The sequence below is a fragment of the Parasteatoda tepidariorum genome, chromosome 3, assembly GCF_043381705.1.
Source record: "Parasteatoda tepidariorum isolate YZ-2023 chromosome 3, CAS_Ptep_4.0, whole genome shotgun sequence".
Classification (NCBI taxonomy): Eukaryota; Metazoa; Arthropoda; class Arachnida; order Araneae; family Theridiidae; genus Parasteatoda; species Parasteatoda tepidariorum.
The window spans coordinates 12,052,221-12,120,810 of record NC_092206.1 but is presented as its reverse complement, the minus strand read 5'-3'; the positions used below and the strand labels follow the sequence as shown (position 1 = coordinate 12,120,810).

The window sequence follows — 68,590 nt, the reverse complement described above, 5'->3', positions numbered from 1 at the left end:
GTTTAAATAGCTGCTCGCCAGATTTTATTGCATTATAAAGAAAAGTTATTGAAACTAAATACAACTAAATAAACAACAACAACTAAAACAAATAACAACAACTACTAATAACAATAACTAAATAAACAACAACTAAATTCCATTCGTTTAGCATTGCGTCATATGTTGTTCCTACTAAATCGAAGTAGTTGTGTTTTTTTCATATTATACCCAATTATATGTTTTTTGTCAATATTGAGCCAAGTTTTACATCTCTTACAGCCATACGCTTTATAAGACGGAAAAAAATTCTGAAATGAAATGAAATTCAAAAAACCGTTTCAGAATAGCAGACTGTAGATCCGAAGGTCCCCTCTGAATTATGAGCCTCGTACGGTGCGCGGGCGGTTACAACAAGTATAACTTTCTTTTCTATTATCCTTTTTGTCTTTTATGTTATATACAGGATGATTCTAAAAAGATGGGCAAAATTTTAGGAAGTGATAGTGCACATCCAAGCAAACAATTTTTACCAAAGAATGCATGGTCGGAAACAAAACGCAAAGGTGCTGGCGCATTTGGAAAGTTGCTTGATTCAAACGTGAAAGCTCCATTCCTGTTGCGAGTTACTGCGCTGTGAGTTATTATTTGCATGTTATGGGAAGAGGAATAGCTCGTATGCAAATTTTTCGTCGCGATTCATACATAAAAGCTGCTGATTCGAGTGCTACAATGTCTAAAAATATTTAAAAAATAATTGGCTTTTTGTGGGGACAGCTGAAGGCTTCTATGTATGAACTTGTCGCCAAGTTTTCGGCGGCTGCAGGGAAAGTTCGTGATGTGCCTGGTGTGTTTCAGAATGTTCGCCTATCTTTTCTTCACCGTTGTACTGCGTGCGTAGCAGCTGCCGGCCACTGTTTTGAACACTTATTGTAATCACATGCCATTAAATTTGCTTTTATAACTTCATCGTTCTTTGTGTGTTTTTGCCTCATATAAGAACATAAACTTTGACGTCCTCTAGCGGTTTTGCGTTTCGTTTTTGACCATGCATTCTTTGATAAAAATTGTTTGCTTGGGTGTGTACTATCACTTCCTAAAATTTTGCCCATCTTTTTAGAATCACCATGTATATGTATACACGCAGTCCCTGGCAAAAATTATTAGACGCACTGTAAGATTCAATGTAAAATCTTAGGTGATTCGCTACAACTTTAGTGTTTTTGAGCGGTTGAAACCAGTTTATACTCGTTTATGTTCGTGTATCAATTGGTTAACATTGTAATGCAATACGTTAAAGATAAATACAAATGGGAAGTTTATAAGAAATCTCCTCTATAAAAACTCATTACATTTATGTTTAAATATAAGAATATTGCATATGAACTCGTGCAAAACATGCAATTATTAAAACACAACAGTGCATCGGATAATTTGGTCTAAATATTTTAATACACTAATATAATATCTGATATAATAAGTATTCAATACTTATATAATATATCGTCTAATTTATCCAATTGTCGAATTTATGTTATATATCGTCTAATTTCACCAATTTATACACGAACGTAAACAAGTGCAAACCGGTTTGGGTCGCGTAAAAACAATAAAAGCTGTATAGTATCACCTGATAATTAAGATTTTACATAGAAGTTTATAGTGCGTCTAATAATTTGGCCAGTTTGCAATCTATACAGACCCGGATTATACCTTTCGTAGGCCCTAGGCATAGCCGTATTTGGGCCCTCCCCTCCTTCCCCCACTCCTCCCCTCTTTTCAAAATATATGATAAAAAATTATTTGCGTTCAACAATGAATCAAGATCGTTTGGTCATCTCTCGCACTTATGTCTATTGAATACGACATTTTGCGTAGTTTGGAATTCGACAGCATAATACAAGATTTCGTTGAATCCAAAAAAGTAATATAAAGTATCATAAGATTCTGCAAAATAATTTATTACCGAAAAATATTATATTTGTATTTGTATCTTCATAATTTTGTGCAAAATACACTTGTTGTTTTTAAAGCTAAATTATTTTTGTCAAAAAATTTTTTTCTCCCAAGTTTTTCCTAGGCCCCTGAATTTCGTAGGCTCTAGGTACGTGCCTAGTGTGCCTATAGGTTAATCCGGCCTTGAATATATACAAATATATCTATCTATATATATATATATATATTATTTTATTTCCCTAAAAATACATTATGTATTATTTTTATTAGATTTTAATCGGAATTATTTTGAATTTTTCACTAAAAGTTATAAAAAATGCTGTAAATAATTTTCGAAGAAAAGGGAACAGGAAAAAACCTGGCTATATATTATATACTACAAAGGAAAACAATGGAATTATATAAAATTTATATAAGCTGACTTAATGGTCGGAATTAATTTCTGTTGAAAGAACTTCGATAAAAAAAATGAAAAAAAAAAAGATTTTTTTTTTTTACAGGAAGTGAAAACACTATTATACTTAAACACAATTCGTAAAACATTATCTCCCAAGCGTATCATGTTGCTTATAGTAATAGATACATGATTTATTAAAAGAGTAAATGAAGAGTTATATTTTTTAAGAAAAAAAATACTTACAGTTAAACACTTCATTTCTTAGATGAAAAACGATACTTTTAATTTCGAAAACTTAAAATAAATATCCAAATTATCTTTCTGTTTTTATACTTTTGGAATAACGGGGAATTCCTCGCCGTGACCTCAAGGGCGGTCACTTTTACTACAGCCTCCAGAACGCGCTCAGGGCATGACACCATTTTCATTCACAGGCACTTTTGCGTAATTCTACACTCGATTGCGTTATGAACATCTTCTTTCACGAATCAACAAAAGAAATGGAAAGGGAGAAAATTAATATTTCTTTCACTTTTCAATACAACTACCTTTAATTACAGATTTAAAATAAGTGAATGTTAAAGCTCAACGCAAATATTTGATAAAATTTTTCGAATTTTTTTTAAAAATATTTTATTAACATTTCACAAAAGTGAAATTCAAAAACATGAAAGATAAAAAAACTTATTATATTTAGTGAAAATTCATCGTATTGTTCTTTGAAAAATACGTTCTTCTACCCAAATGACAATCTTAACCATTTGTATAGCCCAGGGATGGGCAAACTACGGCCCGCGGGCCAACTGTGGCCCGCCGTAAGGTTTTATCCGGCTCGCGGATAGAATTTTTACTTGCCGATTTGTGACGAATATAAGCAATATACATCCATTTTCTTGTCTAGTTTGTTTAAAGCTATTTTTGTTCCTTCTTTTTTAACAAAGTATTGTTGACCTTTTTACTTTCTCTATTTTTGTTCTACAAAACATAAATTGATGGAAATATGCAGCATCAATTGATAAAATGTTGAAAGCAAAAGCTTTTTATAGAATAATCGTACTTTGGCGCCATCTGAAGCAGTTTCTAAATATGCCATAGTTAGAGTTTTACAAATCATTACCAAAAGCTAGTTTCCCAAATTTAATATTCATGTCCAGAAAATCAATGGTATGTTTGCTTCATCTTATAAATGTGAACAAGTGTTTTCAAGTATAAACCTTAGAAAAAATCATTTCAGAACTAGACTAACATTTAGCTTTGAGCATTAAAATAAGTACATCTCACTTGGAACCTCAATATAAACTTCTTTTAAAAATGAAATCGCAATTTCATTCATCTCATTAAATATTTAAATTAAAACTTGCATATCGTTTTTCTATTTTAGAAGTTTTTACTTGGCCCAACAAACTTTTTTTCTTCGTTTTTTTGCCCTCGACCAAAAAAGTTTGCCCATCCCTGGTATAGCCCATTAATGGTGACAAATGCAAGTTTTTCAGTGTCACAAAGGCAATGCCAGATTAAGCGTACGTGGGGCCCTACGCCATTCAAATTTTTAGGGCCCTTAAATTAAATTTTTTTCTCGTATATTTTTTTATTCAAATATAAAAGGTCCCGCAGTGGCCTGATCGTTAAGACGCGGTTCCCAGCAGATCACCAAAGTCAAGCACCACTGGCTGCGGTCAATGCGCGGATGGGTGACCATTTGGATTAGTCTGCGTAGGGAACGAGGGTGTGCGGTATGGGTCCTCGTTAAACAGTTCTACCGTAAAGTGCTCGACTTCGCATGCAGGCCGTCGGGCTACAGAAGCAGAGGTGCCATCCCCTCTGCCGAGGATCAAAATTGTGATGGCATGTCTTCAGATCATCCTCAGGGATGTTTCCCCGACCGTCGCCAATAGCCCATTGTGCAGCTCTAATACGACGTAAATGAACTACAACAACAAGAAATATAAAAGTATTTATGTATCTTTTCATTTAAGAAAACATATTTAAAATTAAAATGAATAATAATAAATTAAATTTTACTTTATTTTGTTAAATTAGAACTAAGAAATAGTCATAACATTTTGAAAAAATTTTAAATTTATTAACACTTTACAAAATCAACTCTACTATAAAGGTAATAAATAGTAAAACAAGTAATAAAATAAGTTATAAATAATGAAACAAGTAATAAAATAAGTTATAAATAATAAAACAAGTAATAAAATATGTAAGAAATAAATATGATTAATATTATGTAAAAAAATTATCTTACTTTATTAATATATATTTGAAATTTATTTATTTTTTAAAAAAAATCATTGCTTCTCTTAATTTTTTAAAATTTACTTTCAAAAAATCCATTTTATGGGGGCCCCTAATCATTGGGGGCCCCAGACCATGGCCTATTGGGTAATCCAGCACTGCACAAAGGTGAATTTGGATATTCCAAACACCGCTGACCATATTCAGGCGGCTAAAATAAACACAATTGCCTTAATTTATCTATGCTAATTCCTATTGGGAGTAATGCTTCTGCATCGGATTAAGTAATTCGAATTAGTTTTCCAGAGTTTTCACATTATCTACCTTTTTTGTTTTCCTCTTTTTTAATAAGCTAAAGTTACTGGAGCTGAATAGGGAGAAGAGCTTTCTTTAATTATGTTATGCTTTAATAATTCTATTTCTTTTTGCTGCTTTGGGGAAGTTTTATATGCTTGTAAGGACGCTGGTAAATCTGAAGTTAATCTTACCCTTTAAGATTTAATTTTTTCGCCGTATTTACCTTAAGCTAAAATATCTGTGTATTCCTTCAAAATTTCCTGTAGTAGGCTTTTTTGTTTTTCATTATCTTGAATTGGTGATATTCCATCTACCTGATTATGATAGTGTGGGGGTTCCACAACCACATTCCGCCTCTAGAATATTTAAAAATTCGATTTTTTTTTCCAGTTTTGCTATTTAAATCCTTATTTGTAAGTTTGTTTTTTTTACTTTATCTTTTTTTAAGTTTAATTTGTTTACATTTTTCCCTTCTTAATTTTGTTTATGTTTGCAGTCCCTATTAGACGCACTAAAAGATTCTATGTAAAATTCTAATTATCAGGTGATACTATACAGCTTTATTGTTTTTACTCGGATGAAACCGGTTTGCATTTGTTTGCGCTCCTATACCCATTGGTTAACATTGTAATGCAATACGTTAAAAATAAATACAAATGGGAAGTCTATAAATAATATCCTGAATAAATACCCATTACATGTATGTTTAAGTATAAAAGTATTGCATATAATCTCTTGCAAATCATGTCATTATTAAAAAACTACTAGATCTAATTATTATAATATACTAATATAATGATTGATATAATAAATATTCTATATATCGTCTAATTTATCCTATCGTCCAATTTATATTATATATCGTCTAATTTAACCCATTGATACACTATCGTAAACAAGTGCAAACATTTGCGTAAAAACAATAAAGCTGTATAGTGTATCACCTCTGATAATTAAGATTTTAAGTAGAATCTTATAGTGCGTCTAATAATTTGACCAGGAACTGTATGTCTAAATCTGCTAATATTTTGTCGAACATTTTCTTAACAACAGTGTTAATAGCGATTTCAATTTAATATTATTTCCTTTCTTTATTTAATTTTCGCATTCCTTATTTTTATTAATGACTTTATTTCTTTATCAATACTACTATTGCAATCTTTAACCTGAGCGCTTAAGCCAAATGCAGGGGAACAAATAATGTTCTTGAAAAAGTTCGAACTATTTCCTCGAAAGAATAACAATTTTAAACAATTATTAACAAAAAATTTCATATCTGAACCACACAAAAAATTTTAAAATTTTTTCCACTTGTCATTTAATTCAGAATCTCTAGTTTGTTTTTGGAAATGTTTGAACCAGGATGTAAACTAATGTCAGGCTCAAACATTAATATGTCCGCTTTTTCATTCGCTTTATCTTGGTTTAAATTTTGAAAACTAGTATTTAGAGCGTTCACCTTCCAATGAGGTGACCCGGGTTCAAATCCCAGCTATGGTTGGTCTATACGAATTCCGCATCCGGCTTGCACCGATCACAATACTGATTTAAAATATCCTCTGTGGTAGACGGATCATGGGTTAGTGTCCCCCCTCCGTCAAGCTAACCGTGTGAGGTTTTCGTGGTCTTCCTCTCCATGTAAAGCAAATGCAGATTAGTTCCAAAAAAGAGACCTCCACGGAGGCAAATGTCTCCCAAAACTTGATTTAGAAGTTCCCTTGTCTTCCGAATTGGGTTCAAATTTATAAGGTTATGGAGTTAAATATTAGATGTCGTAAACTCAAAAATTGGATCAGCTGTTAAACGACGGTTATGAAAAATCATCATCATCATAGTCGGCCAGACAGCCCAACGTGGGCTAATGCCTTCCTCTGAAGATTTTTCCATAATAACTTCTGATTTATCTTTGATCTCCAATTCTTTTCATTAGTTGTATGAAAATCAGACTCCACCGAGTCAGTCCATCTCAATCGCGGCCTTCCCCGATTTCTTGTTACAGTGGGTTTAAAAAGTAGCATCTTTTTTATTGTATTGTCATCACTCATTCGAATGGTTACAAAATAAAACTGGCATTTAATTCATTTCGCCAAATTTGTCTCATAAATTTTTACGCTATTCGATGCTTCCACGTTTGGGGAAAATTCGTTAACAAGAGTCAAATCCTTTGCCGTATTTTAAATTTTTTTCCACCCCTTTAGGGAATTCAAATAAATTTCAACTGATGAATATTACACTTAGAAAAAAATATTCAAATTTATTAATTGATATTTTTTTTAACCTTATGTATACAATATTGCAACAAAAATTTAAATTTGATCCCCATGCAATAAATCAACCATATACACTGTAACTTAAGTAACAATAAAATAGATAATAAAACCTTTCAATATTTATATACTAATTGTAATATTTATTTTACCGAATCAAGAAAATAAAAATTTCCTGAGAAAAAAAAAAGAAATTCGAAAACTGTTACAAGTTTAAAACATATATTCAAATTTTTTAAATAAACAAATATGTTAAACAATGTGAATAAGCTTAGTGTATAAAAATACAGTCAAACCTCGCTATAGTGAATCTTCAAGGGACCGAAATTTTGGTTCACTATAACAGGGAGTTCACTATATACATACCGCAAACAATCCTCCCTTTCATTACACATTATTTAAATAAATGACCAATAAAATGACATACAAAAATGACTAAAAAATATTATGTAGTAACAAAATATGTGTTAAATTTTATTTTTTATTACTCTTCGTCTTGCGTACAAAAAATTTAGGGATGGCCTTTATTTAGGGATGAGAAATTAAGATTAAAGAAGCAAACAAGAAAAAATGCTTACGGCTACATTACAGTCTATAGATGGTTTTAAAAATCGGTATATGTATTATGGGTAAAAATTTCAAAATTACCAGAAAATGAAGAAAAAAATTCATAATATCCAACTTCTCTTTTTTTCGTTCACTATATGCACAAAAAATAACATATGTGTATAGCAAGGCAGAGGAGTGAACATTTTGTTCACTATATCCGGAAGTTCACTATAAACCGCGTTCACTCTAGCGGGGTTTGACTGTATTATCAATTCTAAATATCAAAGATGAGAAACAAAAATTAATAACTTTTAAGAGAAATCAATAAATATTTTTGCCATTGAAACACCTATAACTGTCATTTTCGTAATCATGAAATATTTCGAATATCAATTACTTGTGCTTTGCAATAACCTATATCAGTGTTTCTCAAAGTGTGGTATGCGAAACCCCTGGGGTACGGGGACAGTTTAGCGGGGGTACGCGTTCTTAGGCGAAATATCTTGCAACAAACGAAAGTTTAAAAAAATTTTATTTAAAAATAAAGCTAGACATGAAAATTTACGATTACGTATTTTTCTATTGGCTATGTTTTGCAGAATTAACAGTTAATAATGAGTGGTATCAACAGCCAGTTGTGATTCTTAACTTTCGTGCAATTTTTTTATAGTAAAAAATGCATTCGTTTTTTTATCATTGGTAAACAGCGTTATGAAAAATTTAGAAAGGGTACACAAAAGTCATAAGTTTGGGAAACACTGGCCTATATCAAAAAATGTGTACCCATAGTAAACAACACATATAAAACAAATAATGCCCCTGGATAATTTTCTTTTAGGATATTATTTAAAAATAAATCTTTCGCCCCATCAAATCAAATATACTATCTTATAATTGCGACTTGTTTGTAGATCGCATTCTAAACCTGAAGCAACATTCATACTTTCCCTTTTTTTTTTTTTCCTTCCATTTCTGCATTAACATGCACACGCACACTATTTGTTAGTAATGTTCTTAAAAGCACATCTACTCATTTAGAACATATTCTCATAAACCATCGCAATAGAAGAGAGAAAAACCACTTCTTTCGTGCCAAGGCCGGCCCGAGCACGTGTAAGCAAAAATATTTTTAACGCCCTTCTCCATTTAGGAATAATAATAAATATGAACGGAGTAAAATAAATTTTATTTACGATTTTAAAAATCAGTCAAAATCAACACAGGGCTCTTAGGCACCTGGAAACTTAAAAAGTTGTAGTAATATTATTGTAATTTTATAATTATGTAAATTAATAATGTAATTTTATAATAATGTAAATTAATAACGTAATTTTATAATAATGTAAATTAATAATGTAATGTATTGTATTATGTAAATAAAGTTGTAGTAATATATTCTTAATTAATGTTTTGTTATTATATTTGTTACCAAAATTTTTTTATTTTCTCTAAGTAAAGTTCCGAAGGAGAATCATAAGAAACTTTAATTCGAAAGTGGAAGCTGATTATAAGAAATTTTTAGCTTTTTTTTAATAACAAAATTGACCGAAGTTTTTAATTTTCTCCAGTTGCTCGCGAACCTTGCTACAGTATTTATTATTTTTTTTTCATAATACAGTCAAACCCCGTTATAGTGAACATAGTTTATAGTGAACTCCCGGATATAGTGAACGAAATGTTCGCACCAGTGCCATGCTACTATACACGTATAATATTATTTTTTGTGGATATACTGAACCAAAAGAACAGAGGAAATTGAGTATTACGAACTTTTTTATGTCTTCAACTGATTTTTTTTCTTCATTCTTTGATAATTTTGAAATTTCTACATAAAATACACATACCGATTTTTAAAACCATCTATTGAGAGGAATGTAGACATAAAATTTTTTTCTTGTTTGCTTTTTCTATCTGTTTCCCATCCTAAATTTTTTGAACGCAATACGAAGAGTAATAAAAAATAAAAATAAACACATTTTGTTTAATACATATTGTTTTTTAAACATTTTTGTATTTCTTTTTATTGGTTTTTTATTTAAATAATGTGTAATAAAAGGGAGAATTTCGGAAAAATTAGTTAAAATTGATCGCAGTACGGATATAGTGAACTTCCGGTTATAGTGAACCGAAACTTCGGTCTCTTGAATGTTCACTATAGCGGGGTTTGACTGCATAATGTTATGAAATGTTACGTTTTATATAATGTCCTTTTATTTTAAATTTTCTAGAGCGAAATAATTGAATTATGAAATTCTGAAATAATGAAGAGATAAATATGTCAAAAACAAAACTCATTAAGTTTCAATAATATAAATAGCTAATATCGAAAAATTATGTGTTTTACTCTTACAACAAACTTCATATAAATTCATGAATCATTTGAAAATGAATTAAATTAGGGTGATTCATTATTGTGGCCGATACCATGGAATTTCCCAGCGTTCCCATTTTCGATCTGAAAAATCAAATACGCTGTTTCGTAACAAAAAAGGCGTTAAACTCTGCGCATATTTCGGTGCCAAGGTGAATTCGCGTTCGCATACTATTAAATGTGATGCTGATAAAACGAGAAGTTAAATAAATAAAAATGGAAAGATTTTAAACGGGATGTTGATGCTCTAAAAACAAATAGGAAGATACCCGTTCAGTCGATTCGATTAAATTAATATTTACAATTATTTCTTCAATTAGATAGAGGATTATAATAATAAGAATTTTTGAAAAGAATAAATACATTTTATTTTCCTAAAAACATTTATTAAGACTTTTAAGTTTTTGTGAGTAAACAATAAAATTGTTGAATTGAAAAACTTCGACAAAGCTTAAATTTGAGCAGAAAACTTCTCTTACTTTTAAAGTTTTATAAATCGTTTTTTACAACAAATATTAAAAACAAATTACTAGTTCACCTGATTGCAAACTGCAATTATTTTTTTAAATGTAAAACTTTACATTCCCTTATTTAAATATCAATCGGCCGTCGTTTTAAATAAAGCCAAAAATAATAATTAAATAAATATATATCAAAACATTTATTATTTAATATTTTTTTCTATCCAATATCATTTAATACTATAATAATTATTATACAGGTAATTTTTTGAAGTGCTTACTTAATAATACGAAATATTCAGTATTTGAACTTATCATCATTGAGAAGTTTTTTTTTCAAGTGTTGAAAGACAGCAACAGCTTCCCTGATTATCCCGAGTTAACTCGGGTATCGATATATTGTAAATATTTATTATCCCGAGTTAACTCGGGTATCGATATATAGTAAATATTTATTTCCCCGAGTTAACTCGGGTATCGATATATTGTAAATATTTATTATCCCGAGTTAACTCGGGTATCGATATATTGTAAATATTTATTATCCCGAGTAAACTCGGGTATCGATGTATTGTAAATATTTATTATCCCGATTTAACTCGGGTATCGATATATTGTAAATATTTATTATCCCGAGTTAACTCGGGTATCGATATATTGTAAATATTTGTTATCCCGAGTTAACTCGGGTATCGATATGTTGTAAATATTTATTATCCCGAGAAAACTCGGGCATAGCAGAATTCGTCAGTACGTTTTGTTTTATAGTGTTTTTACTCGACTGGAAGCAAAAAAAGATAATCTGTTGTGATTGAAAGTTTGTCAATTTTTGTTTAGGAGTTTTGCTGTTGGATTGTGGAGCTGTAACCGTGTTTTGTGCGATACGCTAGATGCTGGATTTACATAGAAAAAAAATAAAAAAAGTGGAAAAAATGGTGTATCACTTTACTGCGTTCGGAAAGTATCACTTTGTATTGTCCCTCGTTTTAAAAACTATCATAAAAAGACTAATATTTAACTCTTTTCATTACATAAATCGGGGTAGTAAAATGGCGAATAATTATTATTATTATTTTTTTTTTTTTACAAATAGCAAATTAAATGTTTTTTTACACATGACAAATTAAATGTTTTTTTATACATAAAAAAATTCAATTTCAACTTAAAACTTGTGCATTATGTTTTGTTTTAATTCCCTGCATTTATTAATAAAATAAAAAAATATGTTGATTTCGTGTATTTTTTTCAAAAAAATTGATAAGAGAAGTGGTAAAGAATTTCATTTTATTTTATTTTATAACCGTTGTTGAACAGCCGACGAAATTTTATGGGTTTAAGACTACTAATGTTCAACTCCGTAGCCTTGAAATTTTGAACCCAATCCAGAAGACAAGGGAACTCCGGGATCGAGTATTGGGAGAAATTTGCCTTCGTGGAGGACTTTTGATGGAGCTAACCCGCATTTGCGTTACATGGAGAGGAAGACCACGAGAACCTCCCATGGTTAGCCTGACGGCAAAGGGACTCTAACCCATGATCTGTCTACCACTGAGGATATTTCACGTCAGCAATGTTGTCGGTGCAACCCGGATGCTGAATTAGTATCGACTGGTATTCGAACCAGGTTCGCTGCATTGGAAGGCGAATGCTCTATCCCCTGAGCCATCGCGGTAAAGAAACTCCAAGAATAAGAGGCCCTTTGAAAAATTTAGGCAAATTTTGTAACCCAAAATTTTTCAAAACAAAACATATATCTTGCTGATCATGCGAGCAAATAATATTTTACTTGAGATTTTCCTTTTTAATCGCTTTTAAAGTATATAAACTTCGATGCTCGAATATATATTTTTTCAACGTAGTCTATTGGGGAGAATCTAAAAAATAATTTATTTTCTATATTAAAATTTCGTTATTTAAATTTATTATTACTCGTAGCATGTGGGTGTCAAAAATAACATTTATATCTAGACGCACCCATGTTCGAAAACTCTATTAAACTGCTAAAGTTGTTATAAGACACTTTTATTTTACTAAAAAAAAGCATTAATTGAAAATAAGTAGGAATGAAAAAATAAAATAAGCAAATAAATTGCAAACATGATTATATTAATCAGTAACATTTAAAATTCATTAGAAAGTAAATAATTTCTGCCGACAGCCCGCCGTGACAGTCAGAGAAAACAATGGAGGTTAAATCTCCAGTGGCATGGTTGGTGCAATACGATGTCAGTATCACTTAATTTACTTTCAAGAAAGCGGGCATGTTGTAGCTCATTTACGTCGCACTAGAGCTGCACAATTGGCGATGGCCTGGGAAACATCCCTGAGGATGATCTGAAGACATGCCATCACAATTTAGATCCTCTGCAGAGGGGACGGCGCCCCCGTTTCGGTAGCCCGACGATCTGCACGCGAATTCGAGCATTTTACGGTAGAACAGTTTAACGAGGACACATACTGCACACCCTCTGTCCCTACGCAGACTGATCCAAGTGGGCACCTACCCGCAGCCAGTAATGCTTGACTTCGGTGATCTGCTGGGAACCGTGTCTTAACGATCAGTCCACTGCGGGACAGAAAGGTGGGCATACACCGCTCAATAATTTCTGCTTTCTAGAGAAATTTCTTTTTCTCAGAAATGGAAATATGTAATACCTTTCTTAAGGGGCCAGAATAGATTATTGAGGAAAAAATTGTCAAAAACAACAGACTGAATGATGCAGGATCTCATAGGATCAACTGAATGCTTTTGACCTCTTATACAACCCTCCGCTCTTCTGAGAGGGAAAAGAATTCTCATTTCCTATTTTAACTTATAACTGAAAAATAAAAATTTCTTTTTAGCAGTTCTTCCTTTATACTATCTTCTTAACTTGCTGTTCTTTTTTTTTAAAAAAAATATAAGAAAAAATGGTTCTTAAAACATCCTAATTTTGAAAGTATGTGTTTTTTGCATTTGGGACTCCCTTGATCCCTGGGACAACTTCAAGTGCCCCAGCACAGTTATGGCCCTACAGTGTTTTCCACAGTGGAGGAAATGCGTCATACCTGAATTTAAGCAAATAACTCTAACCAATCACTATCAGGGTCAATGAGAGCAAAGATGTTAATACAATTTTAACTGAGTTCGATTGAGAATGGCAGATTTAAAGGCAAATGTTAGGATTTTGATTTTAAAAATAGGAAATATTAAGTGAAATTTTAATGGTTGTCACAAGAAGGCAAATAGCTTAATTCAAACCGTACTCCCTTGCAATTTGAGAAAAGATCATCGATGTATAGGATTTAAGTAATCATCCACGACTGCATATTGTTCCCATTTTACTTCATCATCAAATTACACATATATGCTTTCAACACAATGTAAAAATTTTTAAAAGTTAAACACGTCAGACAAAAATTTAATTCATGCTATCTTTTACGATACATGTTATAGAATTATTAAAAAAAGGTTACAGTTTTGTAGCCTTACTTTAATCCTAGACTTGGCAACATATTTTGATAAATAAGAACATTTGTTCTTTAAAAAGAAACAACTATATGACATAAGAATATTGGATTTGCTTGGACCACTAAAAATACTATGGCTTAACCAAATAAAATGGGAGATAAAGAATTTTTACTCTTATTCCACTGTAGAAGAAAATCTTCTGCAAGGTAATATATTTAGTATTCTTTCATCAGTTTCCATAACAGAAAGAGGTATATTTGTAACGATTTACTTTTTATTAATCCTTATTACTAGTTAAATGATTATTCTATAAGTTTCGTTTTCCTCATTTCACATAATTTAAGAAAGCAGGCAAAAAGAAGGCTCACGATATTGGTATACGTTCGCGCTGGTATATGTTAGCATCCATTTGGCATGCACTTAGATGCAAACAGGCTCTCTCCATAGAGATAATTTTTTTTTTAACTTGCAACAGAGTATAATTATGCCTCCTACACTCTACAAACTTTTGATAGTAGTAAAATTTAAATTGAAATTAGGTGAGATGATAGGAAAAAAATTTCTCAAAATTGTATAAAACTGCTAATCAATAAATAACTCAACTAATTTCTTTTTAACCATGCAAAAAATTTCTTTCAAGTTGAAGTAAAAAGGAAGAAAAAAAACCCCCCTCAGTTTTCAACCAATTATTTGATAACGGCTGTGATTAATAAAATTTAAAAGAAATAAACACTTAAAAACAAATCACCACTAGTTTGATTTATAATTTTGACTCATTTTACGAAGTGTAAAAAAAAAAAAATTGACCAGGGTGCGTAGCCAGATTTTTCAACAAAAAATAAGCACCTTTCAAGTACTTTTTAAGCACTCAAAAAAATTTATTATCTTAATCTATGATATAACCTATCAAAATCTATGATAATCTAATCAAAATATTTTATCAAAAATCTATGATAATCAAAATTTATGATCTTAATCTATAATATATTTTATAATCTTAATTTATGAACATAAAATCAATAAAATTCAAAATCATTTTCAATAATTTTACATAATCATGATAAAATAACTAGTTTTTGATAAATATTGCAGAGAAAATAGTGAAAAATCATGAATTTTTTGTAATTTAGAACGGCAATCGACATGGCAAAGAAAAAATCTCATTTTAAAAGATAGAAAATTAAGCACTTTTTACTAACTCTAAATAAAAAAAGCACCTTTAAGGGCTTTTAAAAAATGTAAATAAGCACATTTAAGCACTTTTAAAAACGCTACGCACCTTGTTGATGGTGTGCACTGGGGAGTTAATATAAATGCACGATGGATACAAAAAAATAAGTTAGCAATACACAACTAACGAACTTTATTACAATTGCTCAAAAGTCACCAAAGATTTATACATTGCACATGCATGTGCTAAAAAGTAATGAACACTGTTCACAATGTATCTTGTATAAACACAATATAAAAAAAGATTAGAGTATATGTTCATTCTGTTTATTAGGAACAGTTAAAGCTTAGTTTTAAACAGACTACAATAAACCATTAAAAAAAAACAAAAAAAAAAACAGTGATCATTTTAAATGCTAATATAGAAAATATAAGCTTGGCAATTTACAATTAAAATTTCTGCAATTTAAAGCAAGTAATAAATAGTCAAAACTAAATGTGCATAAATGAATACAAAAAATACAAATAGTAGTTAAAATATAAAGGTAGAGATTTCACTATAATCGTTGAGGCTGTAGTCAAAGGTGGTCTTGTGCGGTTAAAGAAATTTTTTTTATAAAAAATTTAATACATTAATTATATTTTACACATTATTGTAATTAAATATAAAATCTTGTAAATACTGACATACAATGATAGTTTTAGTAAGTATTTTGCAAAATTTAAGTTAAGTTATTTTAAATTGAATTATTCAGAAGATTTTCATAGCAGGAATTAGAATCTAAAAGATATTTTTAAATCAATGGAAGCATCAGGAAAAATTCTCGTGAAGTTTGTTATTTTTTTTAAAAAATACAAAGGGGAAACTTATTTTAAATTTAAAAAAAAAATTGAACTAATTTTCTGTAAAAAAAAAAAAAGTTTNAAAAAAAAAGGAAAAAATGGCGTATCACTTTATTGCGTTCAGAAAGTATCACTTTGTGTTGTCCCTCGTTTTAAAAACTAGCATAAAAAGACTAATATTTAACTTTTTTCATTTGCCCGACATAAATCGGGATATGGAGAATTAAATGTTTTTTTTTTTTTTTTTTCTNTTTTTTTTTTTTTTTTTTATTTTTTTTATTTTATAAATAGCAACTTAAATGTTTTTTTACACATGACAAACTAAATGTTTTTTTACACATAAAAAAAAAATTCAATTTCAACTTAAAACTTGTGTATTATGCTTTGTTTTAATTCCCCATATTTATTAATAAAATAAAAAATATGTTGATTTTGTGTATTTTTTTCAAAATCTTTTTGGGAAGCGGTAAAGAATTAATAAAACTCCAAGAATAACAGGCCCTTTGATAAATTTAGGCAAATTTTGTAACCAAAAATTTTTCGAAGCAAAACATATTTCGTGCTGGTCATGCGAGCAAATAATATTTTACTTCAGATTTCTTTTTCTTTTTAATCGCTTTTAAAGGCATTGATGCTTGAATATATATATATAATAGACTACGTTGAAAAATATATTTTTCAACTTAGTCTATTCGGGAAAATCTAAAAAATAATTGATTTTCTGTATTAAAATTTCGTTATTTAAATTTATTATTACTCGTAACATGAGGGTGTCAAAAGTGACATTTATATCAGGACGCATCAGAGTTTGAGAACTCTATTAAATTGCTAAAGTTTTTTAAGACACTTTTATTTCGCTAAAGAAAAACATTAATTTAAAATAAGTAGGAATGAAAAAATAAAATAAGCTATTAAATTGCAAACATAATTACATTAATCAGTAACATTTAAAATTCGTTTGAAAGTAAATAATTTCCGCCAACAGTCCGTTGTGGGCCAGAGAAAACAATGGAGGTTAATTCTCCAGTGGCATGATTGTGGCAATACGATGGCAGCATCACTTAATTTACTTTCAAGAAAGGCGGGCATGTTGTAGCTCATTTACGTCGCACTACATCTGCACAATGGGCTATTGGCGACGGCCTGGGAAACATCCCTGAGGATGATCCGAAGACATGCCATCCACAATTTTGATCCTCGGCAGAGGGGATTTCACCTCTGCTTCTGAAGCCCGACGACCTGCACGCAAAGTCGAGCACTTTAACAAGGACCCATACCGCACACCCTCGGTCCCTACGCAGACTAATACAAATGGTTACCCACCCGCACACTGTCCGCAGCCAGTGATGCTTGACTTCGGTGATCTGCTGGGGAACCGCGTCTTAACGATCAGTCCAGCGAGACAGAAAGGCGGGCATACACCGCTCAATAATTTCCGCCTTCAAGAGAAATTTCTTTTTCTCAGAAATGGAAATATGTAATACCTTTCTTTAGGGGCCAGAATAGATCAACTGTTAAAAAAAACAGACTGAATGCAGGATCTTATGGGATCAACTGAATGCTTTGGACCTTTTATACCTGTACAACCCTCTGCTGTTCAGAGAGAGAAAATAATTCTCAAAAAGAATGTTCTCATTTCCTATTTAAACTTATAACTGTAAAATGAAAATTTCTTTTCAACAGTTCTTCCTTTATACTATCTTTTTAACTTGCTGTTCTTCCAAAAAAAAAAAATAATAATAATAATCATAAATAAATAAATAAAGAAAAAAATATAAGAAAGAATGGTTTTTAAAACATCCTAATTTTGAAAGTATATGTGCTTTTTTCATTCGGGACTCCCTTGACCGCTGGGACAACTTCAATTGCCCCGGCATAGCCATGGCCCTACAGTGTTCTCCACAGTGGAGGAAATGTGTCATACCTGAATTCAAGCAAATAACTCTAACCCAATCACTATCAGGGTCAATGAGAGCAAAGGAGATGTTAATACAATTTAAACTGAGTTCTATTGAGAATGAAGATTAAAGGCAAATGTTAGGATTTTGATTTAAAAATACGAAATATTAAGTGAAATTTTAATGGTTGTCACAAGAAGGCAAATAGCTTAATTCAAACCGTACTCCCTTGCAATTTGAGAAAAGATCATCGATGTATAGGATTTAAGTAATCATCCACGACTGCATATTGTTCCCATTTTACTTCGTTATCAAATTGCACAATTATGCTTTCAACACAATGTAAAAATTTTTAAAATTTAATTTGTGCTATCTTTTACAATATACGTTACAGAAATATTAAAAAAAGGTTACAGTTTTGTAGCCTTACTGGAATCCTAGACTTGGCAACATATTTTGATAAATAAGAAGAACATTTGTTCTTTAAAAAGAAACAACTATATGACGTAAGAATATTGGATTTGCTTGGACCACTAAAAATACTATGCCTTAACCAAATAAAATGGGAGATAAAGAATTTTTACTCTTATTCCACTGTAGAAGAAAATCTTCTGCAAGCTAATATATTTAGTATTCTTTCATCAGTTTCCATAAATGCGAACAGAAAGAGGTATATTTGTAACGATTTAATTTTTATTAATCCTTATTACTAGTTAAATGATTATTCAATAACTTTTGTTCTCATTTCACATAATTTAAGAAAGCAAGCAAAAAGAAGGCTCACGATATTGGTATACGTTCGCGCTGGTATATGTTGGCATCCATTTGGCATGCACTTAGATGCAAACAGGCTCTCTCCATAGAGATAATGGTTTTTTCTTAACTTGCAACAGAGTATAATTATGCCTCCTACACTCTACAAACTTTTGATAGTAGTAAAATTGAAATTGAAATTAGCTGAGATGATAGGAAAAAAATTTCTCAAAATTGTATAAAACTGCTAATCAATAAATAACTCAACTAATTTCTTTTTAACCATGCAAAAAATTTCTTTCAAGTTGAAGTAAAAAGGAAGAAAAAAAAAAAACCCTCAGTTTTCAACCAATTATTTGATAACGGCTGTGATTAATAAAATTTAAAAGAAATAAACACTTAAAAACAAATCACCACTAGTTTGATTTATAATTTTGACTCATTTTACGAAGTGTAAAAAAAAAAAAATTGACCAGGGTGCGTAGCCAGATTTTTCAACAAAAAATAAGCACCTTTCAAGTACTTTTTAAGCACTCAAAAAAATTTATTATCTTAATCTATGATATAACCTATCAAAATCTATGATAATCTAATCAAAATATTTTATCAAAAATCTATGATAATCAAAATTTATGATCTTAATCTATAATATATTTTATAATCTTAATTTATGAACATAAAATCAATAAAATTCAAAATCATTTTCAATAATTTTACATAATCATGATAAAATAACTAGTTTTTGATAAATATTGCAGAGAAAATAGTGAAAAATCATGAATTTTTTGTAATTTAGAACGGCAATCGACATGGCAAAGAAAAAATCTCATTTTAAAAGATAGAAAATTAAGCACTTTTTACTAACTCTAAATAAAAAAAGCACCTTTAAGGGCTTTTAAAAAATGTAAATAAGCACATTTAAGCACTTTTAAAAACGCTACGCACCTTGTTGATGGTGTGCACTGGGGAGTTAATATAAATGCACGATGGATACAAAAAAATAAGTTAGCAATACACAACTAACGAACTTTATTACAATTGCTCAAAAGTCACCAAAGATTTATACATTGCACATGCATGTGCTAAAAAGTAATGAACACTGTTCACAATGTATCTTGTATAAACACAATATAAAAAAAGATTAGAGTATATGTTCATTCTGTTTATTAGGAACAGTTAAAGCTTAGTTTTAAACAGACTACAATAAACCATTAAAAAAAAACAAAAAAAAAAACAGTGATCATTTTAAATGCTAATATAGAAAATATAAGCTTGGCAATTTACAATTAAAATTTCTGCAATTTAAAGCAAGTAATAAATAGTCAAAACTAAATGTGCATAAATGAATACAAAAAATACAAATAGTAGTTAAAATATAAAGGTAGAGATTTCACTATAATCGTTGAGGCTGTAGTCAAAGGTGGTCTTGTGCGGTTAAAGAAATTTTTTTTATAAAAAATTTAATACATTAATTATATTTTACACATTATTGTAATTAAATATAAAATCTTGTAAATACTGACATACAATGATAGTTTTAGTAAGTATTTTGCAAAATTTAAGTTAAGTTATTTTAAATTGAATTATTCAGAAGATTTTCATAGCAGGAATTAGAATCTAAAAGATATTTTTAAATCAATGGAAGCATCAGGAAAAATTCTCGTGAAGTTTGTTATTTTTTTTAAAAAATACAAAGGGGAAACTTATTTTAAATTTAAAAAAAAAATTGAACTAATTTTCTGTAAAAAAAAAAAAAGTTTTTTTCCAAACAGGAGTGAAACACATATTTTCAAACATGGAGGCATATGCCTATTTTGTCTTTGCCTTGGTGCTCTAGCAGAGTTGAATAAAATGTAGAATTTAATGGCTATCTATATAAAATGTAAATAAGCTAAGTATCAAGTTAAAAAGTATTAAATAAATTATGAACTTATAAATAAACTATGCATTGAGTGTTGATCTCCGATAAGGGGGTCAGGACACCAAGGTGGTCAAGAGAGTGCACTTGCACCACCTGAAAAAATATAAGTTTTTAAAAAAGTAATTAACTTTTCTATTTAAAACAATCACAAATAATTGTGCTTGTTAAACGGCAAATTGGATTCATTAACATTAAATAAGTGCTCAAGTTGCCGCTTTGAATTTAATGCCATAATTAACTAATATTTTTAAGAAATAAATAAAAAAAAACACTTGAGTAGAGAATAAAAAAAAAAGTATTGTAGAACACTAGAATTCACAGTTTCTGTTTTTCTGCAATTATTTAATTTAAAGAATCTAAATAAAGCAAGAGTTTCATAAATTTTTAGTTTTAAAATTTAAACATTGTTAAAAATATGTATGCATACATAGATGGATATTTGTTGCTTTAGTAGCTTTAATTAAATTATTGACACTATTTGAGAAAACCTCTCACATAAAAACATTTCTAAGAAATACAAAGCAATAAAAATTTTTTTTACAGATTCTTTAAATATTGAAATAAATATTCTTTCTGGATGCACCCCACTTCCTCTTAAGGGAAATTCTGTGGATGTGTTTTTAATCAGAAACTACGAAAGTATTTAGTTATTATTTAAATATCAAGATCAATTTTTTCTTAATGCGCTTTATGTTATTGTCATATACTGATTTTAAAAGTAGCACTGCAGTGTACACAATTGTGGCACTTTCTATGAACAATAAAAAAAAGCTACCCTTGATATATAGATGTTTTCCATATTTATAGAAAAATAACACTTCAAGTCAAAATGTCACTAAGCATTGTTGTCGTGTAATAGCAAAGTAGCTCTTGCAAACTTTTTAATTAAATTTCACAAAAAAAGATGGTACATTTTTTAAAAAAAGCATATGTACAGTAGTTAATTTTTTTTGAAACACAATACATATAAGTAAATAATATTTCTAAATTGTTCTGAGAATAATAAAAAAAAATCACTTCATTCAGATTCTGATTTTCTACTGTCACTCAATATATCTGCAGGTGGTGTCAGAGATATTGGTTGAATTTGCATCAAATCTGCCTGATCCTCAGAAAGTACAGTATCTGTAGATTCACCAGGTTCACCATATTGATCCAAACCAAATAATGAACCAGGATCGGTAGCATCTAAGCCTAAAGAAGCTATGTCATCCATTGACTGGAATGGCTCTGGCTCTACTTGGACCGCTTTAGGGGCCACCTCCGTCGAAGATGGCCGACGAGATTGACCCAGCTTTGATTTTAATAATCTGTGAAGATGCATATCGCATGCCTCATCCTCTTCGAGGATTAAAACTGGCCTTTTGCATTTCTTTTTCAAGCCTGAAGGACAGGGCTTGAATAACAATTGGTTCTGATCAAACAAAATATGATTCTTGCAAAATTTAGTCAACACTATTGCAACGTGTTTACATTGTTTACCGTTCCTTTCATAAGTGCAATTTTGTTGCACCGAAGAGGTCTTATCCGTGTTAAGTCGTTTTGCTTGCACTTTGTGACGAAGAACTCTCTCTGCCCCGCTACGCCGATGATGCTGCATTAAAGCATGAAGAGAAGTTTCATCTGATTTTTGTGACGGCAATTCAGAGGTAGATACCTGTGAACTGTGCAATGCTGATAAAAATTCCCTTCGATTTTCTTTCAGCTGATGATAAACAACTTTTAGTTCCTCGCAATAAAGCTGCTGTAAATATAGAATTTTCTCTTTTGCAATAGTCAAAATTTCCTTATGAGTATACGCTCCAGCATTTGCTAAGGAATCTCCAAATTTTTCAACCCAGCAGAAGTCGTCGTCGACGTTGTCGATACGAGCTCTCTCTTGTACAGGTTTGTCTTCATCAAGAGCAGGTTCAAGGTCACTTAAGGTAGTAGGAGCTTCTCCTTTACAGGCAGAAATATCAGACTTATCAAAATTTGCAGCATCACGTTTACTGGAGGAATCGTGATTTGGATCATGACAATAATGCTCTAGAGACTTAAGAAGTGCTACAGGGCCTTCCACAAGCTTCTTTTTAGGTGCAGAAATTCTAACTTTTAGCATAGCACGTTTCGCATGGAAAGGACAGAAGACATTCTCTCGTTTATCGTTTTTATCATTTTTAGGAGCAGCATTTGTGCATCTTTTTTTGTTTGGCTGGTTTACATACATGCATTGCTTAAAAGGTGCAGTCTTATCTTCTAAAATATGCCGAATACAATAATCATATCCTTCTAATCGTGTCTGATTGCAGTATCGATGAATATATTTACAAAATCGTTGAGGCGGAGAACTGCGGTTCGTTGAAGCTGAGCTTGCCATAATGATATATTTTCAATTATATAATTACTAAATATTTTCAGATAGAAAAAGTAGGTCAAATGTTCTACATTTGATTCTAAGGAAATGAAACAACTATTAACTTAGGGATTTTAATGCCAAGTATTTAAATGAAGAATTATTTATAGCTAAAATACAAAGAAATTAAGTTTGAATCATTGAATTCACCATTTTTGACGACTATTTACTTCTTTCGTTAAAGTAATGAAACGACTTTAGTTGTCTAGTTCTGCATACTGAAAGTCTCTCTTAAAATATTTTAAAAAATAAAAATACTCTCATGAGTGTCATTATTATGCTTTGTATTTTTTATTTTATTTTAAATCTAACATGTTTTTTCAAAAATTTAGCTGCATTTAAAATTCGATCAAATGTTAAAATTAAAAGTTATACAGTTTAAATATTAGTTTTTATAAAAAATTATGGTTACTGTTCATCAAAGCAGAAACAGGCAACTAAAATCGACCTGTGCTAAACCTCCAAACAAACGAAGATAATACTTGGCAGAATTTATAGCAAAATGAAATTCATTGGGTAAATAAGGAAATTCTTATTGTAACAGTTGCTATGAAGCTTGAAGATATTAGTTATAGTATATTTTCTTTTTGTTAACCTTTTTATCATAATCACCCTTTTGTTATCAATACATTTCCTAAGGTGCCAAGTGAGAAATTTTTTCGTTGCGGTAGAAATATTTATACTTATTTTATTATATTATCATAAAAATCTTAATTTTAAAAATTAAATCTTAAATTGCTTTAACTACCCCGACAAATAAGTAATTAAAACCTATGTATATAAATTAATTCTTATAAAAAATCTTAATACCATTGTATTATAAGACAACCACTTTCTAAAATCCTTCTAGAAATATTTTTTAAGTTATCAGCCTTTTTTTAAGCTACAGATTTTTAAAATGGTACCTAAGTTGGATTTTTGGCTTCAAAAATTGGTTTTAAACTTACCAAGGGCAGAAATTTGGTTAAGACTGACAAAAACCTGTGATGATTGTCACCTTACACAGACACAAATGTTCTCAAAATATCTTTGAGATCATTTGTGGACATCTTTGAGAACTTCTATGAAAAAGCTGAATATTACCAAATCCAACAGTGATCTCCATGATATTTGAACCCTGTGGCAGAATTTTTGGGCTTTCTGTGACAAACCTCTCTTACACTATATTATCTTTTTGCAAGATGCTTTTATAATAACAAATATGCATGTTACTAATTAAATTTAAAGTAACCAAACTGTTGTGTTTACAAAAAAAACCTATTTGAATAAAATGAAATTTTATTTAATTTTTAAAGAAATATGTACCTAATATTTTTTTTATTCTAATATAATGGGCGGGATTCTCACATTTTACTAACGAAGAAAACACCCTGTAACATATCAAGCTATATTAATAACAGTTCTGTTTCTTATAAAAATTTTTTTTATTCACAAACAGTAACAAATATGAAGTACTCGTAACGGGATAGTTAAAATATTATAAAACAAACTAGAAAAACCCGTAGCGGGTTATAAGAAAACTCAAATTCTAAAGCAAACTGATCTCTAAAAAAGCAAACAACTTTCTGTTGTTCTACAAAAAGTTTTATAATTTTATCGTCTGCTCTTATTTTTGTTGTTTATCTCTTTATGTGTTTATTTTATTTTATTCATACTTTTGCTAGCCAATTATTTTTTTCTTATTTTCAGACTTTAAAACCCTAATTATTTCCTTTTTTGCATTTTGTAAATCATCATCACATCGAAGAATAAAATGTAAAAATTTTTTAGTCCTTAGCAGTGACTACCAAAAAAAAGGATGATGGCAAAATCATGCAAATTAAATGTATCATGTTGATTAACGAGAATATCAGCGCGAAACGAGCTTGTCAATGAATGATATCTCGAATCCGAGATTCGAATTTCACTTGCCTTTATAATATCAGTAATTTAAAAAATTTCCTGGGGATAACAGAGCAATGAAAGGCATTGAGATTTCGAAAAAACAAAGCAAAAATTCGTAGCAATAACTGTCTTAAGAACGATTGAAATACCTGGATCAATGAAAATATCGGAGCAAAATGAGCGCTTCAAAGAATGATTTCTGCAGAAAAGAAATTTTTTACTTCATTATTCTATATTTTTCCTTCTTCTCAAATAAGAATCGAAGAATCGCGAACATTTCTTTCTCTTCCGATGTGCAAATTTAAATATAATTTTAGAGATAAAAAATTTCTGCAGAAAAAAAACCAAAATTCTTTACTTTCTAAAAGAAAATTCTTTCTGCAAGAGCTCTGTAACATTCTGGGACAATGTCACTGTATTGCCGCGTATTTGAATAACAATGAAATATCTGTCAGAAATACAGGGATCACATCAAAAAATATTTTTTTTAGTGCTTAAAAGGTGCTTATTTTTAGTTGAAAGATTTGACTATGCACCCTGTCATATCTTTTATATTACTTGATATTTTTTAATATAATTCACTTTCTTCTTATTCTTTTTGAGAACTCTTTTTGTTCTTAATGGTATGGAAAATATATTGAAAATAATTTTTATTAGCATGATTTCAATTCTCTGTTAGTTGAAAAGATATACTTCGATAACTTGAAATACTTTCGATTTTTGACACTCCTTTGGGTTATCTAAGTTTAGCTGTACAAAATTTTTAATAATTTTAAATTTAATAGTTGTGTATAGAACTTTTGAATTTATAAATTGACATTTTTTTTGTTTTTAATAGATAATTTACAAAATGGTAGATGAGACAGTTCCAATTGGATTGTTTTTAGTCACCTCTGGAAGTAAAGGAGATCGTTTACTATTTCGCTATCCCTTTATTTTCGATGTCAATAGAGAAAATGGTGTTAAAGGTAGTATTTTTCTTCCTTTTTTAATCCACGGGATGTATTTATTTTAACAACTAAACGATTTCTTTGATCTTATTAACACTAAACATACCAACACTTCATCTATACTTATTTCTACCATAGCCGGTCAAATGACCGGACTGTATGTTTATTGGTTGATGGTGTGAAATATGAATGTTGGGAAGGAAAATAGTTAAAAACACCGGTCATTTGACCGGTTATGGTATATTTAGTGTTCAGTTAAGTTTTGTTTCTTACTCTGGGGCAATGAAAGAGTGAATTAAAATATTAAGAATTCAAATTTTTTTTTTTTTTTTTTAGAACTATAGACCTTTGTAGCAATTTAAATGCAGAAAATATAATTTTTGTTTATAATGTGTGTGTAAACATAAATTTATATTTCACGGCTAATTTGAAAAAGTTAATGACATTACAGAAACAGAACTCTCATTGCTATCATATTATTGTAGACATTTATTATTTTATTTTTGTATTTTAATTTTTTGCATTTCAATATACTTCTTGCATTTTAATATATTTTTTTTGGAAATAATTGCATTGTTTTTTGTGAATTTCCATTAAACAACTGTTCTTTCTTTTTTAAACCTTAATATATATATACCATTTTAATGAGGAAACATAACATATTTGTTTTGAACAAAAAGTATATTTGTACTATATTAAATTAAATTAAACAGCAATGTTGAAGAGCACAAAATAAGAAAGTTAATTATTGAATTATTTGACTTGTTTTGTGTATAATCATTTTGATTGCCTTGCGGGCCTGGAATGGGCAAGTTAGTTGTTTTTATTCAACTTTTCAAACATATGTAAATGTTTATGTGAGACTAGAGAAACTGTCAATTTTAAAACTACTACAAAGTCATTGAATACTGATGAAGTATAATTGTTTTCTTCATTACTTATTGTTAAAGATAAAATTTAAAATAACTTTCATGCTCTGAGTTTTAATCTATATAAATTTATTCCTTACTAAGTTAAAGTAAAGAAAAAAAAATTTATGAAAAAAATATTTTAAAAAATGAGTGTCTAATCTTACATTTTATGATACCATATTAAAGCAAAAAATACCTTAAACTCTTAATTTAAATTGATTTAAACTGAAAGTTAAAATTGTTCTAAAAATCTAATAAAAAATATTCCAGAGCAATGATTAATTAAAAATTTAAATTTTTGAAAATGAATGAGAATATATTTCATCCTCTTTTATTCAATGAAAATATTTCTTATTATATTAGGAACTATCTCATCCTCTTTTATTTGTCTCATTAACTTGTCTGAAAATGAGAATATTATATTTCTTAAGAATTTGACTATAACTGTATATAGATCTAGAGAGAGAGTGTTCCTCATTTTTGAACCAAAAAAGCTTTACTGTAATTTTTGCTCTTGTCCTCTAAAAATGTTCCACTTGACCATATTTACTAGCATTCAATTGGACAAAAATTCATTACGTTTTTGCAATGTGGTGTAGCTGTTGCAAAATGAAACATTGAGCTACCGAGTATTTTAGGCACCTATTCTATATTTAGGTTATTTATATAAACATGAATATATATAAATAGACACAGCTACAGAAGAACTTCGAAAATCTGAACCAATTGGAACTGTTGCCTTTTAGATTAGAAATAATTTGGATTATATAAAATTACTTTTGTTATGTAATTTTAAGAAAATTCGAAAATACCAAATGTACACCCATCGTTTATGTGCATAACTTAGACTCATACGGTGTCTCTCAATGGTGATGCATTAGAATTTTGGTCTATCTTTCTTGATGCAACAAAGAGAACAATGTATTTGAAAGTTTAGTTTCCAATGCTTGTAATTATAATACTTGTACAAACCTTGTAACTAGGTGATCACTTTTATTATGTTATGTCCCGAGTCTTATTCACATCATGAACAAACTAAAAAAAAAAGCATGGGAATCTTAACTTTCGTGGTGCTTTATTGTAATTTGTGTTCATGTAAATTGTGAAGCTCACATTTGAATGGTAACATTTTCATTATTAAATTGCAGCACAAATGTGAGTTACTTCCTGTGATATCACAATAAGCATTACATATTTCCTATCTTTTAAAATTTCTTTAATTTCTTAAACTTATTTTTTATTGCTAATTATTTTATTCTTATTACATTTTATCAAAAGCAAATATAAAATATTTTATTATTTTCTTAACAGTCAATGTAATGGCTAACTTTTTGTTTGAATGCTAATGTAAGACTCACTGTCTGGACTAAGTCAAAAACAAAAATTTGTTTTTTAACTCTTTATTCATTATTTCTTACAACCTTAAAATGTTTCAGTTTAATGGTTATACTAATTCTCATAATCTTTTTGGCAATTTGCTTTCGCCAAATTATTTTCAAATTTAATTTGATTATGGGGAGTTTGTTTTATTTTTATCTATGTTATCTTTCGATAAATCACCAACCATGGATCTCTTCCCATGCTCCTCACTGTCCGTTGGGAACAATTAATTTACTTTTAATTTCGAATTATTGGTGATTAGACCAGAGGTTTCGGCTTCCTGGTCCCAACCGTTAAATATTTATTTTATTTTTACCAAATATTCATTATGTGAAGAGAATGATTTTCTTGAGCCCTTTGAGAGATTTCTTTTCTTTATTTTTATAATTTAGGAATGTGGGCAAGTTTAATTTTATATATATTTAGTAAATCAGTTTTTCCTGATCAATTTTATTCATTTTTCTTTGTTAAATATCCCTACATCATATTCAAATTTAAATGTATCTGAACCAACCATAATACTTAAATCCTACAAAGAAACTACATCCTGCTAACCATAGTCAAACTCAATCAAGTATTTCTCTCATAATTAATATGAACAACTCTGGATCTTGGAGATTGTTGATAGATTTCACATACTACTCACCATAAATAAATTTTTTTTATTTAGTCTCTCTATTGTATTATTGTTTGAGTGGTTGTTCATTTTTTGCTATACTATATATGCAATATTTTTACTAAGATTCTTTTCTTTTATAATGCATAATAAATAATGTGTATGATACCCTCATAAAAAATTTACTCACATTTCTTTAAACATTTAGGTAGCAAGAAGAGTCCTTATGCTATACTAAGTGATCATAAAGATGATTTGAGAATTTCCCAGTAAGTTATATTTTTTTTACTTCTACTTTCTTAGTGTTTATTTTTCTTTTGTTTCTTTTACAAATGTGATACAAGATCGAGTAAAAGATTTTGGCTTAATTCTTTGATTTGGCAATATTTGGGAGGGTGATAGAGTTTGCTATCTTTAAATGAAGATTTAGCATGATATAAATTTTTTTAGTAGTATCACGAAGACGTGAATAGAATTATGTAAAAATCAAACTAATTGAATGACTTAGGCAAAGGTTGTAATGAAGGATATTTGACGTCGTAATGATGTATATGACACTTTTGTAATTGTGTATGTCGCAAAAATAAGGAGATTGTTTTGGAAGTGGATATTCGATGCTGTGATGATGATTTTTATTTGCACAAATGGGAGGAGAAGAGTATTGACGTAATGAATATTTTATTGGTGTTCTGTTTTTCTACTTAACATTTTCTGCTGAAATTTTATTATTAAATTTTGGTTTTAGGATTGAATTTTGCATCGTTTTTTCTTCTTCTTTGGAATGAATGTTATAGTAGGCGCTGTTTTGAATTTGAATGTTGTATGTTTGTTAAAAGTTAAGAATTAGATTTATAGTGTGGGGAAAAGAGTTAATATGATTGTGGAGTCAATTTTTTATTACTGTACATTTCCTGAAACAATAATTAACAATAGGTATAATTTCGAGGTATTTTGAAGAAATGAATTAGAATGCATGTTTAATTCGGGTGAGGGAGTATTGTAGTGTATCTACCACTACAAAAATACAATTCCATTTCACTAATATAAGAGACATGTTAACTTGATTCTATGTTGGGGTACCTTTTCATAGATGAAGGTTGACATTGTCGATAACTTCTTTCTCTACACTTCTTATCTTTTTACATTTTAAGATAACTATCTAATTAATTTAACTGAACTTGAATGTTTTTGTGCAATATTCTTTTAGTTTATAAGAAGTTATTTTTGCCACTAATTTGTTATTTTTTAACTTGTCTATATATTACCTTTGTGGTAAAATGTATTGCTTCAAATGGTGCTCTTTCATACTTTTTGTTGTTTTGTTTAGAGAAGAAGGATTGGATCCTAAAGAATGTAATTTAAGTGGGTAAGTTTTTAAAAAATATTTTTAGAGCTCAATGTTGAAAGAGATGTTGTTGATCAAATAGGATTATATTCCTTAAATTGTATAATATTACCAATACATGCCATGTGTGCCACATTAAGGCACAATGGAGTTTTAACAGGAACATATGAAATCTTATTAAACAATTATGAAATTTGAAGAAAAAAATGATACCATCATCCTTGGATATGTTGTCAAAATCTGTAGAAACCCTTCTCATATGTTACTGTGTCATGTAATAAAAAAATCAATGTAAGCAACAAAAAATTCAAAGTTGAGATGTGTATAACAATTTTGTATAAGCTATATATTGCAAATATTTTTTTTTTAATAAATTTTTTCACTAGTTATCTGAAATTATACATTTGCATTGATAATATTAGAAAGAGAAAGAAAATTGTTGTCAAATAGCTTTTCTCGAGATCTACCGTGAAGCATGTACATTTTTATAATTGCTCGTTGGTACTGAACACAATTACGGTAGAAAGCATCATTGCTTAACTTCAGTACAAAGATGTCGTAAGCTAGCATAGTCAAGGGACAATCCTAATGGTTTTAGTTGCCCTGTTATGGTTGTTCATTGTAGAGTGAGATATTCAACTACAAATTCAAAAGCCACGTTAATTACATATTGATTGTTAATTATTTATTTTCGAGTGTTTTTTTTAAATTCATTTTCTGTTATACATAAACTGACTGGACCTTTAAAAATATTTATTAATAATAAAACCTAAATTTGTATATTTCTTTTATTTATTATGTAATTTCTAAAATAAAACCAATTAGACTTGTCTTTTTTATTAGACTTCAATGTCAAAAAGTGCTTTTTGTACAACAGCCTAACCAGCCTATTATTAATATTTTTCACCTTTTCATGTTTTTAAAGTCTGAATTGGAACACAGTTTCTTTTTCTTCAGATAGTTGCAGTTTTCTTAGAATGGTTAGCCACTGGTTTGCTTCATTCTTTTCAACCTTAAGGCAATGCTCAGGTTTTAAAATGTGATATAAAATTGATGTTTTCTTATTGCTTTTTTAAGGACAAACACTAATTATGTGGGAATACATAGATATGCCAAAAACTACAACACATTTTCCCTAATTTTTATATATTATAATTTTAATTCTGTAAAGCCCTTTCGAAAGCTATGAAGAAAGTCTTATTTCCTCATTTTATTGATGATTAATTATTTTTTAATTTTCTTATATTTTTGATTATTGATTTTTAAATTTGGAGACCAACTCTAAACTATTTGCATTGAAACAAACTTATTTGTTTAAGTAAACTTAGGGCAATTTTTTCCATCTTTTTATAAATTCTGATAAATAAATGTTACTTTTGTACTACCCCTGCATTTCAACCAAAAGCTAATTTGAAAAACACTACCTAACTAGAAGAAGTTTTTTAATTGTGTTTCAAGCTTATTTCAATAAACTTGCAAAAACATTTTAAATTCAAAAATGTAGAATGGAATGATTTATATGAGAATCCTTATTTATTTATTTTTTTAATTTCAGATTTGATGATAAGCTTTTATCCACTTTGTTAAAACCAGGACCTTGTGGCCAAAAACTCGAGCTTAAAATAGAAAATGTTAGATTTATTGGGCACCCAACTCGTCTTCCTCATGATCCATATCGAGAACTTTCTACAATTACTATGTTTAATGTTGTTTTTGCTCTTCGGGTCAGTTGATTGTTCATATTGTATTACATTTTAAAAACATTTATTATCTAGAGACAAAATAAGTCAACGCTTTGCTCAACATAATTTATAATGTAATCCTTTTAGCATTTTATCACTTTACAAAAATGTTGCTAGCGTATACTCAATCAGAATTTTTAACCTGTCGGACAATATAATTTTATAGCTCAAATACATATATAATATCCATAATGCAATGTGAAAACATGTCCAAGATGTTGTAATAATTATTTGTTTGTCAATCAAAAACGCCAGCACATTGCTATTTTAGCTTTTTAATTCTCTCAATAACGAGAAAACTTTTGTTAGTTTTCTTTTCCTTCTTATTCTCTTTTGGTTCTTTCTCATAATGCAATTAAATCTCTTCCCCTGCTTCTTTGTGTTGTTTTAAAAATTTGTATGCATAAATGTATCTGTCAGGTGAAAATTTAGTTATGGGTCCTCTCATTTTTACTGATCTTTTACATGTCCCTGTTATATTTATTAAAAAAAAATAATAATGATAGGTTTGTATGTATCAGGAACATAGGGGAAGCTGAGAATTGTAAGAGAAAACTAGATTCTTAAAAAAATCAGGGAATTGTCAGTGAAAAATTAAATTTTTCCCCAAAACCAGGAATTGTTAGGTAATTTAACATCCAATCAAGTTGTGATATTTTACTCTTCCGTTTTCAATACAGTAATTTATGCTTGTGCAATACAGGATTTAAAAAAATAATCAAATTTTTTTCCTGCCCAACTGTCATTAGTTATATCCTCAAGATTCTTCTGTTATTCTTAAGTGTTTTTGGTGTGTTGTCAACTGGTTTTCTGAGTTAAGAAACTTAAAACTTCTGCCTTGAAAGCATTGCTATGTTAAGAATCCACTTTTGTTTTTAATTTTCTTTATCCTTGATTTATTATGACAAAAAGTTTTTTTCTTTATTGTCTGCTGTGTTTATTTATTTAATATCTATGAAAGTAACATTATTTTTAATTGAATAAACTCTGATTCATCAGAGTTTTATTATAATTTGGCTTACGTTCAAATAAATAATAACTTCAATTAATTTATTTATTTGTTTGTTTCCTACATCATGATTTGGTATTTATCATTAAAATAAGTTATTTTAATATTATTTTATTAATTTCGTGGTTTTACCATCTTCATTCATATTTTTTTCTATTCACCCTATTTATGATTCTTTCTTTTAAATAGAAAATCTTAACATATTACATTTTTATATATTTTTTCTTCTGTTCATAACACAGTTCTTGCTTAAATACGTTTCTAATTTCAAATAACATAATAAATACGTTTTTAACTTCAAGTAACATAATATAATTTCAAATAACAAATAATGTTTATTTGTATAATATTTTTATTAATTTAGTTTTTTTTATTATTTTTTAGAATGACTTAGTTGTTGAAAAGTTGTTCTCTTATTTTATTGATTACTAAGTATACCTCTTTAATTTTTGTTTTCTTGTATCTTTGTTTCATATTTTAGAGATATATGCTCATGTGAATTTTAAAGTATTATAAATGTTAGTGTATATATGTAATTTGCTTCAATTTTGTACAACTGTTAAACAAAATTATTTATTATTTAAAAAAACTAATTTTCTAAATAAGATAATTCATTTTGTAGGCAGATGCAAGTTATTCTGTGGTGTCCTGTTATCATGATCTGAGTCATAGATTGGCTGTTGCTATCAGGCACGAGGAAAGCCGATGTAACTACCTCACTTCGCAGGTCAAACTTATGCAGAGTGCTCACGATGAGATTGCATCTCTACCTGAAGGTAATTCACTATTGTTTTGATTTTTTTTAAAATCAGATTTTATTCAGGAATATATTTCTCATTTTCCAACAGAATATAATCTAATTCAAGAAACACTGAATCTCCACATGTTTTTTTGCACATTTCAGCATATTCAGGGTATCTGCGCATCTGTAAAGTCATGAAAAATCATGGAAAGTCATGGATTCCAGTATTGAACAAAATGAACAACTCAAAAAAAAAAAAAAATATTTTCAAATACTTAAGCATATGAAACAATGTTTTTGTAAAATTTCCAACAAATGATTTTGAAAATTTAGTAGTTGAGGGAAGATTTTTAGCCCTCCTGGTTTTTGAAAAAAACTTTGGTTCTTGCTATGAATACAATTTATCAAAAACTAATACACTAATTTTATTGAAATTTAGCACACTTTTTCTCAAAAAAATTGATTAGATAAAAAGAAATGTGATTTTTGTTTTGGTAATGTAATTTGTATTATTTTGTAAAGTAAGTAGCACTAAAAAAAAAATCCTTCATTAAATGTGAAATTTCAATAAGATCAGAGCATTGATTTTTGTTCTATCATGTCCACATATTTCAGAATAAGAAATTTATCTCGAACTTTGGAAAAACATTTTTAAGATGTTATACCTTTGTTTTTGAAAAAAATTTATATATTTAAAACACTTAAAACCTCTTTTAGTTTTCCATTTAAAACATCATTTGAGGGAATTTGAAGAGATATTTTGGGGCCATTCAAATATTATGTAAGCATATTTTGGACAATTTTGGACTTCTCCTTTTTTTGCAAAAATAAGCTAATCATAAATGCCTTCCATGAAGCAATACCTTCCTCACTTTTTTTTTTACTTGTAGCAATCTAATTTAAGGATTAAATTCAAATTAAAGATGTTTTGCACAAAATTTTATAAAGTTTTGAGTAGAATATTTATAAGCAGCCTCTTGTGTTTTCCTTCTGTGGGCAAAACTTAACTAACTTTTAAAATTCTCCAAAATTAACTAACTTTTAAAATTCTTCAAAGACATTTTTCCAACTGATCCTGAATCGAATTCCAAATTTGCGGTATTTCAATTTTAATCTTTTTGTTTCTTTCTTTTTACATTTTAAAACAATTTTGAAAATAAGGGGATTTCATTTCCCCATGTCAGCAAAAATAAGCCAATCGTAAACCTTCTCCACCTGTTTGTTGCTTACATAATATTTAAATGACTCCTTATGTCTGTTTAGGTTACCTTATCAGAACAAAAATTTTTTTCTAACTTTAAACTGCAGGCTGTAATTGAATAATTATATTTATTATTTTAATGTATAAAATGAAATATTGGCAGATAATGAGGAGTCTCCTTTCCAACTCATCCTTTCAAGAAGTGAACTTGCTGTTCAACTGAAAATGGCTTTTGTTGAGTGAGTCTCATTTTGTCACTTTTTTCTCTTGTTTTTGCCGTTTTTTTTATTTGCTCAATTCTAAACTCTATTCTTTTTACCTATTAAAGTCTGAAAACAAATGGAATGGTTCGCCTCAAAATAAATGGCTGGATCGAGCTTAGTTTTTGTTTACCCAATACATTAGAAGAGGAGAGGCTGTTGATAGAGGTAAGATCACCATTCATTAGTGCTAAGTTGCTAGCTTTCTCCATCGGAATACAGTCCTCCATTCTCTGATGTCATTTAAAATATTTAATCTCCCCTCATTCTTTTTTATTTTTTGTTTTGCAGTGTTACTTTCTTTACTAAGTTCCACTGCATTGTGTATGTGTTTTTTTTTAATTATAAAATATTTTGATTTATTTGATTTGAATCAATGCTTTTTAAAGCTATTTTGGGACATTTATTAAATTTTATAGGGATAATTAGTTAAATTTTATGTGTGTATAATTATAATTGAAATATCAGTACTTTATATGCACCTTGTGCAGAATTTTTTCATGCTTTTTGCAACAATACTCTTAAGCACTTGTAGCTTAGTAACATAAGAAATACATATGTTACTAATTGAAAGTAACAGAAGCTGTGTTTACAATAAATAAATAAATAAATGAATAAGTTAATAAATAATTTAAAACTGTAGATAATATTTTTAATTGAATATGTAATATATTTTTAGTCTAATATTATGGACATTATTCGCACATTTTATTGGAGGTAAAACACACCAATTTTTTCCTTTTCCATATTTTGCAATCGTCACTGCAATAAAACAAATAATTAAAAATCGTGAAATACGTGAATAACTACCGAAAAAAATTTATGATGAAATCATGCTTATTTGACTCTTCAAAAAAGGGTTACCAAATGCTTATTTCGTTTCAAGATTCTGCTATTGTGATAAATGATATGGGATTAAAAATATCAGATTTTTAAAGCTACGTGGAAATCATTAGCAATAACTGCCAAAACATTGATAGCATCATTGTGTTAAAAAGTAAATACTCAACTACACAATTCAAATTTCCTATACTGTCTGAAATATATTGGGATATTTAAAAACCATGTGAAAATCAATATTAATAACTGTTAAAAATTACCATCGAAACACTTCATGGGTTTATGATACTATCAGCTTAATTGAGCTTGCTATAGGATATTTTTATATATTTTGCTTGAGGATATTTTTTTTTAAAAAAATTGAAAATTCATAGCAATAACTGTTGAAAGAATGTTTGAAACACCACATGGATTAACACTAATATCAACACAAACTGAGTGTATCTAAGATTCCTTGAATCTGTTATTCAAACTTCATGTGCCTAATATAATCGATATTGAAAAAAAAAAATTTAAATATGTAAAAATTTGTAGGAATAATTACCGGGGAAAAAATATCAAAACGCTACAAATATTTACAATGTGATTGGTGTGAGTTGTGAGTAATAAAGTGAAGGCTGAAAGGTGTGATTCAAAATTTTCATATGTGTAATATATTAAAAAATTTTCTGTGCGTATTATGTTAAAAATATTGGATTGATTATATTTCAACCAAATTTTAAAAGAAATAGGGGCAAATGTACCATATTGATTAAATAATTCTTTTGCTACAAATCTGAATTCATAACAAAATTCCCACTCACAGTCATATTTTATTAAAATATAAAATACGATATTCGTTAAAAAATGAAAGTATGAACATGATTTTTAGAGTAAGCTGTCTTTTAAACTTTTGTCATTTCAGGTTTCTTTTCTTTTTGCTATTATCTATTTGAAATTCTAGATTAAGACAGTCATAATTTTTTTTTTTCATTTTCAAATGAGAATCGAAAAAAATTGCAAACATTTCTTTTCCTTCTGATCGTGAAAAATGGTCATGTTTTGAATATGATTCAGCAGGGGAAAAAATGTTAGGTTTCAAATATTTCTGCAGTCAAAGAAACGAAATTTTTTAACTTCCCAAAGGAAAAATCTTTCTGTAACGTTACGCAACAACGTCGCTGTGTCGCCACAATTCTGTCGCAATATGCAGCAGCTATAAGCTTCATGTGAAATAAGTTTAGATCGAAATACATTTAATATACTTATTTATTCCAAATCCTTTAAAACAAGTTTCTAAACCTAAAAGCTGTAACCTAAAAGTCTAAACCTAAAAGATTTTTTTTGAAGGAGGAAAAAAATCAAATAATTTAAATTAATAGAAATTGCTTGAAAATTTTGAATGAATTTAATACAAATGATAATGAATTTAATTAAAATTGTCAATTTTGCACTTAAGCCCGTAAAAAAACTTAGCTGTGCTTTTTATGTTATATATCTAATTTCCAGATTTTTTAGGGTGCAATTAACTGTCTGCTTTGTGGGTTTTATATGTTTTATTCAATAGATTTTTAGGCAATGGGAAAAATTTTCTTCATTTTTAAATTTACCACCACAATTTCAAAAGAGTCCCAAGTGTAGAGAATTTAAGAGGCTTTGCTCTGTGAATTAAACAAAAACAATGTGAATAAAGCACAAATGAATATACTATAGTTGCAGTTCTGTGAACAAGAACCTTCTTTAGTGTCTAAACACAAAAGGACAGTAGAAAAGAAACCAAAACAAACAAATGCATTGTAGTTTAATCAATTGGGGAAGAGGAATGAACTTGAACAAGATAATAAAGGAAAGGATGTAAAAAAACAAGTGTGTGAGGCATGGGTGGAAACTCTTGTGAGGAAGGTGTGGAAAATGAATTTTAAATAGATTTACAAACAATGCGAAAGTATGAAGTACTGGAAAGATCATTATTCAAATTATTAGATTTTTTTCAAATCGTGGAATGATTACCAGAAATCGAGCAATGTTGAGTGATTTCAACAAAAGAGAACTCTAATCTGTGATTAGAATTCCAACGACATAGGGCTTTAATTCATTCAACATTAATAATTCGCACTGTGAATTTTGTAAATTGGTTTCCATAGACTCCCTCGTCAATATCTTTTAAAAAAACTGTGCTTCCTTTTTCGTTAATTATATCGAAATATTTTTTTTTTATAATTTAAATTAATTCTATTTTTAAATAGTTCATTATATCACTTTTGAATAATTTATGGGATGGAATCCATGTTTTTTTCATCTTTAACTAAAATTCTTATTTTGTTATGATTAAGAAAAGTACTATATCATGTGCTAAATTAATTATGTGTTAAATTAATTATTTTATATGATATATTGAAGACTTTTTATTTCAGCCTGCATGTATTCAAGCTTGTTTGAAGAACTTGAGGTGGGTATTACAATTTAAATTTTGGCCATATTATTTTACTAAATAAGCTTTTCAATACATATTGTCAATTTGAAACATTAACATACCTGCCAAGTCTCCTGTTTTTTAATGAAGACTTCTGTATTTTATGACTATCTCCTGTTTACCTGTATATTATCAACTTTCTCAACATTTGTTGAAGAAAATTGTTTCAAAAATTTTTTTGTCGATAAAATATCCTCTGTTGGCAAAAATACATCTCTAATTCCTCAACAAATGGTGCTATTGCCAGTACTGCAGTATGTTGAGCGTTAATAGTTTTAAGTTATTATAAATAATACTTTAAAAAAATCTTCTTTAGATTAAGATATATATGCATATTTTTTACCTCGCTAAATGTAAGTGCTTATATTATTTTCAATTTAGAATTATTTTTTTTTTACTGACATGATTATGCATAATGTATCAAAACTTTGATCATAGCTTAAGAAATACCACTAGTAAAATCTCTGTTATTTTATTTCTCCAATGTTCGCAGGTATGCATTAACTCTCCTGCCACCAAAATTTTATTTATCTTTTTATTTAAGATTTTTTTGTAAACTGTTTCTAAAATCTATAGAAATAGATCAAACATAATAGATTTTTAGATTTATAAATTTATAGTTTTTATTTCAGATGAATACAACTTTTGTTACATCTTCCTTCCATTAAATTAAATTTTTACCTTGCGATAGATGGTGCAGTGTGCGCATCTGTAAGGATACATAGCTTTTCTCTTCAGTCTTTTGTTTGTTGTCGTTTCGTTAAGTTTAAATAAAAAACACTAAAAAATATTGGCTCGCACTGATTCATTTCAAACCAATAGCCAAAAAGATCCCGAGATACAAAAACTTTCCTTAACCATTTCTTAATAGCTATGTAATATATTTGTGCCTTAAATCAGTTACTTGATGCTATTTTACTTGGTCACAATTTCAGATAAATTGATTTAGGGACTCGCTATATGTTATTGAAATTGTATCATACTTGAGTTGTTTCTATGTTAACAGTTATAAATGCTTGTGTGAAATTTAAGACTATCATTTTGTTTAAAAAAATGAAAATATGTTTTGTAGGCCTTACCATGGTTTATTATTACTGACGGGAGCAACAGAATTACTGAGTTCTCTTCCCGAAGATTCCTCTCCTGCTCTCATAAGACTTATCAGTGTGACAAGCCCCCTAAAGAACTTTCAACAGTTGGCTGCTGATGCTGACATAATTCTAACGCACGTAAAACGATATTTTTGAATATTTTTATAAAAAGTTCTAATTTTTATGTACAGTATATTTCCATTCTATTTGATGTATGTAATTAACAGCATGTTTTTATCATTTTTATGACTCCCTCTTGTTAACAAAAATATGCATATTATAAACCCCCCACCCATGCTTACGTTAGAAAGTCGCAATGCCTGCCTATTTTTAGTGTAATCTATCATAGTCTAATTTTATTAAGTTCAAGAATAAATTCAAATAAAAGTTTTAACTTTTTATAAAGGAAGATCTATATTTTTTTTAAGTTATATAAAATTTTGAAACTTCTTGAAGAAATCTTTTTTTAATTTATTCTTTTTTTTATTTTTTATTTATTCTTATTCCTAATTTAACTTTTATTTCAAGCTTAAAATTTTTGCAATGGGAAATTTTTCCAAATTTTTGTATGTTCATTTTTTTGCATTTAAATTTTTTTTTTAAATAATTGCATGTTAGGGTCTTTTTTAAATATTGCTCAAACCCCTTGCCCCCTTCGTCAGTAAAAATGAGTAATCCACAAAGCCTTTTAAGCTCTCACATAATATTTGAATGACCCCAAAAAGTAATATGCCATTGAATGTCAATAAGAAAATAAATTATTATTTAAAAGTCATATTTGAATGGCACCAAAAAGTAATATGCCACTAAATGTCAATAAGAAAATAAATTATTATTTAAAAGTCATATTTGAATGGCACCAAAAAGTAATATGCCACTGAATGTGAGTAAGGAAAGAAACTATACTTCAAAAGTCGTGGCTCACCCCTGTTTGTAGAAGAACTTTTTTATATATAAATGCAAGTCATGTATATTAAAAATTTGACAGAAAGTTGAAAATAGTGAAGATATCTTGAAAAAGATTTGAAAACTCTTTCAATCACCAAACAGAAATTGCAAAAATGTAGGCAATTTTAATGTCATCTTAATCTTTTTCTGTCCTTTAGAATAGTAGAGAATTGCAAAAAAAAATTAAATTTCTTTTTTTAAAAAAAAAATATGTATCAAATAAAGTGTTTAATTTAAGAAGTTTTTATGTTTCCCTTATTTCCTTGATCTGTTTTAAGAGGAGGTTTATTTTCTAGTTAGCTTTCAAAGCGTGCTAATTTAACCTCTTATTGGTTTAAATATATTATGGTTCTGATAAGTGTTTAGTTGTATTTTTATTAGAGAAAACTACGCCTAAATCATATAAATCACTTGAATTTTCACAATCATTTTTTTTAATCTAAGGTTAAAAAAAAAAAAGAAAAAGAAAGTAATGTTTTCGATATTTTGTCAGGTTTTCTTAAGAAAAGTATTTAGAACTATTTAAAAAAAATTATGCAAGTGTAGCATTATAACAAATATTGACTGGAAAAATAAAAATAATAATAAAATAAATTGTAAGCTAACTATTCTTAAAGCAATGCTGGGTAAGTGAAAAAACATGTAGATAATAGATTTGCATTTACTATAAAGTTACATTCACTCTCAGAATACTCTTGTTTCAGAGTTATTTTTTAATTTTTTAAAATTTTTTTTAGTGTATATAAAAATGACTTATTTTGCAGCTAAAAAGTTATGCTAAAAGTAATGCTATGAAATAAGCAAGTTATTTTTCGATCTTGTGTAACTATTTATATCCTATCACTTCTGTTCTAATCATATTATCCTTCATTAAATTGAATAAAAAAATATAACATGCATAAATCAGTTTAAACTTTCTTGATGCAGAAGTTCATTATGTAAATCTAAACATAAATTATTTTTTCTGAAATAATCCAATAAATATTTAATGACTTCAAAATATGTTATGTATCCTCTGGAACAACTTAAAACATCAAAAAGAATCTAATAAATAAAAGAAAAAATCACGGTTTAAATCATGAACACTCTGCTTCCAGGTTATGTAAAAATACCTGTGGAATTTGAAATAACTAAAAGTATTTTGTTAATCAGAAGGTGTTTTAGGTACTAGCTCTAACTAAAAATATCTCTTCCTGTTAGGCAATCTACACAAAATTGTAGATCTGCCTACACAACTTATTAATTAATAAGCTAGGTCACATCTTAAAAGTCCATTGTGAAGATCATTTAATTGCGAAAGTGTAACTATGAGTGTTTAATTCCAAGAAATCCGTTGCAAAACTACTTAAAAAAACTTGCNTAACTAAAAATATCTCTTCCTGTTAGGCAATCTACACAAAATTGTAGATCTGCCTACGCAACTTATTAATTAATAAGCTAGGTCACATCTTAAAAGTCCATTGTGAAGATCATTTAATTGCGAAAGTGTAACTATGAGTGTTTAATTCCAAGAAATCTGTTGGAAAACTACTTAAAAAAACTTGCCTGGGAAGTTTATTTTTTTTATTATAAACGACTCATGAAATTTTGAAATGCTGTTTGAAAATGTAAAAAAATATCAAAATTTAAAATGAAATTGAAATATTGTGTCTTAATCTTTCTTCTCTCACAGGTTTTTCAATTAGTGAGTCACCTGCTGTATTGGGGCAAGGCTACAATAATATACCCTATCTGTGAGAGTAATTTCTATGTTATCTCTCCTCATGCACCCACCGAAATGTAAGTTTCTGTCTATCTTTAAATGTTGTTGTTTTTTCCTTACTTGTTAAGAAATCAACTTCTATAAGGTCAGAACAATTACACCATTTATGAATATCATATTTCTAGACTTTAAAAGCATAAAATTCAATTAAAAATATTTGAGCAGTTCCAAAAAAATTTGTGATATGATCTTTGAAAATAAGCCACAATAATAAACCCTATCTGTGAGAGTAATTTCTATGTAACCTCACGTCATGCACCCACTGAAATGTAAGATTCTGTCTAATTGTATGTCTTTAAATGATGTGGTGTTTTCCCTAATTGTTAAGAAATCAATCCCTATTAGGTCAGAGCAATTACACCATTAATGAATATCATATTTGTAGACTCTAAAAGCATAGAATTCAATTTTAAAAAAATCGAGCAGTTCCAAAAAATTTTGTGATAATAGATCTTTGTGCCATAAATAAGTCTTTGAAAATGAATCTTTCTGCCATACCTTACCTTATTTTTAGTAATTTTAAAAAATTTTATGAATCTTAATTTTATTAAAGTACATAGCAAATTGTGTTACATCTGTAACAGACAATTAATCTGCCCAAAAAGCTTTCTAATTGCATGAAATAAAACTTATTTATCCGATTAAACCAAGAGTTTTAATTTCTGACTCAATATCACTCTAATTTACTTTTTCAAAAAATAATCTTTATAGTAAGATTGGCATGATTTAAATTACCTGATTTAAGTTATGATTAAAATAATGATTTAAACCACTTGATTTTTCTAAAAAAAATTACTTATTTAAGTCAAATATGATTTTCTTTTTTAAATTATCAATATATGTCTTAAATATTTTTTATCCATTATAATTATTATACTTGTTTTAAGTGTGCAATTTTTTTTATTATGTAAGGAAATGTCTGATTTCACTGCTGATAAAAATTTAAAAAAAAAATTAAGAAAAGATAGGAAAGGAAATGAGGTTATATTCCAAAATACATTAGAAAAAAATAAAATTCCAAAAATGAATAAGAGTAACTTTAAACTTTCACATTTTAATTTTCCAGTATTTATGGGAAAATAATTTGCTGGTAACAAACTTATTGCAATTATACTCATTAAATTTTAAGTTTATTTAAATACAAATAATTTTAAAATTTATTCAGTATAGTATATAGTTAGTAAGTATCAATAATGAAAAAAGATTTGTTTTACCCGGAATAACTTAGAATAATTGATAATTTTTTTTTCCCTAATGTTTTCTGATCTAAACTAATTTACTCTCCATTGGATATATTATTGACAAATTGCCTTCCTGTCCTTAATATTCAATAAGAATGTTAAGATAGCTGATCACTGGTCTAGTCTTTACTGTACTGGACTACGGAGCCAGTGATTGTAGGTTTGAATCCCACAGTAGGCATGGATGTAACTTTCTCTCCATCTGTGTTCTATGTCTTTTCTTCTGTGTGAATGTAACCTGTACTATAAACCGGTTTGTGGTTGTATGACTTGGGCGACGCTACTTCACTGCCATAGTTAGCCCCAGGTGCCCACTGGGTAACGATTAGAAATTAACAATTCTGGCATTTCTGAGGCCAATGAGAAATAGACTCAGGTGCCTGCCATTAAATATATATATATGTATATATTTCAGCTTGAACAACAACAAAAGGAAAAAAACTATGATTTTACAGTGATTAGTTTCTGATAAATAAGCACAATAATTATACCAATTATTTAAAAAATATTGCCTATTTTTGTTATCATATTGTTTTTAAATAGTATTAGATATTATTGATACATTTTATCAGATGCTTCAATTGCTATGTGAAATTTTTTATTTTGCTAATTCTAAATTGGGCCAAATAAATCGGATTTTTTCCCTTCTTTTTTAAAAAAAATCCTGATTCTTCTCCTTTTTTAAAAAAAATCCTTTTTTACCTTCTACATTTTTGTAGGTCTATTAGTTACTTTAATTTGTTACTTTAGTCTATTTTACGTCTATCAAATATAAAAAATATAGCTATCAATAGTATCAATTAAATTGTGCAAAAAGTGGTAGTGTACTAAAGTGTGGTGTAATGTTTATTTATATTTTAACTCAAATTCTTGGCTTTTAAAGTTAGTTTTGTGCAGACTAATTTATATCGAGTTTGCATACAATGTGCACTATTTTATAAAATCTTCTTGATTTCCTTTATTTTTCTTGTTGCCTGCTGTGATTTAGATATTTTTGACTAATATCGCTTGCAGTTCTTGTAATTTATTGCTTCGCTGTTGGTTACTTGTTTATATTTTAAAACTCATCTATTAAGAGGACGCCATACCATGGTAGAAAATTTTCCTCCCAAATTCCCTTTCTTCTTCGTTACTAATTTAAATTTTAAAGTGTAGAAAAAGTGAGTTCAGTCAAACCTAGAGTAAGCCAGGATGTTTCAAATACTGAAAAGAAAATTTTAAAATATACAAATGAAAATAAACTATGAGAGGATAATTTAGGATTGCGTGATGGAGAAGTTCTCTTCTAATAATTTGTTTGCATTTTAATATTTTGAAGTAGTTTTTTCAGCAATAGAAACCTTATGGCTTATTCTAGGTTTGTCTGAACTTACTTTTTCTTTCTTTTCAATTTTAAATTAGTAATGAAGGAAAAAGAGAATTTGCAACATTTTCTTTTGCAGTATGGCGTCCACGTAATGAACTTTTCTCCAATAGACTACTGACTTAACCAGTTTAGAAAATTAGAATGTAATTGTAACACTTAAACATCTTAAAAGGGTGCAAACATCAAACTTTTTAATTTCTAGGCAGTGGTGTAAGGTTTTGCCGCTTGGAGTGGAGCTCCTATAATCTGCCCTTTATTTCATATAATATATATTAGTGCATTTATATGTATATTAGGATGGCCTTTATTTTTCAAATATCTTTTTAACTGAGAGGCTGACAATCTGGATACTACTTCTCACTTTCACTAAATCTGGTTTTAAAAAGTGAAGAAGTTACATGAGTTCTTAAAATATAAACTCTCCTTGAAATACAGTACAGAACCCGTTATCTGTAAATCAGAAAACCAAAAAACCGGAAGAAAGTTCGATAAATTTTCCCGCCATTTTTTTAAAAAAATGTTTTTTTCCTCATAAGACTTTAGGATTTTTCTTTCTATTTTGAAATATGTTTACCTTACCATCATTTTGGAAATAATCATTAGTGTATTACTTAATCATTTTTTCTTCTTTTTAAGATTATTTCGAAATAATATTTTTTTTTAGTTGGGTTTAACATTGAAAAAGACAGCTTTTAGTAGCGATTCAGAAAACCGGAAAAATCATTTATCCAGAATAGCGATGGTCCCGATCGTTTCGGATAATCGGTTCCCTACTGTACAAACTTCAATTCAATTTTTAAATTATATTTCTATGAACTGTATTAATATTTTTCTTATCAAAATACTGTTACAAATATGATTTTTTCAATAATATTATTCTTTTAACATTAAGCTCAACTTTTAATACCAATAACAGCAATTCCTCACATTTTACATCTTGTTTAATAATTGCTGAGCCGAATGGCTGAATGATCCAGATCAAGAAAATACGATGATGGTTAAGACAAGAGAAGTTTTATTCTCATGGACCAACAATCCATAATGATCCTTGATGGTTCCAATTATACATTTCCATGATTATTTTATGGGATTCTTGTTGGTTTTCAGTAATATAACTTAAAAACAATTTGTTTCTTTTTAATCTTGACCCATCATAAATCAGTCTGAATTCCTACAGTAGGGTGATGGTGCTTCATGATCTTTCCACCAACATTTCTAAGAAGCTATGATGGAAATTTCTGATGGTACGACATGAACAAACCATCGAAACAAGTTGCTATTCTTATGTTGGACCGTTATCAATCAGTCTGAATTCTTACATTGGGGTCATGCTTACTTATGTTATTTACCATAAAAAATATAGTGGTTCCTAATGGAATTATTGATGGTTACCATCAAGATTATGTTGGTCCATCAATGTAAAAGCTATCAAACATTTTGACTTTTTCAATCTTTGTGTTCTTAGTATATTCGTGAGGTAAAACACAAAATATTTGAGTGTATTTGGATTTTGCCCTAATTCTTCTTTTTCTTTATTTCTTTCATTTCTTAAAAAAGGTGTTTTTTAATAACTTTAGTACTTAGCATTTGCTTTTGTTAAATTTTAATATTTTTCAAGAAATATAATTTTGTTTAAAAAAATATGTATTATGTACATATTTTTCCTTTATCCACACTGAGATATTTGGAATTAAAAACTTATGAAATGAAATATATCGTGTAATCTTAATTAGTCTAAAAGAAAACCTTTCTCTGATAAAGCTAATTTTTTTCAAAAAAAATTGTTACTTATACTGTACTTAATTTTAACAAAAAATAGTAGAAAAAATTATAGAAATTGTTGACATTAGTAATTTTGCCACCCGTAGGATATGCCCAGTGAGGAGGACAGCCTGAATTGTCTCCCTCTTGCTATGCTACTGTTTACTTAGCATTCTAATAAGTATGATAATTTTTGCATATTGCAAAGCATTTTTAAAGGTGCTTATTTTCGATTTTCGTTTTTTAAAAGCCGTTGAAGGTACTTTTTCTATTGGGTGTTTTTAAAAAGTGCTTAATTTTCCCATTACGAAAGTGAGATTTTTTTTTTCTTTACCATGGCGATTTTTGCCACATATTATGCAAAAGTTTCCTTTTCAAATTGTTCTATTCAATGTTTTCATAATTCATCCAACCACAATTCAATTCATAGTATATGAAAGTGCGAATCATTTTACATGTTTGATGAAATACTTCAGAGTTTGCATGTGCATTGACTGAGCTGGGACCGGTGAGATTATTGTCAGGTTTCATTTTCCACTCTCTGATATCGAACCGAAAAATCTTTTGATCTTTATATAATGGCTAATATAATCAAGAAAAGAACACCTTATCAGAAACTAGTTATTTTATCATGATCATGTAAAGTCTTTGAAAATTGTTTTGCACTTTGTTAATGTATATACTGTTTAAAAACATTTTTTGAGTGTTTAAAAAGTTCTTAAACGATGTTTATTTTTAGTTGATGGATTTGGTAAATTTTTAACTGTAATTAAGAATTTATGTAAAATTTTTAACAGATGCTACTACAAGTGGAACAACTGAAAATCCCATAGTTTTATGTTTTTTTTCTCCCAAAAAGCTCACTCTCAGTCACTATCTCATGCTGTAATTGGAGAGTAAAAAAAATTTGTAAAAAATCAAAGGAAATTACAGTGTTAACTGTTGGAAATTTTTTAAACTAAAACTAGGAGCTTCGGAAGAAAATAAATAAAACTTACACCTCATCACATTAATTTATTGCTGTAAATTTTTTTTAGCATTAATCATTTATCTGTTTCTAATAAAACATTCAAAGGTTTACAAGGTATAGGTAAACAAATGTGTAAAAGGTATTCCCTTGCTTCACTAAAATGAATAGCCTTTGAGTGAAATAATTAACTAATTATTCGACCCATATTTATTAACACTGATTTCAGTTTAGTTATATTTAGGGTTGAGATGAAAAGAGAATTTATTCATTCGCTTGTTCATTTTAGACACTCCCCTTTGGTGCCAAAGTTCAATGAGAGGTTTCCCAACTGTTCCCTTCTCAAAATCCTAAGTAAATTCTCTCTGCCCATCTCACTGAGTGGACTACACAACCCAATCAATTCGCCCTATCAGCAGGTAAGATGCATATCTTATTTATATAAAATAAATTCACATTTGGTAAAAGGCATTAACTAATCAATCTTTACTTCACATGTGTTGAGCAATGACTTCAATTCTAAAGTAATAATACAGTCGAATAGGGGTGAACAACCTGCAGCCCACAGGAGCTTATAAACACAATGGGAAAAAAAATTCTGAAGTAAAGGATGTTACAAAAATGTAATACTTACAACTCTCAAGGAAGTTTTTTTTCTCATTTGTTTCTGATTGTTCGCTGGTTTCTTCTTAAGACCAATAATTTGTAATACATTCTGGAACTAGTATATGGTTTATATATTTTTTCTGCTCCTGTAATGTCGCATCACAAATATTATTCCATTAAACTTAAAACCCTGGATAAAATTTGATACTTGAGAATAAAAAAAATTCAGTTACAAAAGTTTGCTTACAGGTGCAGGAGTGATTTAAGTAACCAATTATTTCTCAACTATCAATCTTTGTTTATTTGCTGGCTGTGTCACTCTTGTCTTATTCATATAGGAATTAACAACTTTTTTAATCATGTTTTATGGTGCTCACTATTTTAATTTATGATGTTAAATGTTTTATTTTATAGCCAATCGTAAGATGCATTATTCATTGTGTAATTAATATTTTCAATCTATATTCTCAAGTGTGAGTTTATTGGGCAGAATTATTTACTTAATGCAAATATGTAAATTATGAGTTTAAAAAATTGTCTATTGATACATTTTTATAGAGTAAGAGTTTTATGATTATCCAATAAAGAAAATTGATTAAATATTTCAAAATATTACTCTGTGTGAGACAAAAATAAATGAATTAATTAATTAAAACCGCTTAAAATTTTACAACCGGTTCAATTTTTAAGATTGAACAAGATGGAGTGCTTTTCTTTTTGATCAAGAAATTAAGCAATTTGTAAATAATTTTATTTTCAAATTATTTTTGTGTTGCTTTTGATGAGCAGTGTAAAGTAAATTTATGTGAATTAATTAATCAATACTATATTATTAGCTTATTCAAATTAGTAGGTATAGAAAATCGAAATTCATTTTTATTTTATTCCATAAAATGTCTTATATAAGGAATATTTTATGTGTGATGGTTTGAAAGAAAATCTAATTTTATAAAAATCTACGAATATTTTTTCTTTCCTGTTTGCAGCTAAGGGCCATTCAAATATTACGTAAGACTGATTTTTGCAATTTTGGACTCCAATTTGTCAGCAAAATTAAGCAAACTACTACCCCCCTCCCTCCATGATTATGCAAGGGAGTAACAATACTATTTACTTTGACTTTTTCTATAGCAACTAAGCTTAAGGATTAAATTAAAATAAACTTTGCCTACAATAAAATTTATGTCAATTCATGTTATAAAATCTCCATTAGAATATTCTTTCATCTCCTGGTTAAAACTCTTGACTTCTAAAATTTCTAGACAAAATTTTTTTTCCAATTTTTTCTTTCCATTAACTTGTATTTAAAATTTGGTGCATAATTTTTTTTTTAAATTTGGAAATAATTTTATAATTATTTCCTAAGAAAACACCCCTTCCTCCCATTTGATGCTCGCATAGTACTTAAATAGGCTCCTGCAAATTCATGTTCAAAATATTGTGCTAAGTTAATTTTCCTCCCTAAAAATAGGCTCAACAGGTTCAAATGGTGATATGGATGCTTCAGCATAGGCTACTTATCCAGCTGCATACGTATGTCTACCTCATTCCATCTGAGAGATCGCCTGCTTGCTCAAATATTCATTCTTTTGATTTAAGCTACTCAGGTGACCACTCCTTTTATTTCCCTATCATTTCTACTTTCATGATTTTGCTCTTTCATTTTCTAATTTTTGGTTATCAGAAGGGTTCATTCGCCTGAACCCTTTGCGGTAACTATAGTAAGGAGTTATAACTACAGTCAAACCTCGATATCTCGAACTTGAAGGAAGAGGAGAAAAAATTCGAGATGCCGAAAATCGCATGTAATCGATGGTAGAATAAAGAAAAATGCTCTTTACATACCTGATTTACTATTCCATATTTATTCTAAAATCAATTTTTACACTTGAAAAGATTCAGTTGTTGTATGCTTTAGAGATGTGTAAGAAAGTTTATCTATAACACTTTCTAAGTGGACTATAGCTTTAAATATCTCCTCTGATACAGTGTCCACTGCGGAAAGTGCTTGTTTGAGAATTGGTAATGATTATGAGAATTGATTTTCTAATCTCAAAATTTTCTTCGGAATATTTTTTTATTTTCAGAAAAAAAAATCTACACTATGTATTGGAAAAAATTCAAGTTATTGATGGATTAGAAAAAAATTTCTAGAAATCAAATTTCTTTTAACATTTAGTGTATAGGAAATTTAAAGGGAACTTTTTTTCCTTCGAGATATCGAAAAATTCATGAAATCGAGGTTCCAGTTAGCGAGGTTCGACTTTATTTCAAGTAGGTGAGTGGGGTCATTGTTTAGGACAGATTTTGGCTGGGGTCGGCGATAGACAGGGAATCTTTTTCTTCGGTCTATTGTCTTAGCCCTAGAATCTACCCACCCTGACATGCACTGTTCTTGTTTCTATAGCAGCAGACGGCTTCAGAATTTGTGATGGCGAGAGTTCTTACCGTGGATAAACTATAAATGTTATGCTTGGAAAGAAAGGAAGGAGTTGTGACAAGGGAGGAGTGTAACATCACTCATTTTGATTAAAATTAAAACATTCAAAATTTGTTGATTAAACATTTTTATTTAATTAGTTTATATACTTATTTCATCAATATAAGTATACACCAAACCATTATTATTGTTATGCTCATAAATATCATTAAAACACATAGCTGAAGTAGTTTGAAATTTTATTGCATGTTATCACATGTAATAGAATTTCAAATTACTTCAGCTATTTACCAGGGGGTAATGTGAAATGTAACATTTTGTGACAAAGGGGCAAAAGGACTAAAAAATATTGAAAAATTTGTATGGACAGCCCTTTTTTTCAAAATCCATTGATTGACAAAAATTGAGATCAGGTGGTGGAAATTGAATTCTTCACCATGGTTAATTAGGAATCACTGCTTTGTTTTTAGCACTACCTCATTTTAGATGGCCGTAAAAAATTCATAAAATAAAAAATTGCAAAACTATTATTAGTGGTTCTTAACAATATGTGATAATAGGTGTTACTGATATAACTCTACTGGATTTTGCCAGTTTCTCCTAGTCTGCTGGTTTAATAAAAATTCTCCTGATTTTTTTATACATTTTAGAAAATTTCCTAACATTTAATTTTCCTTAAAAAATCCCTATTGAAATAGAATTTTCGTGCAGATTAGTGCTTGCTTGATTATTTAAATAATGCCATTAATGAAGTGAGCCTCATTTATAAAATTTAGTTAACTATCTTTGATGAATTAAATGCCTGTTACTATTCAAAATTATGAATAAACATAATACATAATATTTCAAGTTCATTTGATGTGAAATCCTAACTGGAAAATATTGCAGTTTCTCTATTTTGATGGCTATAAAAATCCCTAAAATTCCCTATGTGTAAAATATTTAGTGTTTTACAACAATTATAATGAAATTTATCTTTCGTAAAATCTACTGGATTTTTCCCTATCCTTGTTGGCAATTATGTTAATTAAACCCAAACGCTCTGGGATGGTTGCAGCTTTCTTGTTTTATAAATAATCCAAGAAGTTTAAACCAGAGCCTGAGTAAGACAGGGGCATACGAGGCAGTTGCCCCGAACCCCCACATCGAATAGAATGTTTATTTTAGGTTTCCTTCTTAATTAACTTTTTTTTAAAAAAAATATTAGTACAGTGTAAAATTTTATGTTAGCTTTTTCATTAATCTATTGTATGAACAACAAAAAAACTATATTTCGTAAATCCACGGCTTTCTAGTACCGAATTTAGCTAAATTTTTGCAATTATGATGGACAAATTCAGCCAATCAAAAGTTTTTTTTTACATATCGCAAAATGTGAGTTGTTTACAAAAATACATGCTTCTGATTGGCTTCATTGAGCCATCGTAATTGCGAAAATTTAGCTGAATTCCGCCCTAATGTCAGCAAGGATATGAATTTTTTGCAGCTATATGACAAAGTTAACAATCGGAAAATTGCATTCGGCATGCTGGGCATAGAAATGTCAAAAAATCAATAAAATGGACAGAACAATATTTCGTCTGACCATTTGAGGGAGGGGGACATTTATAGGTATTTTAGGTTCTAGTCAATTTTCTTGTTATATATCTATAATGAGGTGAAAAATTTAAATACCTTCATAAATTCGGTTCTTCATTACTGAAGTAGTGAAGCAGAGGGGGGCCCACAAAGAAGTTTTTGCCCCGGGCCCTGGTTTAAACCACGTAGTTTGGAGCTTGTGGGGTGAAATGGGAAAGAAGTGGAGATTAGCAAACAATTTTTATATTTAGTCGTGTTGTGGTAACTGTTCATTTTTGTGTTTTTTTTTTCAGATCAAAGTGATGAATCTCATTCAAAGGCATCTTCTGAAGATGAAGATCTCTCTCTGAGGGAACAGGATTCCATTCGACAGGCCAATCTCAAACCCACAGAGAGAGACATTCTCAGGGATTCTTCCTCCTCCTCCAACAGCAAGGAAGATTTGAAGAATTTTCTCAGGTAGCTCTTTTTCTTCTCCACAGAATTTCATTTTGCAGCAATAATGCTGCCACAAGAGGGAGTTGTAGTGTAGTGTATCTACCATTTCAATAATATAATTCCAATTCTCTACTATATCAGGCATATTAATTCGATTCTATGTTGCGGTACCTTTTCATAGATAAAGGTTGACCTTTTTCTATGGACCCTTTTGGACAAACTAAACTTACACTCAAATTTCGTCAAAAAGAAAATCTAAAGTATATCAGATATCAAGATACTCATCTATCATCTCACATTATTCGCAAATCCTGTTCCTGGGGAGAACTTTGACATCATTAAAAACAAGAACTCCAATTTTTATCATGATCTCACTAACTATTGAAAACTGGTCGTATTATAAATGTCACAATTGAATAGTTGTTGGGTCAGTTTAGGTTTGTGAGTGCAATTTCATTGGCTGGTGTAATGCCCCATTGCAGAATTGCGGCGAAATTGTTGCAGAATGTTACAAAGTTCTCGAAAGAGAGATTTTTCTTTTTTTTCAGAAATTTGCACATAATATCTGAATCGCGCATTTCGATAATCACTTTTGGACGTGTTCAATTTACGCCGATAGTATCGAAAATCGTTGTAATGTTCCGATTGTATTTTTGGCAGTTATTGATATTGATTTTCATGTGGCTTTTAAATATCCTAATAATATTGCAAACAATATGGAAATTTGAATTGTGTTTTTCAGCGTTTTCTTTTTTAAGCGAATAATTTTATTGAATAAGGCAATAATTTTATTGTTATTGCTATTGATTTCAACATAATTTTTAAATTCGATATTTTAAACGAAACGATATATTAAACAAAACACGCATTTGGGGTGTCGATTTGCATGATTTCGTCGTCAATCTTTTTTTTTCGGCAATTACTGCTTATTTCATGATTTTTTTATTATAATGATTATTTGCAAAATGCAAAGGGTTAATGTTAATGAAATATATACATACTCCTATATTTATACACACACACTTGTAAACACAGCGTTTTTATTATTTTAAATTAGTAACATATGTTTGTTATTATTAAAAGTATCTTCTTGTAGTAAGATATTAGTGCAAGAGAGTTTTTGTCGCTGATAGCTCAAAAAAATTCTGCCACAGAGGTATAATGATTACTTGTTATTTGAGTTTTGTTAAAATTTTTGAAGTTTGGAAGCTGATTCTTGATAAAAAACTTGAATTACTTTTACTTGAATTACTCTTAGTGTATCTGAACTCTCTTAACCAGTGGAGGTAAATCAAAATTTGTTATGATGAAATTTTTTCTTCTCAAATTATTTATTCAATACTTTAGGTTTTGTCGCTACTTCAGAGGTCAGCATCATCTTGAAGAGATCATGTATTGTGAAAATATAAGGCGATCCCATCTTCATTCTCTTTTGGATAAATTTAGAAAAATTCTTATCACTTGCCAATTTGAAGATGCTGCAGTTTGTGCTCTCAACAATCGCATCTGAACTTTAACATTTTTTAAAAATCAATTTTCAGTTGATGTTTTATGACATAATCCCTGATATTTACGGAAAATATATATTTAAGTTACAGTTGAAAAAGACAGAGATAAATTAATATTTTTTTCTTCTTCCTATTTACACTTTCTTCTCACCTGCATATATCCTACAGGAATTATAAACCTCAAAATTGGCAATTAATTTCTTTTCGAATGAGCAAAAAAATAGGAATCATTTGTAAATTGATGATGGAAAATTTTTTTTCAAATGATAAGGGACATTTATAAAATAAATATGTGAATATTTATCAGTTCTCTTCAACAAAAATGTATATTTATTAATAAAATGTATTTTGTTATTTTTCTTAAATTTATTTCTTCCCTTCATGCATCAACAGAGTTCAAAAATGAAAAAATCTAATGATAAGTAGTCCATTCTAAATTACTCTGCCATTTGATAGTAATACTCATGAAAAGTAATGAATTGGATAGAAAACAAAATGTTTCAATGAAATTATGATTACTTGTGATTACAAGTAATTGCATAGCAGTAATTATCTGTAATCCATTACTGTAACTGATGCCCAACTCTGCAACAACATTAAGATCAAGAAGATTCATTAAGGAGATTACTATAGGAACGATAAATTTTTGACACACTATGAACAAGTGTGCTTTTGCATAACGGGATAAAATACCTTGTCCGGTTTTCTTTGTATACAAAGAGACATAATATTCTAATAAATTGTTAATAAAAAAATGCATTAAAAAAATAAAACTAAGTAAATTAATATATTTGTTAAATTATTGTTTAACCCCTTAACGATCGGTTAATTTTCAAGAAAACGGTCATAAAAAGTGCCCATTTTGCGAATACACGTATTTGATAGTATCTAGTTTAAAATAAACCAACTATCTACAAGTACCTTAAAAATATCCTGGTTCTGCCATCTGGAGTGTAAAATGAGAAATAAAATGTTTTCTGGGCGAAAAAAATGAATTAGTTTAATTCTTATTGGCTCGTTACTGCTGAACACTCAAGCCCGGAAGTTTCACGGGAGCGAGAAATAGAGGGCGAAACCTCACCCCGTCATTTATACGGGAGTGAGAAGGAAGGGGTTCTCATGGATGGTTTTAAGCTATTCAAGGAAAATTTTTAAAAAACTACAGTTTAAGCTCCTTACACTTGAAGCAAAGCTATAATTTTATACTGTATAAGCCATCTAGGCTTTAATAAGGACAAGTAACTAAAATATACTATTAGTTATTAAGGTTTTTTAAAAATCGCCAGCAATATTGAAGTAAGGGGCCGGGGTAGCCTGATTGTTAGGGCACTGGGCCAATGTCCAAGAGGTCGTGGGTTCGATCCCCGTCGACCGATGACTCCCCGTGTAGTAAATGGTGACTGAAGCACTTTAAATCTGTCGAGTCGCAAAGTCCCCCATGTTCTCATAACTTACAAATCACACCTCTGGGGGTACTGATCCAGGAGTTTCCTTGTCTTCTTGATTGAGATCAAAATTACAAAGCTACGGAGTTGAACATTAGTAGTCGTAAACCCAAAATTGGGTCGGCTGTTCAACGACGGATATGAAAAGAAAAAAAAACCTTGAAGTAAAATGTTTAAATATTATAATATTAGAAAATCCTTTTTATTTTCTCAAAACTTTGGCTTTTCACAATGTTGACGTCTTGCACCTTTTTCATGATATAAATAGCGCGGGCTAAAGCTAGGCTAAACTTGACCCAACGGTCATGAGTAACTGTTGTAAACTTAGATCAGTCATGAAAATAGCATATTTTTTGCAAAAAAAAACATCATTTCATACAACTACATATCATTTTTAATTGTTCCAACGACTAAAAAAGTTTGAAATCAAAGCTGCCAATTTTCTAAGAAAATATGTGATGGGACCCCTCCATTGGCAGATTTTAACACTATTGCTCTGGTACTTAAGGTAAAACGTATGCACTGATTAAGCCAAAATTGTCCCAGGAGAAAAATGAAATTTGGACAAAAATGGCACATCTAAATATTATTCCTCTACTTCTATAATGTTTTAATATATCATAAGGCTGGGATTATTATTTTATTTTATAACCGTCGTTTAACAGCCGACCCAATTCTTTTGGCTTCACGACTGCTAATGTTCAACTCAGTAGCCTTGTAATTTTGAACTAATCCAGAAGACAAGGAAACTCCTGGATCAGTACCCCCAGAGGTATTGATTTGTTATGGGAACATATAGGACTTCGAGACTCGACAGACTTAAACGTGCATCAGTCACCATTTACTACACGGGGAGTCTTCGACAGGCGGGGATCGAACCCGCGCCCTCTTGGATATAGACCCAGTGCCTTACCAACCAGGCTATCCCGGCCTGGATCAACTATTGGGAGAAATTCTATGTTCTCCCTTCTCTTCGTGGAGACATTTTGATGAAACTAACCCGCATTTGCGTTACATGGCGAAGAAAACCACGAGAATTTCTCGTAAGCACTGTGGTCGTTACAAGCCGGATGCGGATTCGTATCGACCAGCCATCACTGGGATTCGAACCTCGGGTCACCTCATTGGAAGGCGAACGTTCTATCCCTTAATCCATCACGACTCTGCAAGTCTAGTTGTGACATTTTGCGGAAATGGGCTAAAAGGCTACCAAAAGTGTTGGTAATAATTGCTGTAACAAAAATCCTCCACCACGGCAGCAGGCGCTGCAGATTATCACAGAGTTTGTAGATTAATTTTCGTTTGCGATTCCAAAAATATAAACAGCTAGCGAGATACTGTCTGAAGAATTTTTTAAAAATTTTTTAATTTTTCGGAGGGAGATTTCTTCAGCGATAACGCAGAAATTTGTTTGCAAAAGAGCTCTTCAGGAACTCTCGCATAATATTTGCAGAAAAGTGAAAATAATAGTTATTAATGTTAATACTTTTGTGGTCTGTCGATCTTATGAACTCTGACAATCGTAACTGAGTCTGACAATGTCTGCCGCTGTTTAAAGAAGAAAGACTATAATAGCCTGAAATGAATTTATTCAAATGATTGTATTTGGCTTGCAAGACACATTTTGATTTATGAACATGATGCTACAAACAGTCTTATTAAATTCTGCTACCGGGGTCACAGTTGATCAACAAAATTTCACTTTTATTTGATACTATTGTGAGTCGCTTAATTTAATTTTGTTTTAAAAAATCTTTTGACTAATTTTATTGGACATATTTTGCAGATAAGAGATAATGCATGAAAAATACGTTTTCTGAAACAATTTGGTGAAATACCTTTGCATTTCAAAGGAGAATTTAAAGTTGTGTGCAGCATTGACACTTCGTCACTTTGAAAGTAAACCGTGGTAGCTCAAAAAAGCAAGTTTCTCAGGAGAGCGACTTCTAACTTTTCAGGAACTTTCACCGCAGGTTGACTCGAAGCTATGGCGACTATTGCAAAATAGTTTACATTAAAAAAAACCCTGTTTCTTTACATTTTTCAATGAACCAGGCCTGATTCTTGTAGCAGTTCTAATTTTGAGGTAATTTCGAAATAAGTTAAGGTACTTTGAGATGCAACACTTTTATTAAAAGTGGAGAGTTATTTCAAAATACAACGATGTTCTTCAAAGTATTCTCCCTAATATTACATCTTTCATTTCAAATTTTGACATACAACAGTGTAGGAAAATAATTGCTCTCCTGAAAAACTTGCTGTTTTGAGTTACCACGGTTTAGTTTCAAAGCGACGTTATCGCCTCCACGGTTTTGTTGCAACTGGCACACTGCTACACTATTTCCTAAAACCAAGATGGCGAATCGCGCCAATGCGATAAACTATGAAAATAACACTTTGTTTCACTAAAGGGTGATTTTTTTTTACGCAAAATGACCCAAATATCTCATTTTTCGATTTTTTTTTGAGTTACTACGGCTGAGTTTCAAAGCGACGACTTGTCAGGACTAGAAAAACCTTTAATCTGACAGAAGATGATTTATTCATTTTTAATTTATTAATATCTAATGTGTAAAACACTGGCAATATACTTGACTAAAGCATTAAATTTTATTGTATAACCATGAAATTGTAAGAAAGTAATAGTTTTTCGACAATAACGTAAGATATTTACCGATGATAATCATATTATCAAGGAAGACAAGTTTTGGTAGTTATTAAGATTATGTGGGGGGAAAAATATCTCCATCTCATGTATACTGTCATATATGCCAACCCAGAATTTAAAGCTTCCCACAATACTTTTAAAGAGGTACGAAATAACATTTTAAGGTTACTCATTTTGCTTGCACTTATGAAATTCACTGCGTGATTATAACGTCTTATACACTATCTGCAAATAAGTATTTGGACTCGTGTGAGGGAAAGGAAAAAAAACTTTATTCATAATCAATAGTTGGTAGAGCCTCCTCGAGAGTTAATTACAGCGTGAACCCTCCGGGGCATACTTTCCACAAGTCCTTGTGTGACGACTAGTGGTATTTTCTTCTACTCGGCTTGGAGAGGACATGAAAGTTCCTTTACCGATTTTGGACGGGTAGTACACCCCTTAATTCGACGATCCAACTCGTCTCAGAGGTTCTCAATAGGGTTCAGATCTGGGCAGGCCAGTCCATTTGATGAACCCCATTGGCACCATACCAAGCCATGGTGACCCTCGCAACATGACAGCTGGCATTGTCGTCCTGGAAGTAACAGGGGTCCACTCCGTAAAACTGCCACAACGTAGGAAGCACATGTCATCCAAAATAGTGCAGTAGGCATCTTGCACGAGACTAAGGCCGATGCTGTTCCCTGCACGATATATACCGGCGAAAGGCGTGACGTATATCTCAGGACCGCATATATAGTCATTTGCATAGGTGTCCAAATACTTATTGGTAGATAGTGCATAAGCTGCTTGTACTTCTTGCATTGGTTGTTGTTTTTGTGGGCAAAATTAATACAATTCAAACTTATTAAATAAATAATAAAATGATCAAACATATATACTACGACTGATACTACTACTCTCTAACTATGCACGAAAAAAAAAATTCCCGATAAATCGAAAGGTTGACAGGTAAGTACTGTATACGCATTTATAAAACATGCTTACTTTACCTTTCAAATGAAATTATGAAGAGAGAAAAAAGACGTGTCTATATTGATTTGACTTTTTTTACGCTAATATGTATGCTTTTCAGCTACGTTTTAAATATTAAGTTGCCTAAAGAAATTTTTTACCTCAATTTTTATAGAAAAATATAAAAAATTTCTCAAGTTATTTTAAAAAACACAACAATTTAAACTAAAAATTATTACATGTTGACACTATTAGCTCTCTAAAGCCTTAGTTGTTGTTCCTCCTCAGTGATAATATGTATATATTATCGTAAATGACCAAAATCATGAGAATGTCGACTTCCAACGGTGAATGTCAACAACCACATAGGTGAATGTTCAAAATATTTGTTATATCCGATTTGATATTAATTTATTCGCTAATATCTGCTAAGGATAGATTAGGAGAAACATCAGTGTTCGGAGTAACGGTTAAATGCCTACTGGGCAGTGGCACTGAGCATTAAAAAATTTTGATGTAGGACATATAGGGCAAATGTATACCGGGCAGTGTCACTTAACGAGACCTAGTATATATTTCGGACATTTACCAAAGTGACTATGTGATTGTCAACATTCACTGGTGGAAGACAACAAACACCAGTTTCGGTCATTAAAAGCTCTTTAGTAAACACCTGAAGTTTCGATCAAAATAACAACTTGGAATTTTATCTGTTTTGAACTTAGCGTTAACAAATTTCTTTTCAATTGAAATTCAAGCAGTGGGAAAGAATTCACAATATTAGTTTTAGGCTTTAAAGTGTTTTGACTCAATTTAAAAACTAGTAAGGTTACTAAACTAAAGATTCATGGAAACTGAACAGGGTAAGATATTACCTGATTGAAAGCTGCGTTCGCTTTAGAAATAAACAAATATGTAACGTCAGCAGACATGTTTCAAGCGCTTCAAAAACAGCCGCTCAATTTCAAGACTTGTTAGACGTGAAGGTTAAGAAACAAAAATGATTCGAAACAAAAAAAGTTTAATGGAAAACGAAAAATGTGAAAATAAAGGTAGACAAAACGGGAAAACCCGCAGATGCCTAGAGAAAAAAAAATCAGATTTGCCAAGAATCAAATCAGGGAAAAATGCATTTCCACGCGTTATGAAGGAACTAATCGTTCACAAGAAAAAGCAAGATTCTAGGACATCAAAATGACGAGATGTTACAGGAGATTAAATAATTTAGCATTATTGAAATTGAATTTATGCCCAAGATTCCAACAATGTGCAGCAATTTTATTTTATAACTGTCGTTGAACAGCCGACCCAATTTAGGATTTACAACTATAGTTTGTCTAAAATAAGAACACCTCCAGACATTCGTCTGGACCTGTAGCGGTGACCATGGTAACGAGGTATGGCTATTTCAAGTAGGGGTGCAGGGTTACTGTTTTGGAGTGGTTCGAAAGAAATGGGGTCTCTTTTCTTCTGTCTATTGTGTTAGTCCTAGATGGAAACTACCTTCCCTAAAGTGCGCCATTCTTGTTTCCATAGCACCAGGCAGCCTCAGACTTTGTGGCGGGAGGATTTCTTAGCTTAGACAAACTATACCAATGTTCAACTATGTAACCTTTAATTTTGAACCTAATCCAGACGACAACGAATCTCCAGGATCAAGTATTGGGAGAAATTCGCCTTGGTGCAGAACTTCTTATGGAACTAGCCCGTATGTGCGTTACATGGAGAGGAAAACCGCGAAGACCTCTAACGGTGAGCCTGACAGCAAAGGGACTCTTACCCACGATCCATCTACCACTGAGGATATTTTACGTCAACACTGTGGCCTGTGTGAGCCGGGTGCTGGATTCGTATCGACCAGCCATCGCTGGGATTCGAACCCGGTTCACCTCATTGGAAGGCGAATGCTCTATCCCCTGAGTCATCCCGGATCAATGTGAAGCAAATGAAGAAATCTCGAATCCTTGATAACCGACATATCTATCGTGTTCCTTAAGTGCGTTTAGTTTACCTGATGTAGCCAAAGTTGCACTGCCAAGCAATGTAGAAAATGCTCCAGCGATTATCAAAGCTAATAGGATCTTTAAGAGTCTACATTTTATTTTGTTAGCAAGCCTTCAAACGACTTTAAAATCAAATCGGGAGTGGGTATTAGCAATTTTCTAACAATCGAGAGAAAAAACGGTAAAGTAACAACTTTTCTGCGAGGATTAGAAGCAGGGTCTGATTATCGCCTAGGCCCAATAGGCATGGGCCTAGGGCCCACTATTTCTGAGGGGCCTCAAAATTTAGTAAAAAGTCATCAATATTATTATTTCTTTTAAATACTGAAAAAAAAAACAGTTTTTCTCAACAACAAAAAAAGGCATTTTTTTAATTTCAAATTTTCTTTATATCGTGATACGACCAAACTCACTTAAACATTGCACTAATCAAATTCGAAAGTACTAGCTTTGTGTTTGTTTAACTAATGAATAATTACAGCTTAATGACAAAGCAAAAATCCATGACAGTGGTCACTATTTTTATTTACACACTTTAACTATTTTTATTTGAACATGAACTTCTAGCAAAAATCTCTAATATCAATTATTTGTGATCACCGAACTATTTTTATTTCGATATAATATTGTTTCGTTGTTTTATATTTTGGTTTTATACATAGATGCGACTTTATCGAAGAAGACCCTGATTAGAAGAAGAGGGGCGTTTGAGTCTAGTGAATTTAGTAAGAATAGAATCAACTCAAGAACGGTTAACAGCAAACGAGCGGTGGAAGTTAAGGTCGGAAGGTAAAAGTTGTCTTTGGTGTAATCGGCAAACATCTCCTGGGAATCGCAAATTCTTTTTCTTTAATTCCATGGTTTTACAGAGGAATTTAATGATTTAGTTAGTTACATTGACTGTGTTTTAATGATTTAGTTAGTTATATTGACTGTGTTTTATTGATTTTGGATGAAAAACAAATATTTTGTTTTCTCTCAAGTTCAACGCTTTTTTTATTTCTGACCAGACGCAACTCATCATTCTTTATATTCGCTCTTTTCAAATTCTATTGTATTTCACCCCTCTGCTCGGGAGAAAAATATATTTTTTAATGCATTATCTCTTATCAGCAAAATACGTTCCATAAAATTAGTTCTGAAAATTATTTTAAACAAAACTAAATTATGCGACATTTTAAATCCTCCCTTTTCAAATTTTAATATATTTCACCCATTTGTTTAGAAAATATATATATTTTCACACATTATATCTTATCAGCAAAATACGTTCCATTATATTGGTTGAAAACATTATTTTAAACAAAATTAAATCATGCGACATTTCAAAACTCCTTACAAGTAACTGATACCAGAAAAACTTTCTTCATTAACTATTACCCAAGACAATATTTGGTATCTTTTTGATATCCTTTTGAAAAACTTTTATTTTCACATATTTTTAAGCATTTGCCCATTCATGCAAAATTTTTCAACTAAATTTATAGAAAACTATTTATTTGAGGAAGAGAAAAATACGTTTAATTGAGAATTGTAGTCACAATTTAAAGGATTTTTCTATTACTGTTTTTTTATAGGGGAAACTTTTAAGGACTAAGTTAGTGCTAAGTTACCCATGTAATGTCGAAACGAACATTAAATCTTTAATAAAATATTTTTGGTGTTTTGCAAAATAAAGTTGTGCAAAGTTGAATTTCAGTAAGAAAAAAAAGGTATATTAAAGAAAAAAAAAACTTATAGTAATTTGGTTTCATTTTCAGGACTATTTCTTACCCAGAAGAAAGTAAATAATGGTGGACAATTTATAGTAGAAAAAGCTTTACCAATCCTTTTTAAAAAGAATTGGAGCTGTAAGAGCATGTAAATACAGCATACTCTCGATTTCCCGAACATCGATATATCGAAAACCTTCTTATGTCAAAAAAAAAAAAATTACCCTTGACATTACATGTCCACTTAATGTTAATTTGAATTCCTATGTCGAAAGGTTTCTTTTCAAAACCTTGTCAAATTTTATTTCAAAATAGGAAATGAATGTTTTTGAAAAAATCACAATGTATGTTCATTTTAAACTAATTCTTTACTATTCAATGCATAATTATTCTTGTCCTACTTTTAAAAATAAAATTATCATTGTTGCATTTAGACTTACAGTCAACTATTATTACACGCATCTTTAATAGTAGTTATTCTTATGCTTCATTACTACTTTTTAGAGTAATATTTTAGAATATGCTTTTTTTTTGTAGAACATATTTAGTTCTGAACTTGCTGTCTCGAATTTTTTTAGCCTCCCTTCAACTTTGAGATATAGAGAGTATACTATATATTTATGTTATAACTGTTAAAAAGGTTTTAAATTATATTTTATTTATTTCGAAAACCAGCTGGAAATGGTTTTATTACCAGTTTTCCCTCTTTTCGGGAGTTCAAGCAAGCCTTAAAAAGTTTCAACCATTTTTTGTTGTTGTTGCAAATAAGACAATGTTAGGAATGACCAGCATTACACAGCATTAGTTTCGGGATTATTAAGTTGACGATGTCTATCGACATTCTACAAAGTTTTTAGATATCGATCGAAATTCCACAGCGATTTTGTAGCATTGTACAATATCTATTTGGGATATCGAACAATATCTATTTGGGATATCGAACAATATCTATTAGGTATATCGAACAATATCTATTAGGGATATCGAACAATATTAGAATTAGTGTCCGTTTTTATATTGTACAATATTTCTCCATGATATAGTACGATGTTCGGAACTGCGATTTTAAGATTTCGCTTTGGAGATAAGTGCTACTTATGTACTCATAACATAAAGGACTCTACACATAAAGTTCTTCCAGCTTCAAAACTATTAGTTATATAGATTTAATTTAGATTTTATTACATTTAAATTTGAAAAAAAGAAGGCAAAAACAATATTTCACTTGTCTATATTGCAACGGCAGACCTGTAAAGAGATATAGGTTCAAAAATGAACTTTTGTATATCAAATTTTTTATAACGTTTGAATTGTTTAACTTCTTGACTTTGTTTTGATTTCATTCTTTTAGTTTGGGAGAAATAATGAATAGAAAAATAACAATATAGCGATGTCAAACACGTAAGTAGGTTTAAAATAAGATTTGTGTTGTAGTTATATAAAATCTAGGTTACTTCTAAATTATTAGAGTCATCTGCGTGGGACTTGTTTCAATTTAGCGTAAAAAAAAGTACATCAGAAATTATTTCTCACATATCTAATTAGTAATAGTACTTACATTTATTTCCATTTTAACCTTTTCCTTTCCGTTACAGTTTAACGCTTAGAAATTAACTATAAAGTGCCCCAATATTCAAAAAATTATGTTCATTTATGCATTTGCAATTTTAAAAAATATACGCTTTTATTCCCAAATGCACAATTATACATTTTTATGCTAAGTTACTCCACTATAAAAATTTAACTAATAACACTATTTGAATTTGCCCTTTTAAAATTTAAAGAATCAATTTAGAAACCTAAATTATCAAAACAGGAGAAAAACTGACGAAGAACATATAAATACAATTATAAGTAGAATTTTATTTTAAAATTAAACATATACCATAAATGAAAATTACCATAATTTTTAATACTAAAAAAGGGGCATTACTGTAAATATTCAATGACTTACAGATTTGTTAAAGCACGAATGCAAGATGCAGAGCTTAAATTTAATTTTTAAAGAAGCCAACACAAAATTTCGATGTTTTTATTGGAATTAATTTTTTTTTAAAAATATTTCAATTTAATAATAATTTAAAGGAAGATAGTGCTCTTCTCATAAAAAAAAAACATTTAAAGATAATTATTAATACTTTAATCAAATCATTCAAAAAATGTAACAAACATAAATTATTATTTTCCAATCAAGAAATAAAGAAAATACCTCATAGCGTAGATCATAGTTATTAGAAGAAAAATATATTAGAAGCATAAACAAAGCATTCGAGACAGAAATATACGAAACTAAAAAAACATATATAATGGATACGTACAGTTTTAAATTTACCTCAAAACATCGAAACCGACAACGAAAAGTTAAACTTGACGAAGAAAATGACTAATTTTCAGCACAATTTAGATTTACAGAATTATTATTTATTGCTACTTTACTTTATCACTTTATTAAATTACATATATTCGCAAGCTTGTGTGCTCAATTTAGGCTTATAAACATTAGTCAAATAGAAGGACGAATAGAACAATACAGAAGGTTGTAGTTGTTGTAGTTAATTTACGTCGCACTAGAGCTGTTGTTGTTGTTCGTTTACGTCGCACTAGAGCTGCACAATGGGCTATTGGCGACGGTCTGGGAAACATCCCTGAGGATGACATGCCATCACAATTTTGATCCTCTGCGGAGGGGATGGCACCCCCGCTTCGGTAGCCCGACGACCTGCACGCGAAGTCGAGCACTTTACGGTAGAACAGTTTAACGAGGACCAATACCGCCCACCCTCGGTCCCTATGCAGGCTGATCCAAGTGGTCGCCCACCCGCACACTGACCGTAGCCAGTGATGCTTGACTTCAGTGATCTGCTGGGAACCGTGTCTTAACGATCAGTCCACTGCGGGACCACACTAGAGCTAACAACAATACAGAAGAACATCCTCTGTAATATCGAACCACCTAATGCAGAAAGACAGTACGAAGATACGTCTAGGGTAGCAGCGGGATTCGAACCCGCCACCTCCAGGCTTTACACAGTGTTTGGCGGGCGATACCACTCTGCCATTAACTATTGCTTTATCAAATTACTTATATTTGCAAGCTCGTGTACTCAATTTAGGCATATAAACCCTTGTCAAGACGAAGGAAATCACGCAGAATACATCCAGGGTAACTGAGGGATTCGAACCCGCCACCGCCACACTTCACACGGCGTTTGGCGGGCGATACTGCTCAGCCAGGGAGGCCCAAAATTATTATTTATTTAATAATTGTTACGTTACCCATACATATGCAGGCTTGTGTGTTCATTTCAAAGACAGTTAATAAGCCCTTGTCAAGTTGAAGAACAGAAAGGACGGAGTTACAGTCAGGGAAACGGTGGGATTCGAACTCGTTACCTCCACGTAACAGACGGTTTGGTGGCATAGTGTGTCCGCTCTACCAGGGATGTCCCAAATTACAGACGAATTTATTTAAACCAGAAAAATGTTGAAATAGTTAAGAAAAACAAAGCACAAATATAAAAACAAACACATGTAGGCTAGCGTTTTCTTAGCTATTTAAAATATATATATATATATATGAAAGGGTAGCAGTCATGGTGAGTGTTGTTAGGCCACACAGATAGCAGTTGGAAGGCAAAAAAAATTTTATTAGCTTCACATAGTATATTTAAGACATTTTCTAGCAAAGGCGGAGCTCAAATTCGCACTCCAAAACTGTGTGCTTAAGTTTTTATCTTAGGGAAAGTAGCAAAGTAATTTCCCTCTATTTTGTTATATTTGAGGGGAAAAGGGAAGTCCCAAGGATTACTATTGGTTTAAGAACTAGCTCGAGTGACTCCCACGTAGTTTAAAAGGGAAGAATGTTTTTATTTAATTTATGCATACTTTGGCTAAAAATAGATTTAGAAACAGGATGTGGCTCTTGAAAGTGTGAGAAAGCAGTTCGACTTGAATAATTAATTGGTAATAAATTAGGAGTTGTTTTATAACAAAGAAACTAACATAAAAAGAATAATAGAAACTTTTTATGTTACATATGTAATACAAAAATAATAAATACTTTTGTATTAATAAAAGAATTAAAACTCTTTCGGTTTCATAAAATGTCTTTGTTAAAGAGTAAGCGTAGAGCTATTCTATTTTGGGAATTCAAGGCTGAAAACATACCATTGAATAATAATTAGATTTATATTTGAAAGGAGGAGTTATTTTTAGTAATGTCCCTCTTTCACTTCCATATTAGGAAGCATTAAATGATTTTCCATACTGCGTAAAGTTGCAATGGCATGTACGACTGGGACTTAATTACTCCAAAATCTGTTTGTATTTAATGCAAGACCTAAGGTTTTCGCATGTTTCTTGCTGAATAACGTGTTCCACAAAACATCTGTCGGAACCATCCGGAGTTGCGTCCACACCCCTCCCTTGGGGAGGGCGGGTGTGAACTGTTATAACCACCAGCATATCTTTTAATAAACCTTTTGATAACTTATTATGGTTTTGGCTGCAATTTATTAGTATGAATACACCAATGATAACAGAGATGTAGCCCTGTTATTACATATATATATAGTATATATATACAGTCATTGGCTAAATTATTAGACTCGCTAAAGATTCTTTATAAAATCTTAATTATCATATAATACTCTACAGCTTTATTGCTTTCACACGACTGAAACCGGTTTGCACTTGTTTACGTTCGTATATTAATTGGTTAACAATGTAACTCTATACGTTAAAAATAAATACAAATAGGAAGAAATATAAAAAATCTCTTGAATAAAAGCCCATTGCATTTATGTTTAAATATAAAAATACTGCCCACTTACTAGTGCAAAATATGTTATTATTAAAAAACTACAATGCGTCTCATAATTTGGTCCATTAATTATAATATGCTCATATAATACCTGATATAATAAATATTCCAAATTTATATAATATATCGTTTAGTTTATACACGGACGTAAACAAGTGCTAACCGGTTTCAGTGGTGTAAAAACAATAAAGCTGTCTAGTATTACATGATAATTAAGATCTTACATATAGAATCTTTAGTGCGTCTAATAATTTGGCCATGGACTGTATATATATATTACATTTATTTCCATTNATACACACATACATACATACATACATACATATATAAGAAAAATTCTATACGATACAATAAAGAAGCAAAAAATGAGCAAACACAAAATGTATAAAGTGTCACTTTTGGATCTTTAGGTCGCTATCAGTATCTACAGAATTGAGTTTATCTGTTATTATAGATAAAAACGCAGACATGAAGAAAAAGTAAACAATATGCAAATATAAAATTTAAAGTTTGAAAAATGCCGAGCAGAAGTGCCTGGTTTAAAGCAAGTTAAAATTTTCTGTCATAAAATCTCAACACTATGAAAGCGCATATAAAAAAGAAAGAAAAGAAAAACAAGAAAGAAAGATAGGAGGTGTATAGAATTACTAAGTGGAAATTTCTTCTACATTTGGTAGAGAAAAAGTAAAAAAATGTAGGAACTTTTAAAAATTATTTAAGCTATTTGCATTTTGAATTTCAACAGGGAATAAATTAAATCATTTGGGCGTTAAAAGCTGAAAACTTTTAAGAAAACTGTTTTAGTTAAGATTAAGTATAAATTAAATTTTGTTGGGTATTCCCATGCTTCGTTTTATGCCTTTGCTTTTTGCTACACGGCTATTGAAAAGATGTAGACGTAGTTTGTAAAGTAAAAAAAAAATTACAAGATTTACAACGTGTTAAATAACTGGTAGTGGTTTCTGTTAAGTCGTTCATTTGTATGCAGCAAGA

At 29.8% G+C, this 68,590-nt stretch overlaps 3 protein-coding genes across 6 annotated transcripts in view; 1 reads left to right on the top strand and 2 right to left on the bottom strand.

Moving 5' to 3' along the window:
- The window catches only part of LOC107449356 (shematrin-like protein 2), a 10,987-nt gene extending 8,181 nt beyond the window's left edge, over positions 1 to 2,806 (bottom strand). Inside the window, exon 1 of the mRNA XM_043051141.2 lies at positions 2,576 to 2,806. Coding sequence (XP_042907075.1) covers positions 2,576 to 2,590 — 15 coding nt within the window. The 5' untranslated portion in view covers positions 2,591 to 2,806. The remainder of the gene's footprint in view (positions 1 to 2,575) is intronic.
- Positions 2,807 to 19,648: 16,842 nt separating this feature from the next.
- LOC107449373 (KAT8 regulatory NSL complex subunit 2) lies at positions 19,649 to 23,153 on the bottom strand. Its single transcript, XM_016064877.3, has one exon. It carries the CDS (start codon positions 22,914 to 22,916, stop codon positions 21,576 to 21,578), a length of 1,341 nt encoding a protein of 446 aa, XP_015920363.2. The 5' UTR covers positions 22,917 to 23,153; the 3' UTR covers positions 19,649 to 21,575.
- Positions 23,154 to 23,348: 195 nt separating this feature from the next.
- LOC107449371 (GATOR complex protein Nprl3) lies at positions 23,349 to 54,344 on the top strand. 4 transcript variants are annotated; one of them, XM_016064874.4, is made up of 15 exons: positions 23,349 to 23,468; positions 25,675 to 25,804; positions 28,902 to 28,962; positions 30,021 to 30,059; positions 31,594 to 31,762; positions 33,412 to 33,565; positions 34,896 to 34,971; positions 35,061 to 35,160; positions 38,226 to 38,260; positions 39,357 to 39,513; positions 41,996 to 42,102; positions 47,710 to 47,839; positions 49,498 to 49,633; positions 52,338 to 52,503; positions 53,830 to 54,344. In XM_016064874.4, the coding sequence occupies exons 2-15, from the start codon at positions 25,687 to 25,689 to the stop codon at positions 53,990 to 53,992; spliced, it is 1,611 nt and encodes a 536-aa protein (XP_015920360.1). In that variant the 5' UTR covers positions 23,349 to 23,468; positions 25,675 to 25,686; the 3' UTR covers positions 53,993 to 54,344. The 4 variants fall into 4 exon arrangements, with proteins under 4 accessions (XP_015920360.1, XP_042907083.1, XP_015920361.1 ...); XM_043051149.2 differs by having other exon boundaries at positions 23,388 to 23,619; XM_016064875.4 differs by having other exon boundaries at positions 23,392 to 23,526.
- Positions 54,345 to 68,590: the final 14,246 nt, after the last annotated feature.

What these genes read in the sequence shown, in the direction of transcription:
- LOC107449371 (XM_016064874.4), top strand. Translation starts at nt 25,687, where the DNA reads ATGGTAGATGAGACAGTTCCAATTGGATTGTTTTTAGTCACCTCTGGA. An exon ending in GCTTGTTTGAAGAACTTGAG is followed by an intron (nt 38,261 to 39,356) that starts GTGGGTATTACA and finishes TATGTTTTGTAG; the next exon opens with GCCTTACCATGGTTTATTAT. An exon ending in TCAATTCGCCCTATCAGCAG is followed by an intron (nt 47,840 to 49,497) that starts GTAAGATGCATA and finishes CCCTAAAAATAG; the next exon opens with GCTCAACAGGTTCAAATGGT.
- LOC107449373 (XM_016064877.3), bottom strand. Translation starts at nt 22,916, where the DNA reads ATGGCAAGCTCAGCTTCAACGAACCGCAGTTCTCCGCCTCAACGATTT.